The following is a 72,089-nucleotide window of genomic DNA, read 5'->3' as shown; positions in this document are numbered from 1 at the left end:
AACAAATTATGTAGCTTATTACTCCTTCCAGACCATCCTACACAATCTGTAGAAATTTGAAGCAAACCGGTTCAGCCGTTTTGAGTCTATGAAACTAAAATACAAAGATGGGACACGTTTCGTCTTTGGTTAAAAGACTTTTCACCCATATTAGGTGTAATGGCTTCAAGGGCCGTGCGTTAGTAAGTTGTATTTGAATCGTGTTAATAGCGAAAATGCATCTATGATACAATTATCACATAAACCACGCTCGACAACCCTGCCTATTAGCTGTACTTTTTCCCAATGCATGTATTTTTGTGTAATGACAGACATTATTTCTGTGGCAAATTACACTTCTTCCGTACTACACATGATTTCGAACGCTAAACAACGGCAATGGCTCTCGCTGTTGCTCCGTTACCCAGGCTCGAATCCTGGTCGGGCTCTGTCGATTTTTTTTTAATTTTTTTAAGTTTTTTTGCCTGTTAGGGCGAAAATCATTAAATGTTTACGATTTTAGTTTGTTTCTCTTTCGAGATGAGCTCAATGATAGACATTTTTTCTTAAGAGAAAATTTGATCGAAGTCATGGGAATTTTGTCCTTATAGGAACTTACACCGAATTTTGTTGTTAGAAATTATCCTACTGAAGGTTTTCCTTAAGAAAAATTTTGGGGAAAATATCAATAAAATGTTGCCTTTAATGATAATGTCCTTGAAATTTTGTGTTTAGAATTTTTGTTTTTTTAAATTTTGTCTTTAAAAAACATTCTATTGAAAATTTCAAGTTTTTGTACTTTTTGAAAGCCCAGTTCAGGAAAAGTTGTCCCATTATTCACCTTAGAAACGTACGTAGAATAAAACATCTTGCAAGTACAATTATATTTTTATTTTTTTTATAAATTAAAATCTATCTACCCAGTATGGCCAATATTGGACAGCAAACTACCCACAATAAAAAGTATGTATGCAAAATTTCATGGGGATAGCCTCATTCGTTCCGCCGGTATTGCGATTTCTTCTACCTGTTGAACGAACGGACGGATATGGCAATATTGACTTCGAATACTCAGAGATTAAGAGCTTTTATTATAAATATTTCGAGGTGTTACAAACCCAAAGACGAGATATGGGGAAAAATGCACTTTATAGGGCGCACCCCTTAGTCCTGAGACCAGTACCAAATTCGTTTCTGGCACAAATGCCCCTCGATACCCTGACGACCCAAAATGCCCCCTCGGGGGCATGCTCCCTATATTTGTCGTTGTTGCCACCCAGGAATTGCCGCGTGGATGTGGCTACCACATTTTAATGGCCTTAGAAGTAAATTTAATGTGGGCTCCCTTTACACCCACGATGCGATCGATGTCTTCATACTCGTCATCATACTCCTACTCTACTTCATTCTAAATTTTTAAATAATTTATTCAAAATTTCAAAAAATTGTGTTTTAATAATCTGCTCCTTAATACATTTCAATGGGTCCCATATTGACAAGGTTTAAAGAGGGTCCAAAATTCTCAAGATTCGGTAGTGCCTTCCCAGTTAAAATTTTTAGTTATAAAGTTGTTGAGTCTATTAAAGCAAAAACAAACACGTATTCACAGAAGAAAAAAATACAAAGCTTCACCCCTTAAAATAAGCAAAAACACTGAGTGGCTGAGCATGATCGTTCATAACTCAACTTAGTTTCCACTGTACACACACAATAAGCTGCTTTAGTTGTTCTTAGCCGTTGTCAACCTCATAAAATAAAACCCAGCCACTACAGACAAATACATATGTACAAATCACACAATAATATAAAAAAAACATACATAGTCTAAAAAAGAAGCATATTCAACTGGCTGACTCTCCATGTACGTATTACAAACCAAGCACATCAGCCACCACCACAACACCCCCTTCCACCCCTTCTCATACATCACCACCTACATAAATCTTGGATTTTAATTTTAAAGAGTGTTTAAGTTTATCAAGTTCATCTAACTATGCTGCCATTTTTGTAATCATACCTGTATAATGTCAAGTTGTAAATTTGTTGATGGATGATTATGAAAAATAAGGAGTTTTTAAGTTCAGGAAATACAAAATTTAAAGGAATTTCTTGTTTAATTAATAGTATATCGTATTTTTCACTATTTATTCTTTGGTGAAGAAGCTTCATGCATTGTTTTCATCTAGGACAGAACAAAACAAACAAACAACTTACCTGAGCACCCCAACTCTCTTACTCTCTCACTCTCTTTGCACAAAAACACAATAACAATAACAATAACATGACCAATGGATACACACACGAAACGAGAAAACCGCAACCGCAACCCAACATAAAAGCTTTTTTTTCGAGCCTCTTTTTTTAGCAAATTGCATTGCATTTTAAACAAATTTCCAAATTACTCTGTTAATATATTAATTGCACTTCATTTTTCTATTGATTTAACACTCTTTTTGGATAATTTTCACTGGCTTTAATCACTTTTCGGTAAAAACTTTTATGAGAGTTTAACTTTGCGTGCGACCGATTGAAGTGTTTTGTTGAAACTGAGAAGATCGAGTGCGAAATTTATGGTAAATGAAGTGGGAGGGGGAGTGGGAGGGAGAGGAGACCATATATTGTACATTGAAGAGTAAAAGATGTCTATTGGGAGGGGGAATGGGATGGAGAGGAGACCCTGAACGTAAAAGAGGAAAACATGAATGTTGCCACCTTGTTGTCAATGCAATTAACAGATCTATGGCTGCTGATCTGAAATTCGCACATATTGCTATTTTTTTCTTAACGCAGGAGGGATAAAACTGGTCAATATTTGGATACAGCTGCCATATAGACCAATCTGCTGATTTAGGGTCTTAAGCTCATAAAAGACGCATTTATTACTCGATTTTGCTGAAATTTTAAGCAGTGTGTCATTTTTAGTCTCCCGTCATCGGACCCGTGTACGGTCCAGATCGAAATATATTTAAATATACCAGATATATAGTCCAATCTGCCGGTTGAGGGTCTTAAGCCCATCAAAAATTCATTTAATATCCAGTTTAACTGAAATTTAGTGAGTTGGATAAGGCCTCCCATTCAAACCGATTCAAACCGAAAATGCGGAACATCGGACCATCTTTTGATAAAGCTGCCACATAAACTGATTCGCCGACATATGTTCCAGGTCCCGTAAAAGTCGCATTTATTATCCAATTTCGTCATTTGAAAGAGTGAGATATATGAAGACTCCCTATATCCGATCCAAATATGGTTCACATTGGACGTTATTGAGATATAGCTGACATAAAGACCGATATGGCCATTTAGAGACTTTTGCCCGTGAAAGTCGCATTTATTACCCGATCTAGATGAAGTTTTAAATAGTGAGTTGTTTAAAGCCGCCGTACCACATACATAGGATAGACCTATCTGGACCATATTCTGGTTACAAACGTCATTCGTCATTTGTAACACATCGAAATAAATGATCAGAGACCAAACAAAGTATGTATATTAGGGCGGATTGATTTTTTTGTAAATCACGTAACAAAAACGTAAACTAAATAAAATTCTAAAAAAATTTTCCAAAGAAACCAGGTATCTAAAAAAAACTTATTCGCGCTTTTCGACTTGAAAATGTATAGGCCCGGCTTTGCAAAAAAAAGTTCGAGAAATAATAGCTTTTTCCAAGTCGCGAAGCTCGGATTTCAGATCCATAATTTCTTCGGAGAATTTCCTTATAATTTTATTCAGTTTACGTTTCTGTTATATGATTTAAAAAAAAACCAACAAAAGCGTGCTAAGTTCGTCCGGCCGTAATCTTTGGAACCCACCAACATGGATTCTGCTAAACTAATTTTAGTTGAAGGGCATAATTATATTCTACATACCAAACTTCCGTTAAATCAGCAAAAATTAAAGCATCTAGGAACTGAACAAGAATAATCAAGAGACCGGTTTATATAGGAGCTTTATCAGGTTATAGACCGATTTAGACCGCACTTGATACAGTTGTTGGAAGTCATAACAGAACACTATATACAAAATTTTAGCCAAATCGGATAAAAAATGTGGCTTCCAGAAGTCAAATCGGGAGATCGGTTCATATGGTAGCTATACCAGGTTATAGACCGATTTGGACTTTACTGGTTACAGTTGTTGAAAGTCATAGCAGTACACCACATGCAAAATTTTAGTCAAATCGGACAAAAAATGCGCCTTCCCGGGACTCAAGAAGTCAAATTGGGAGATCGGTTTATATGGGAGCTATACCAGGTTATACACCGATTTGGATCGTACTTGGCAAAGTTGTCGGAAGTTATAACAGAACACTATATGCAAAATTTCAGCCAAATCGGACACAAATTGCTGCTTTTAGGGACTCAAGAAGTCAAATCGGGAGATGCGTTTATATGGGAGCTATATCCAAATTTGAGCCGATATGGCCCATTTACAATCCCCAATGATCTATCTCGATATTATGTATCTGTGAAAAGATTCAAGCGAATAGCTTTACGATTTTGACCGCTATCGTGATTTCGCCAGACGGACAGGCATGGTTAGATCGACTCAGAATGTCGAGACGATCAAGAATATATATATAGGGCGATATTTTAAGAGCTATTAGAAAGTTTTTCAAAAAAAAAAAACAAAAAACAAAATTCAAAAAAATTCATATATATTATAAAAATTCATATAAAGGGTGATTTTTTTGAGGTTAGGATTTTCATGCATTAGTATTTGACAGATCACGTGGGATTTCAGCCATGGTGTCAAAGAGAAAGATGCTCAGTATGCTTTGACATTTCATCATGAATAGACTTACTAACGAGCAACGCTTGCAAATCATTGAATTTTATTACCAAAATCAGTGTTCGGTTCGAAATGTGTTCAAATTTTGACAAATTTTGTTCAGCGATGAGGCTCATTTCTGGTTGAATGGCTACGTAAATAAGCAAAATTACCGCATTTGGAGTGAAGAGCAACCAGAAGCCGTTCAAGAACTGCCCATGCATCCCGAAAAATGCACTGTTTGGTGTGGTTTGTACGCTGGTGGAATCATTGGACCGTATTTTTTCAAAGATGCTGTTGGACGCAACGTTACGGTGAATGAACACATTTCGAACCGAACACTGATTTTGGTAATAAAATTCAATGATTTGCAAGCGTTGCTCGTTAGTAAGTCTATTCATGATGAAATGTCAAAGCATACTGAGCATCTTTCTCTTTGACACCATGTCTGAAATCCCACGTGATCTGTCAAATACTAATGCATGAAAATCCTAACCTCAAAAAAATCACCCTTTATAATAATCATCCATCACTTTATGGCGTCTTAGATCAATATTTTAAGGTGAAACAAACGGAATGACTAGATTAGTATACCCCCATCCAATGTTAGTGTGTATAAAATCAGCCCGTCCGTTCGTCTGTCCGTCGAAGACACGTTAACTTTTGAAGGAATAAAACTAGGCACTTGCAATGTTGCACAAATACTTCCTATTGGTAAACAAAATCCAACCTTTTTCAGAAAAGAAGTTTATTTAGCAAAATTTCCTTTTATGTGAAACGAATATTTTTTTTTTTGGTGTACTGACGAGATTGGTGATTCCAAACGAAATCGCGAAATAGAAACAAATAACCCTGCGGTTTGCAGCCGGACAATATCCGATTGAATATTTACCACTCATTTGAGTCCCATATTGTCCCGATCGGTTTCTATGTACGTTTGAGGGTTTTTGAAGTAGTTTTTTGGGGGCGAGACGGCCCCACTGAGACCTGGTCTCGTATTTCGATACAGGTTCAGTATTCTAGCCCACAAAACCTTACATTTGAGTCCAATATTGTTCTCATGGGTCCGCTTTTAATGTCAAGTGGTGCTTTCGAGGTAAGGGAGAGGGTCAACCCACTTCCCATATCAACCAATTATGTAGCTTATTACTTCTTCCAGACCATACTACACAATCTGTGAAAATTTGAAGCAAATCGGTTCAGCCGTTTTGAGTCTATTAAAGTCAAAGACCTTTTACATCAAAAATTATGGCAATTTCCTGTTGAAAAAAGTTTTGGGTGTGGGCGACCATACAGTTGCTTGGTCCCGTATATTAATATCAGTTTCGTAATCTGCTAATAAGGACTTTTTCTTTGATTTCCATACTGTCCTGACAGTCAAACATGTTCTGTTTTGGGGTATTTTTGCCCTACATATGTATACAACATTCGTAGTTAACTCGAAAGTCCATTCAGTTGAGAACCTTTTAATATCGCTCGATATACTCAAACACACATCTGTTTTTGGAGTGGGACGGCCCCCAGACACTTCGGCTCAATTTTTTTATATGATTCCCATATTGTCCCAATCGTCTAGGGTGTTATGTTGGGGCTTATGTGAGGATGGTGTGGCCCAGGCACTTTGGACCAATTTTTAATAAAAGACTCGTACACTACTTTTAAATACCTCTCATTTGGCCATTTGTCCTAATCTTATTACATAATAATTTTTGTGGCTGGAAACCTTTCCCAAAGTTTTTAAACAGTTTAGCATTTTGGGTTATCATAAGGGGGTAAACGAAATAAGGCTTAATTCATGGCAACCGTTTCTGATATAGAAATGTTTAAAATTTGGATAAAATGGACCCGCTTCTTTGGATATCGAGAAATCAAGTACACTTTGGTATTTGGTCTCTACATTCTGTTACAATTTTATGAAAATTGATTCAGTCGTCCTTGAGTTTTTTATGTAATTTACCAACCCACAACCTCGCAAATATAGCAAATCTTTGACATAATGAGATAATGGAGGAAGAAGATATTGGGTTGCCCAAAAATTAATTGCGGATTTTTCATATAGTCGGCGTTGACAAATTTTTTCACAGCTTGTGACTCTGTAATTGCATTCTTTCTTCTGTCAGTTATCAGCTGTTACTTTTAGCTTGCTTTAGAAAAAAAGTGTAAAAAAAGTATATTTGATTAAAGTTCATTCTAAGTTTTATTAAAAATGCATTTACTAAAATCCGCAATTACTTTTTGGGCAACCCAATTTAAAGTTGATGAGTGAGTCTATAAAAGCAAAAACAAACATGTATTCATAGAAGAAAAAAAATGCAAGGCTACACCCTTTAAAATCAACTAAAATACTGCACTGAGTGACTGAACATGATCGTTCATAACTCAACTTAGTTTCCACTTTACACACAATAATAAGCTGCCATAGATGTTCCTAGCCGTTGTAAACCTCATAAAATAAAACCAAACCACTACAGACAAATATACAAATCACTCAATAATTTAAAAATACACAGTCTAAAGCAGAAGCATATGCAACTGGCCGACTCTCCATGTACGTATTACAAACCAAGCACATTAGCCACCACCACAACACCCCCTTCCACCCCTTCTCATACATCTCCACCAACATAAATCTTGGATTTTAATTTTAAAGAGTGTTTAAGTTTATCTAGTTCATCTAATATGCTGCCATTTTTGTAATCTTACCTGTATAATGTCAAGTTGTAAATTTGTTGATGGATGATTATGGGAAATAAGAAGATTTTTAGGTCACGAAATACAAAATTTAAAGGATTTTTTTGTTTAATTAATAGTATGTCGTAATTTCCACTATTTATTCTTTGGTGAATAAGCTTCATGCATTTTTTTCATCTAGGAGAGAACAAAATAAACAAACAAACAACTTACCTGAGCACCCCAACTCTCTTACTCTCTCACTCTCTTTGCACAAAAACACAACAATAACAATAACATGACCAATGGATACACACAAGAAACGAGAAAACCGCAACCGTAACCCAACATAAAAGTTTTTTGTCGAGCCTCTTTTTTTGCAAATTGCATTGCATTTTAATTTAATTTCCAAATTACTCTGTTAATATATTAATTGAACTTCAATTTTCTATTGATTTACCACTCTTTTTGGATAGTTTTCACTGGCTTTAATCACTTTTCGGTAAAAACTTTTATGAGAGTTTAACTTTGCGTGCGACCGATTGAAGTGTTTTGTTGAAACTGAGAAGATCGAGTGCGAAATTTATGGTAAATGAAGTGGGAGGGGTGAGTGGGAGGGAGTGGTGACAATGTACATTGAAGAGTAAAAGATGTATCTTGGTAGGGGGAATGGGATGGAGAGGAGACCATGAACATAAAAGAAGAAAACATGTAAGTTGCCACCTTGTTGTCAATGCAATTAAGAGATCTATGGCTGCTTATCTGAAATTTGGCATCCGTGTTTTTTCTTAACGCAGTTAAAGTTCTTGGAGAGGCAAAATTGACCACATTTGGTTATACGTGGCATATAGACCGAGTTTATAGAAATTTAGCCACATAAACTGATCTGCCGACATAGGGCCTAGGTCGGGTAAAAGGTGCATTTATTATTCGATTTAGATTAGATAGATTTTTGGAAATCGAGAGGCGCGTAATACAGGGTGGCTGATGAATATTGCTACAATGATGAATATTGCTACATTTTTTTTTCGGTGTATGGAATACATTTTTCTTTTATTCATGTTAAATTAAATTATTAAATTAATTATTAAATTATTATTAATTAAATTAATTAATTAATTAATTAAATTAATTATTAAATTATTATTATTAAATAGAAAAAAAGTTATTACATTTTTTTTTGGTAGCGGCTTTCATCAGCCACCCTGTAGGTTTTGATTTTAGATCCATGGTTTCTTAGGAGAAATTTCTTAGAATTTTATTTAGATAACGTTGTTGTTATACGCTTAAAAAAAAACAAGTAAAAGTGTGAGTGCAGCAGGGCCGAAACTTGGAAACCCACCACCATTAATTCTGCTAAAAATTTATGGAAAATAAATTTAGTTGAAGGGCATAATTTTTTCTACAAACCAAACTTCTGTAAAACCAGAAAAATTAATTGGGTACCGAACATGGATAATGAGAGTCCGGTTTATATGGGAGCTATATGAGGTTAAAGACTGATTTGGACAGTTGTCAGAAGTCATAACAGAAGGCTGCATGCTTCCAGGGGCCAAGAAATCAAACCGGCAGATCGGTTTATAAGGGAGCTATATCAGGTTATAGACGGATATGGACCACACTTAGTACAGTTGTTGGATGTCATAACAGAACAATAATTGCAAAATTTTAGCAACGTCGAACAAGAATTGTGGCTTCCAGGGACTCAAGAAGGCAAATCGGGAGATTGATTTATATGGGAACTATATCACGTTCTTGACCAATTTGGACCGTACTAAGCACAATAGTTGGAAGTCATAACAGAACACCGCACCACAAAAATTGTAGCTTCCAGGGGCTCAATGAGTCAAATCTGGAGATCGGTTTATATGAAAGCTATATCAGGTTATAGACGGATATGGACCACACTTGGTGCAGTTGTTGGAAGTCGTAACGGAACATTATGAGCAAAATTTTAGCCAAATCGGACAAAAATTTTTGTTTCAAAAGGCTCCGGAAGCCAAATAGGGAGATCAGTTTAAATGGGAGCTATATCCAAATCTGAACCGATATGGTCCATTTGCAGTCCCCAAACAACTATGTCAATAGTAAGTATTTGACAAGTTTAAATACTTAGGAGTGATCTTGGATAGGAAATAGGGCATAGGTCGCGTAAAAGGGGCATTTATTATTCGATTTAGATTAGATAGATTTTTGGAAATCGGGAGGCGCGTATTAGGTTTTGATTTTAGATCCAAGATTTCTTCGGAGAATTCTCTTAGAATTTTATTTAGTTTACGTTGTTGTCATAGGAAATTTGATTAGAAGTGTCACATTCAGGAGCGTACTGAGAAGGCTCCTGAATGTTAGCCACTATGTAGGGCCTGAATCCAATACTTACTTACGCTTCAGTAGTTTGGTGGACTGCTATGGAGAAAAAGTCCAACATAAGGACCATACAACAGGTTCAGAGAACATGTTGTCTTTACATAGGGGGTAACACTCGCACTAGGACACTGGAGACTATTCTGGGTATCCCACCCATTGACATATAGATTGAGTGTAAGGCAGCCACTGCGGCTATGAGACTTAAGGCGATGGGAGAATGGATAGAGGATGAAAACAACTCATACCATCTAGGCGATTATAGAAAACCTGGAAGGAAGGGAGAGGTTTCCGATCGGATACCTAAGACGACACTTTAGGTCGAGTGCGAGGTACTGTTGCCTGCGACACAGTCTTGGACTGTGGGAACTAGCAATACCGTCTGGAAGACCATCTTACGCGGATGGATCAAAGTTAGAGGACAGAGTGGGCCTGAGGGTCTACATTGAGAACCCAAGGACTTCGAAAAAGAAGTCCTTCCCATCCCTAGATTGAGGATGCGAGCAGCTCATACCATCGCGGTATAATCGAGGCGACAATAGGAAACCTGGCAGGAAGGGAAGATGTTTCCGATCGGATACCTGAGATGAGCCTTGAAGTCGAGTGCGAGGCACTGCTGCCATCGGCACACACGAACAGTCTTGGAGTGTAAGTAGGAGACTAACGCCTTATCTGATGATGGCACTAACGGATAATGGATTTAGGTGGAATGAAAAGGCAGACGATTTGGCGGTGAAGGCCAGAGAACTGCCGTCAATAAACTGGGTTAACCCGAAGTCTTTCTTGTCGATGCAGTCCGAGTTGAGGACGTGTGGTACAGCGAAACAGTCAATAGGACTGCGAAAATCCTATGGGGGGATCCAGATCGTGAAAAGACAAGGCTATTAATGAAATGTAGTAAGAAAGAGGTCAGTATAGCTTTTGGTGTCATAACGGGTCATATAGGGCTACTAGCTACTACTTACTTATCAGTGCGGCAAGTGATGGCATATGTAGGGTATGTGGGGAAGATGATGAGACGTTGGAGTATTTCCTATATCATTAGCCGGCTAATGATTCGTTGCTATCAGCCACCGGTACTTAGGTGGGGACATAATACCAGACCTGAACCAACTTAGGGGAGTACCATGGAAAACAATTAAAGATTTTGAAAATAGCACGGAACTCCTAACTTAGATTTTCTTTTTCGACGTCCTTGGGTTCTCAATGTAGACTCCCAGGCCCACTCTGTCCTCTAACTTTGATCCATCCGCGTAAGATGGTCTTCCAGACGGTATTGCTAGGGTTCCCACAGTCCAAGACTGTGCCGCTGGCAACAGTACCTCGCACTCGACCTAAAGTGTCGTCTCAGGTATCCGATCGGAAACCTCTCCCTTCCTTCCAGGTTTTCTATAATCGCCTAGATGGTATGAGTTGTTTTCATCCTCTATCCATTCTCCCATCGCCTTAAGTCTCATAGCCGCAGTGGCTGCCTTACACTTAATCTGTATGTCAATGGGTGGAATACCCAGAATAGTCTCCAGTGTCCTAGTGCGAGTGTTACTCATCGCTCCCCCTATGTAAAGACAACATGTTCTCTGAACCTGTTGAATGGTCTTTATGTTACACTTTTTCTCCATAGCAGTCCACCAAACTACTGAGGCGTAAGCAAGTATTGGTCTAATCACGCTACTGTAGAGCCGGTGGACTATCCTCGGATTCAGGCCCCATTTCGAGCGTACGTCCCGTCTACATAGTGCCCAACATCTGTGAGCCTTCCCAGCAAGTTTTCTATCCGAGATCACACCTATGTATATGACCTTGTCAAATAACGAAATCGTCTTATTGAGACAATGTGGTACTCTAAATTGGCCCACCTTCGTCTTCCTCGTGAACAGGCATATTTCAGTCTTCTCTGGGTTCACATTGAGACATCTGGGTCCCAGTCTTATGCCATATCCAAGACACTTTCGGCCCTTCTGCATAGCTCCTTCGCATCCTTACCCCTTAGAAGTATCATAACGTCGTCTGCGTAGCAGAGTGGGTTCAAATCCCTCCTCAGTCAGCATCCGTAATAGGTCATTATGGTGGTCACCCATGAACTTGGTAAATTTGTGCAATCACGCTCCTGTAGAGCTAGTGGACGATCCTCGGATTCAGGCCCCATTTCGAGCTTACATACACATAGTGCCTAACACCTGTGAGCCTTCCCAGTAAGTTTCCTATGCAAGATCACACCTAAGTATGTGACCATGTCAGATATCGAAATCGTCTTCTCTGGGTTAACATTGAGACCTCTGGGTCCCAGTCTTATGCCATATCCAAGACACTTTCGGCCCTCCTGCATAGCTCGATCGGATCCTTACCCCTAAGAAGTATTATAACATCGTCTGCGTATCAGACGGGTTCAAATACCTTCTTAGTCAGCATCCGTAATAGGTCATTAAAGGTGTTCACCCATGAACTTGGTAAATTTGTGAAATCATGCTGCTGTAGAACCAGTTGACGATCCTCGGATTCAGGCCCCATTTCGAGCCCGTCTACATAGTGCCCAGTCTTCCTAGTAAGTTTCCTATCTAAGATCACACCTAAGTATTCGACCTTGTCAGATATCGAAATCGTCTTATTAAGGAAACGTGGAGCGTTAAATTGGCCCACCTTCATCTTCCTCGTGAACAGGCATATTTCAGTCTTCTCTGGGTTAACATTGAGACCTCTGGGTCCCAGTCTTATGCTATATCCAAGATACTTTCGGCCCTTCTGCATTGGTCCTACGCTTCCTTACACCTTAGAAGTATTATAACTTCAAATACCTCCTTAGTCAGCATCCGTAATAAGTCATTAAAGGTGTTCACCCATGAACTTGGTAAATTTGTGCAATCATGCTGCTGTAGAACCAGTTGACGATCCTCGAATTCAGGCCCCATTTCGAGCCCGTCTACGTGGTGCCCAGTCTTCCCAGTAAGTTTCCTATGCAAGATCACACCTAAGTATTTGACCATGTCAGATATCGAAATCGTCTTATTGAGGCAACGTGGTGCGTTAAATGGGCCCACCTTCGCCTTCCTCGTGAACAGGCATATTTCAGTCTTCTCTGGGTTCACATTGAGACATCTGGGTCCCAGTCTTATGCCATATGCAAGACCCTTTCATCCCTTCTGCATAGCTGGTTCGGATCCTTACCACTTAGAATTAACATCGTCTACATAAGCGACGGGTTCAAATACCTCCTCATTCAGCATCCGTAATAGGTCATTAATGGTGGTCACCCATGAACTTGGTAAATTTGTGCAATCATGCTGCTGTAGAACCAGTTGACGATCCTCGGATTCAGGCGCCATTTCGAGCCTGTCTACGTGGTGCACACCTAAGTATTTGACCTTGTCAGATATCGAAATCGACTTTTTCGAAATATACTTTTTTTACACTTTTTTTCTAAAGCAAGCTAGAAGTAACAGCTGATAACTGACAGATGAAAGAATGCAATTACAGCGTCACAAGCTGTGAAAAAATTTGTCAACGCCGATTATATGAAAAATCCGCAATTACTTTTTGGGCAACCAATAACATCGTCTGCATCACAGACCGTAATAGGTCATTTATGGTGGTCAGCCATGAATTTGGTAAATTTGTGTAAATATTTGGCACAATCCATGTTGATGGGTTCCTCAGATTCAGCACCTCCGAAATTGCCTTATTTTTTCTTTATATGAAATATTTTTTTTATTTATTTATTTAATATTAAGTAAAATATTTTTTATGTCTTAAGTCTCAACTTGATTCTGTTTCCTACTTTCTCTTGACTAATTTTAAAAAGAATTTTCCTGCTTAGTTTGAAGGCATTTCAAAATCTTCCACAATATTCTCTACCTTTTTCAACATTCCTTTCATATACTTTACGATGGGAAATTTAAGGCCAGTGCAATTGCCGCCATAATCATCAAAGCTTAAATCAATTTCAGCAACACCACCTAGTTTTTCGGCGCTAGCATATAAGGACTTATAATGGGCAATATTTGGCCCATCAAAACCTATCCAAGAGTCTTGCGGATAAATGTCCGAGGAGGGATACACCAAATAATGACCCTGGTCATAGGATCCTTTTGTCTGAATTGAGTAGTTTTTCAACATTCCACATATCTCCAACCAGTTGAGCACACCAGGCGTTTGCGATTCATCACCCACTTCGGATGGCCCATTGACATTTTCGACGAGCGGAGCTCTTCCATGGTTAGGCAGTTTAGTCAGTTTCCAGGTGCGACCGAAACTGGGTATACCTAAGATTAATTTTTCGCTGCTTACATTATGGGCAAGCCAATATCGAACTTGTGAGTCAACATTGCTATGCGGCAGACTATTGCCCTTTGAGGTAGGGGCAAATAAGGGAGCAGGATAATCCGCCCGATGGGGGCTACGCAGGGGTGTGACATAATCAAAGGACCAGAGGTGAACAAAATCCAAATGCTTGTTCAGTGTGGGGATGTCGAAGTACGCTGTAACCACAAGTGTTATTGGAAGAGTTACCATATTTTTGAATAAAACTTACAATCCGGGTTGACATGAGGCAAGACGCTCAAGGTTAACAAGCGCTTTTCTGATTTCAGATGTGAACTGAGTGATTCCACCAACTTGGAAAATTCCGCCTTATATTGTCGCGCCTTTGGTTTCTCCTCGCTTTTTCCACCAAACAGATTTCTTACCCCTCTCCAGAAGCCCACAGCATCATCTTCTGGTGCTTTGGAGGCTACTTCATTGGGAAACTGATAGGCCAAATCTAGGCCATCAAATTTGTAGAAATTCAAAACTTTTAAAACTGATTGAATAAAATTCTGCTGTTCCGTGTCCTTGGCATCAAGCAGCTGCAAATATTTTTGATTATCAATTAAGTCACGATTTCCACCCAAGCTGAGCAGAAATTTAACTTTGGGGAACTGTTCCTTTAATCCTGCAATGTCGGCCAATGCCAAAGTTCTTCCAACCGAACCATCGAAGGACAGCGAAAAGTAGCGGGGGGTAAGGGTGGCGTAGCCATATATGAAATGGGTGCAATCGTGTAAAGCAACTGTCAAAGCTTCAACGGCAATGAGTGAAGGATCTGGAATGTGAGTATATTTTTTGGGTAAAGTCTTAGGAGAAATTCCTGTACTCTGGGCTTTGATACACACTTGAGGAATCCAAAAAGCAAACTATGTTTGAGCCATCTATCCGCAGGCACTTCACCAACAGCACCAATGTCACTATAATGCTCTTGATTATGTTCATATTTTACACCAATGCTGTTTCAAAGATTGTTGACGACTAAGCTTTGCCTAGTTGTTTGTTAAATGGTATATTTTTTTTTTGTCTGCGGTTACATTTATTCAGAGGCTATTTCCAGACGAAGCTATTTCTAAGCTATTTCCAATAAAGTGTTATTCAGACTTGTAAAGATTCATATAAATGACAAAAGAAACTTTCAAAGAATTGTTCACACTTCCTGTACCATCAGGCCTTTACCGATAACCGCAATCGCAAGAATTTTCCAAATTCAACTTTTATTCATGTTCCGGTAATCGAAAATCACCAAAATTTGTAGGTTTCAAAGCATTCAGACTTGCCTCTGCGAATTGAGAATAGATGCACTGAATCTATTACAAAAGGGTGATTTTGTAAGAGCTATAGGAAAGTTTTTTAAAACAAACAAGTAAAAGAGTGCTTAGTTCGGCCAAGCCGAATCTTATCTTAACTGACAGAAGAAAGAATGCAATTACAGAGTCACAAGCTGTGAAAAAATTTATCAACGCCGACTATATGAAAAATCCGCAATTACTTTTTGGGCAACCCAATATATACCATCCACCATAGATCACATTTGTCGTGTTCTTTTCCCGATATCTCTTTTTAGGCAAACAGAGGATAAAAGAATAGTATTGCTATTATATTGGAGCTATCTCAAGTCATTGTCCGATTTGGACCATAATTGATTTGAATGTTGGAGACCATAGTAGAAGTCATTGTGTAAAAGTTCAGCCAATGCGAGTAAGCATTGGGCCCTTAAGGGGCTCAAGAAGTAAAATAGAGAGATCGGTTTATATGGGAGCTGTATCGGGTTAAAAACCGATTCGGACAATATTTAATACGTATGTTAAAGGTCATGGCAGAAGCCGTTGTACAAAATTTCACCCAAATCGGATAATTATTACGCCCTCTCGAGGCTCTGGAAGTCAAGACCCAAGATCGGTTTATATGGCAGCTATTTCTGGTTAGGGATCGATTTGAACCATATTTGGTACAGTTATTAAAAATCATAACAAAACATGTCAAGCGAAATTTCAGTCAAATAGGGTAGGAATTGCGCCCTCTAGAGACTAAAGAAGTCAAGATTCAAGAACGGTTTACAAGGTAGCTATATCAGGTTATATACCGATTTGGATCATACTTTGCACAGTTTTTGAAAGTCATACAAAAACACGTCGTGCAAAATTTCAGTCGAATCGAATAAGAATTGCGCTCTCTAGAGGCTCAAAAAGTCAAGACCCCAGATAGCTTTATATGACAGCTATATCCGGTTATGGACCGATGTCAACCATACTCAGCACAGTTGTTGAAAGTCATAATAAAACACCTCATGCAAAATTTCAACGAAATCGGATATGAATTGCACCCTCTAGAGGCTCAAAAAGTCAAGACCCAAGATCGGTTTATATGGCAGCTATATCAGGTTATAGACCGATTTGAACCATACTCAGCACAGTTGTTGGAAGTCATAGCAAAACACGTCGTGAAAAATTTAAGCCAAATCGGATAGAAATTGCGCCCTCTAGAGGCTTGAGAAGTCAAGAACCCAGATCGGCTTATATGGCAGTTATATCAGGTTATAGATCGATGTCAACCATACTCACCACAGTTATTGGAAGTCATAATAAAACACCTCATGAAAAATTTCAGCCAAATTGGATAGAATTTGCGCCCTCTGTCATCTGGTCATAATAAAACACCTCATGCAAAATTTCAGCGAAATCGGATAAAAATTGCGCCCTCTAGACGCTCAAGAAGTCAAGACCCCAGATCGGTTTATATGGCAGCTATATCAGGTTATATACCGATTTGGATCATACTTTGCACAGTTTTTGAAAGTCATACCAAAACACGTCGTGCAAAACTTCATTCCAATCGGATAAAAATTGCGCTCTCTAGAGGCTCAAGAAATCAAGACCCCATATAAGTTTATATGACAGCTATATCAGGTTATGGACCGATTTGAACCATACTCAGCACAGTTGTTGGAAGTCATAATAAAACACCTCGTGTAAAATTTCAGCGAAAACGGATAAGAATTGCGCCCTCTAGAGGCTCAAGAAGTCAATACCCAAGATCGGTTTATGTGGCAGGTATATCAAAACATGAACCGATATGGTCCATTTACAATCCAAGCCGATCTACACTAATAAGAAGTATTTGTGCTAAATTTCAAGCGGTTAGCTGTACTCCATCGAAAGTTAGCGTGCTTTCAACAGGCAGACAGACGGACGGACAGACGGACATGGCTAGGTAGACATAAAATGTCAAGACGATCATGAATATATATATACTTTATGGGGTCTCTGACGAATATTTCGAGAAGTGACAAACAAAAATATAAAATTCAGAAAAATGCATGAAATCTTTATTTGAGTCGATAGTACGGTCCATAAAATTTAATGTTTGAAGATTATTTCATGCAAATGTTTACCATGACTGCGCCTCAAATGGTCCATTCACTTAGTCCAATTTTGGTGTACCCTTTGCAACATTTCGGCAGGTATATCACGAACAAACGCCAATTGAAGCGGGCTTGTCTGTAAGACATGAGCTTGAACAAAGCTCCACAAAAAATAGTCCAAAGACGTTAAATCACTCAATCTAGGCGGCCAATTGACCGGTCCCGGATGTGAAATTAAATGTTAACCCAACTCGCCTCTCAATAAGTCCATTGTTACACGTGCTGTGAGACATGTGGCACCGTCTATTTGAAACCATATGTCATGCAAGTGAAGCCCTTGCATTTTGGGCAAAAAAAGTTGGATATTATCTCACGATAGCGCTCACCACTCACAGTACCGTTACGATTCGCATCTTTGAAGAAGTACGGTCCAATGATGCCACCAGCCCTTAAACCGCAACAAAATGTGGCTTTTTGTGAATGTATTGGTAGCTCTGGCAATGCTTCTGGCTGATCTTCACTAGAAAATCGACAATTCTGCTTATTTACGTACCCATTGAGCCAAAAACGAACTTTGTCACTGAAGAAGCGCGCGATAAACCTTCTTAACAGAGCACGTATTTTGATAATAAAATTCAATAATTTGCAAGCCTTGTTCGTTTGTAAGACGATTCATGGTTAATGTATAGACTTAACTGAAGATGTTTGACAGTGAAACAAAACAGGAAACATGCGTGCGTGAGCTGTTTAACTGCCCACCCCGACCCACTCGTCTCAGACCCAGATTTATCTCGACGAATCCCATCTTAGTCGCAGAGTTTCTGGTTCTGGACACTCAACGAAATCAAGCAGTCGAAAGAGAGAACACAACACACCGCTACAACAAACTAGTGTTGCCAACAGCTAAAAAAATCGCCTTTTATAAAAATGAAATTGTTACGCTTTGTTTGTTAGTTTGTTTGCCTGATCCGTATAGACTCAAAAACGGCTGAACCGATTTTCATAAAATTTTGACAGAGGTAAAGTTTGAGCCCTCGGTGAAAATGGGGTACTACATTTTTTATAATTCGAAGGAGAGGTGTGGGTGGGGGTGTGGTGGCTTGCGAACCTGCCTCTCACCGCAATTATCAAAACGCCAGATGTCAGAGATGGGAGCATGGATGTATGGAAATTTTGCATGCCACCTTATGATACCCCAAAAACGCGAAATTAGAATACAATTTTTGAGTCAATTAACTTGGGGGGACGCCCCATCCCAAAACCCACCTGGACGGACAGGCTTTCCGATTGGGACAATTTGGGTATCAAATGAAAGGTATTTAAGAGTAAAGTACGAACTTGGTATACAAAAATCGCCCGTAGTGTTTGGAGGGGGGGGGGGGGTCTCCCACCCCCAAAAAACCCACCAACAGGACTTTTTTTATCGCTTTGGGTAATATGGGTATCAAATGAAAGGTATTAAAATTTAGAGCACAAAATCCACCGCACGGACATGATTACTAATTGCGACAATATGGGTATCAAACAAAAGGTATTTAAGAGTAGAGTATGAAATTGGTATATAAATATCGCCCGAAGGGTTCGGGGGGTCCCCCAACCAAAAAAAATGCCCAACAGGACTCCTTTACCGCTTTGGGTAATATGGGTATCATATAAAATGTATTTAAGAGTGTAGTACGAACTTGGTATACAAATATCGCCCAAAGTGTTCGGGGGGTCCCCCACCCCCAAAAAACCGCCAACAGGACTATTTCACCGCTTTGGGCAGTATGGGTATCAAATAAAAGGTAGAAAACGAACTTGGTATACAAATATCGACCGAAGTGTTCGGGGGGTCCCCCACCCCCAAAAAACCCCACAACAGGACTCTTTTACAGCTTTGGGTAATATGGGTATCAAATGAAAGGTATTTAAGAGTAGAATAACCAAAGTGTTTGGGGGGTCCAACACCCCCCAAAAAAACCCCCCAAAAGGACTCTTTCACCGCTTTACGCAATATGGGTATCAAATGAAAGGTATTTTAGAGTAGAGTGCGAACTAGGTATACAAATATCGCCCAAAGTGTTCGGGGGTCCCCCACCCCCAAAAAAACCCCCAACAGGACTCTTTTACCGCTTTGGGCAACATGGGTATCAAAAAAAAGGTATTTAAAAGTAGAGCACATATCTTACATAAAAATTTATTTCTTGGTGGCTGAGGGGTCTCTCCACCCCCCAAAAACCCACCGCAGGGCATATTTACCAATTGGGACATTGCAAACTTCTCACATATCAATGAGTGCTGGCCGATTCAAGTTTTAAGCTCAATGATAAGGGACCTCCATTTTATAGCCGAGTCCGAACGGCGTGCCGCAGTGCGACACCTCTTTGTGGAGAAGTTTTTACATGGCTTTAAAGTAGTAGGTGGACTCGCTGATGCAGGGTATTATATAGACAGCTCCGCCCTCTCCGCCTCTCTCCTTACTTGCCTTAAAGAAACAATGATTTTTGTCATATTGCTTTTCAGTTAAGTTATGGCTTTTATTTTCGTTAATAATTTAAGAAGGATAAATCTATCTACAAAATTTCGTCTTCTTTTTTGCAGACTTCTAAGTATTCTTTGCGACTTCTAAGTACAGCTACATTGAAACTAAGTTCTTCAATCTAAATACATCTTTCACAAAATTTGTATTTAATAGCTTTCAGTAAAGGAAACTTTTCATTAGCACAATTGCCACGAAAATCATCCATGCTCAAGTCAAACAAAGCCACACCGCCCAAGCCACGATTCCTGACGTAGGTTGCTTTGGTAGCAACTGTGTCGGTATCCTCAAAGCTAACCCACATGCCATTCTCGCCTTTGCTGTCGGCCGAGCGATAGGCGTACACGCCATATTTGTGTGTTCGATCCACAATACGCTTTATAGGGGACTCGTCGCCTTTGCGGTCCACTTTCCAAGGGCTAGTCAATTGGCATATTTCAGAATATTTTAACAAGCCTTCGGTCTTAGTTTCCTCTCCCGCTGGAGCGGGGCCATCGGTGTGCTGCACAATGGGCAGACCATCAGCTTTAGACTCTGTTGTCATTTTCCAAGCTCTGCCATAGGTGGTTATACCCACATTGATTTTACTGTGGGGTACTCGTTGGGAGATCCAATGATCGACTTGATAGTCCACACTATAATGAGTCATACGATTGCCTTCCTGGGGTAAATGAAATAGGGGAGCTGTATAATCCGCTTCATGGGGATTACGCTCAGGCGTGGTGAAGTCAAAAGCAGCCAAATTAACATAGTCCAAATTATTAATAATGGCAGGAGCATTGAAGTACCCTTTAAAGAAAATTTTATGATTTAAGCTATGTATCTTTAGATGGTGTAGTTTTTAATACTTACACGATGAGTTAACATTTGGCAGCACCGTCAGTGTCAACATTAAATCATAGGTCCTGAAAGCCATTCTTATATCCTTAACCAATTCGGTGAATTGCTCCTTGTGCTCATCGGACTTCTCATCGACAATTTGATCACCACTGAAGAATTTCTTAAAAGACTTCCACACCTGTCCAATTTCAGAGTGCACCTTCAATGGCTTATTGCGTGGCAATTGAAAGGCCAAATCTAAGCCATCAAAATTGTACGCCCTTAAGACATCTCGAGCAGATTCAATGAATTTCGTTTGATTTGCCTTTCCCGACTCCAGTAGGTTTATATATTTCTCAGGTTTATTCAAATCTTTGTCTCCACCTACACTCAAGAGGAACTTTGTACTAGGATAACGGTCCTTTAACTCGGTTACAGCGGCAAAGTGCCGTTTTTTAACATCCCTCTGTACATTGAGACTTATTATTTCGAATGTTTCGGGGTCAATGCCAACATAGCCGTAAACCAAATGAGTACAAAACTGTATGACAGATTCTATGTCCTGAATCGTGAATTTAGCTTGTCCTGTAAAGAGAAACGGTTAGGCGGATAAGAGTTTGAAAGAAGCGAAATCAAATACATTTGTCAAGTACTATTGATCCTGCACAGAATATACATTACTGACCGGGGTTTACTTTGTTTCGCAAATGGAGTTGGTAATACAATTTCTCATGCACATTATTAGAAGAGTTCTAATATATTTTTTATATATATTTTAAGCTGATATTAAGGGTGTTTAAATAACCAATTAGCGGATTTTCTCGCTAATTTTAAACGGGCACTCACCGACCTCTTCTTAGGCACCCTGATGATGTGGTATTCTAAAACTCCCGTCTCTGGCCACACGGAAGAAATTACCACCAAAGCTGCTGCTGTTGCTGTTAGAGTCAAAGGCACACCAATACATACAAAGTACATGCAGAGATGCTTGTTGTTGTTGTTGTCTAATGAGCCACAGCCACCTACATCTAAACGACAGACAAATTGTTGTTGCTGCGAGCCAATCGATCACTCCCGTAGAGGCAAAGGAATGGGGATGATTTAAAATCACAACTAAAACAAAGCAAAATCACAAAAGCTTCTCCACAACGAACACTTTGCCACTGGCTATTTCCCACAGATAAATAATAATAACACAAGCACTGATTTCAACTTAGAATGGAGACTACTTTATTTCGGCTCTCTAATGTGCGTGCGCACTCGTTGACAAACAAGAACTTCTAACATTACTTTTCTCTGCCACTGAGCCACTAGATTACAAGAAATGTAACGAGTGGAGAGACAATAACAAAAGAAACGTTCAAGCAGGCACCCTGATGATGTGGTATTCTAAAACTCCCGTCTCTGGCCACACGGAAGAAATTACCACCAAAGCTGCTGCTGTTGCTGTTCGACTCAAAGGCACACCAATACATACAAAGTACATGCAGAGATGCTTGTTGTTGTTGTTGTCTAATGAGCCACAGCCACCTACATCTAAACGACAGACAAATTGTTGTTGCAGCGAGCCAATCGATCACTCCCCTAGAGGCAAAGGAATGGGGATGATTTCAGATCACAACTAAAACAAAGCAAAATCACAAAAGCTTCTCTACAACGAAATCGTTGCCACCGGCTCTTTCCCACAGATAAATAATAATAACACATGCACTGATTTCAACTTAGAATGAAGATTACTTTATTTCGGCTCTTCAATGTGCGTGCACACTTGTTGACAAACAAGAACTTCTAACATTACTTGTCTCTGCCACTGAGCCACTAGATTACAAGAAATGTAACGAGTGGAGAGACAATAACAAAAGAAATGTTCAAGCAGGACAGGGATGAGTTGATTGACCTTTAGTACTATTTATGTGTCAATAGTGATGAGCATATATGCAAATTAGTAGTAGCTCGATTCCTGCTTGAACACCGAATATGTACTGTACCCCCGCGCGGGATAACAATCTCAAGGGCTGAGTCTAGGGTCTGTGCATTCACCTGGGAAATCATAATGTCTTAGGGCGCCTTGGTTTCCTAGGTGTTAGCAGTGACTTTGGTTTCAACCTGAACTAAAAGTTTCTAAAAAATGCAAACACGGGGTCCAAAATTACGAAGAGTAACTCTGCAGGTGGTCAGCGGTCCAGTACTGTGAATCCACCCGAACCAACAGGTTCGGCAGGGACGCAATATCTGCAGGTACCAACCTCATGTTACACACAACAGACACCATATCTAAACTCTACATCCAGTATACTAACCCGACAAGACAACATTGACTTGCCTCCATGCGAGGATTCCTGCGATGGACTGTCGGGGGTTGAAGCGATCCAGCTTTATGAAACAAATTAAGAGGATGTCCAGATGGTCTCCTTCTCAGACAGCAGCCGGAACCACAACTCCTGGTGGAGTGGCAGGTATCTCGCAGGGGGGCAGGCGGAAAGTACAGAAGACGGACGAGCAGAAACGGGAAGAAGGCTACAAACGCTCGTTGCGGTATGTGAGGAAGATGAAGGGTCTGGAGCTATCTACTCTGACGATCCGAGACAAGCGTTTGATGCGCAAGCATAGGTTCCACATCAGGAAGTACGAGTCTATGATGAATACTACTATCGGGGAACGTATGCTGCCCTCTGCTACATCGAACGATACCGGAACTGACACTGACGCAAACGCTACAACTGGAAATGTCACATACGTTACAGACAAGATCGAGACCGCCAGTGGAAGCACTGCGTTCATAATACCAAGCCCTGAAAAGGGCAAAACTATAAAGCCAGGGCCTTTTGTTGATTCTGCCGCTAGAGCCAGGAAGGGTGGTCAGGAGAGTGTCGTCCCTGTAAGGGTTCGTCACTCAAATGACATGCCCAATGCAGGGAAAAACGGCCGCGATCTGGCAATATACAGGCGCCTGATGGCAAAGAGGCCAAGAAATTGATCAACTTGTCATCAGCAGAAGATTGAACTACAAGTGGCTATTTTGGACCGGAGCAATCCTGAAGGTCGGCTACCCACTGAGAGATGGCTATTAGTCAAAGAGAAGATTCTCCGAAATCTATCGGAAGCCATTGGAAAAGGCGAGGATGACTCCTTCGCGGCTTTTGATGGCGCCAAGTGGCAGAGGGGCGACAAGGTCATCGGTTGCGGCAATAAGAAAGCTCTAGATTTGAGCTTCGACCTTCGGTGGTCTTGACCCTCTTTGGCCTGGCATGAAGATAGAACTGGGCCCGATTGATCAGATCCCCCACTGGACGACGCTGCGAGGGTGGAGACCACCTCCAGTATTGGAGGACAAAGCTATACTCAGGCTGCTTAAAGGGCAGAATAAGCATCTGCTAGCGGAGAGCTGGACAATTGTAAGGGGAAGAGCGAGGCAAGGACCTTTAGATCAGGGTTGGTTCAGAATCCTTGTCACTCCTGAAGTCCTCGCTGGGAGAGGTCAAGTTTGGCTTAAACCATATGGGAATGGTCCTGCCCGCCGATAAAGACGACTCCACCCGAGGTACTAGGGGGAAGGGCTGCCTGCCTGAGACAAGGACCTCTGGATCAGAGTTGTTTCAGAATCCTTGTCACTCCTGAAGTCCTCGCTGGGAGAGGCCAAGTTCGGCTTAAACCATATGGAAATGGTCCTGCCTGAGCGAGGCAAGGACCTCTGGATCAGGGTTGGTTCAGAATCCTTGTCACTCCTGAAGTCCTCGCTTGGAGAGGCCAAGTTCGGCTTAAACCATATGAGAATGGTCGTGCCCGGCGATGAAAACGACGCCACTCAGGGTACTAGGGGGAATAACCTGCACAACTCGAAGGCAGCAACGGATGAGCTGCTGAGAGCTGTGGGGAGAGATGGCACTGATGTGGCCCTCGTTCAATTAGCGTAGTTACGAGGTAACAAGGCTCACGAGACTCAGACAACGAAATCTGAATCTCATCTCCCTGCACCCAAAGAAGGTTAGATTAGAAGATGTATCGTAGCCAGTAGGAATTTGAACCCTACTCTGATTTCTCGTTTCAGCGATGAAGACCTAATGGTAGTGGACTTCAAGAGACCCCGCAAACCATTACCGGTTCTGGTCTCCATGTACCTACCTTACAATGTTGACCACCCCCTACAGACACAGTCCGGGCCCGGTCGACGATCAGCGAGATCATAGAAGGGTCAATGAGGAGGTTGTTGGAGGTGGGCTACCTGAAACAGATTGAGGACCAACCCAGGGAAGACGGAGCTGGTGCTCTTTACGCGTAGATATAAGATACCGGAGTTCAGACTCCCGTCCGGGGTCATCCTGCGGCTGTCGAAGGAAGCAAAGTACCTAGGCATAGTCCTCGTTTCGAAACTGTCCTGAAAGAGGAACACCGAGGAAAGAAGCCGTAAGGCACTGTGCGCTTTTTACTCCAGCAGGAGGATGTTCGGTAGCAAGTGGGGGGTGACTCCCAGGATGATTTATTGGATGTAAACGGCCATTGTGGGACCAGTACTGGCAAATGTAGAACTGGTATGATGGAATGCCGTAGGGAAAAGGGCGCGAGCGAGGGACTTCGAAAAGGTCCAGAAACTGGCCTGCGTCGGTATCACAGGGACACTGAGATCCTTACTGCAGGCAGGCCTCAAAGCGATACTGCATATGCAGCCCATTGGGGCCTATACTTCGAAGTGCGCCGCCAGGGTCGCGCTTAGGTTGAAAGAACTCGGCATACTGAAGGAAGATGGTTGCGGCTACAGTTCGATTCTGGGTGTTATGAATACGAAGGGTGAACTGAGGAGGATCTCCGACAACATGGCACCAGTGCCGACCCGAGTGAGGCCATTTGCGATTCGATTTTCTGAGAGGGAAGATTGGAGGGCGAATGATGTACTTGAGAAGGATGAGACCTCAATCTACACAGATGGCTCCAAGATGGAGTCAGGTACTGGGTTGGGGGTCTGCTCTGATGCTCTCAATATCAGTATGTCATTGAGACTGCCAGATGAGTGCAAGGTCTTTCAGGCAGAGGTCTGTGCCATTGCAGTGGCCGCAAAAGAAATTCTGGTAAGGGGCTTACCGCCCTCGAAACTCAGAATTTATGAGCACGGTGTGGCGGCGCTCAAGGCATTGGGGTCGAGATGCGTGGCGGATTGTTTGGAATCTCTGAATAGGTTCCGGGCCCACGATGTGACGCTGACATGGGTTCCTGGGCATGAGAGGACTACAGGAAATGAGAGGGCGGACGAGTCCGCCAGGAGGGGTTCCTATGCTCTGAGCGGACCAGTCATCGGTCTTGCCTACGTGCCATTTGTCGAGCTACTGAACACATTAGATGGGATGACCAGGACGGCATCTATGGCGACTCGTTAGATGGTAGCCGGAATGCAAAGGCGCTATGTCAAGTCATCGACCAGAGGAAGACGAGGGAGTTGCTGGCGTTCGATAGGTGGTAGATGAGTACTTTGACAGGGGTCATAACCGGACACTGCGCCATAGGCCGCATGGAGATACCGCACAATGACTTATGTAGGAGTTACTTCGATGAGGATCGGAAGGAGACTATTGAGCACTTGGTGTTACTCCTGTCAGGGTCTGCAGAGACATAGGCTTTTATTTCTGGGGAGCAGTTTCTTCTGTGATCTGGGTGAACTTGCAAACGTACCTCTGATATTTTTTTTGAGGTTTGTTGAGGGAACATAATTGTTCCGACGGGGGTTGCCACTAGCTCCGGCGAGATGGGACTCGTTGGATGGTTTCCGGAATGCAAAAGAGCTATGGCCAGTTTTCGCCCAGAGGAAGACGAAGGAGTTGCTGGCTTTCGATAAGAGGTCGATGAGTACTTTGATAGGGGCCATAACCGGACACTGTGCCATAGGCCGCATGGCGGCTCGCTTGGGGATACCGCACAATGACTTATGTAGGAGTTGCCTCGATGAGGATCAGAAGGAGACTATTGAACACTTGCTGTACTCCTTTCCGGGTCTGCAGAGACATAGGCTCTTCTTTCTGGGGAGCCGTTTCTTCTGTGATCTGGGTGAACTTGCGAACGTACCTCTGATATATTTTTCGAGGTTTGTTGAGAAAACAGAATGGTTTCGACGGGGTTTGCCACTAGCTCCGGTATAGGGAGATCCGTGCTTGCGTAGATGAAGATGTTTGACAGTGAAACGAAACACGTAACGTATGTGAGCTGTTTAAAGCAGTATTACCAAAATGTTAATATTGGGTTGTCCAAAAAGTAATTGCGGATTTTTCATAAAGTCGGCGTTGACAAATTTTTTCACAGCTTGTGACTCTGTAATTGCATTCTTTCTTCTCTCAGTTATCAGCTGTTACTTTTAGCTTGCTTTAGAAAAAAAGTGTAAAAAAAGTATATTTGATTAAAGTTCATTCGAAGTTTTATTAAAAATGCATTTACTTTCTTTTAAAAAGTCCGCAATTACTTTTTGGGCAACCAATAGTATTTGCTATAATTTTGAAAAACAATTTATTTATTAATGACATATTTTGATATCTTTGTTATTTACATAATCTCACATCGAAGGCTGTTTACTTAAAGAAGTTTATATTTAATAGCTCTTAACATAGGGAACTTGTCACCGGTGCAAGTACCACGGAAATCATCCATGGTCAAATCGAACAGAGCTACACCTCCCAATCCACGATTTCTAACAAAGCTGGCCTTATTCGATGCAACATCGGGATCATCATAGCTAACCCAAATGCCATGCTCGCCATCGGCATTGGCAGGACGGAAAGCGTAGACACCAACTTTCTTATTGGGATCGTTAACGCGACGTATGGGTGCCTCCGCGCCAGTTTTAGCCACATTTGTGGGATTCGGTAATTTGTGGCAAACTTCGGGCCATGTCAACAATCCTGGAGTCTTAGATTCATAACCGGCCGGTGCTGGACCATCGGTATTTGAAACGATGGGAAATCCATCGGTCTTCGAATCCGAGGTCATTTTCCACGCCCGGCCATAGGAGGCTACACCAATATTGATTTTATTATGTGGAACTCCTTGACTAATCCAGTGATCGACCTGAAAATCAACATTGTAGTGAGGCAAGCGATTGCCCTCCAAGATGGGCGGATAAAGAGGAGCTGTATAATCAGCCTCTTCGGGATTGCGATCGGGTGTGGTAAAATCAAAAGTGGCCAAGGTAACATGGTCCAAGTGATTGCTGATAGCGGGGACATTGAAGTACCCTTGGGAAATAATGCAGATATTAAGATTACAAGTCTTACTGTTCAAAAAAAGTCTTTTAGCTTACATGACGAGTTTACATTGGGCAATACCGTCAGGGATAACATCATGTTGTAGGGCACGAAAGCAGCCTTCAAGTCCTTTACCAATTCGGAGAACTGCTCCCTGTGCTCGCCTGCCTTCTCATCGACCACATAGTCACCGGTAAATAGCTTTTTAAAGCTTTTCCAGGCACTGCCAACGTCCGAATGTACCTTGCGTGGCTTGTTGCGTGGGAATTGGAAAGCCAAATCCAAGCCATCGAAATTATACAAACGCAAAAACTCCCGAGCCGAGTTGACAAATTTGCTCTGCTTTTCACGCCCCGCCTCCAAGAGATTAATGTATTTTTCCGGATTCTGCAAATCCTTGTCACCACCAAGGCCCAAAAGAAATTTGGTGTTGGGAAAACGATCCCTCAAAGCAGTCACCGTAGCCAGGTGGCGTCTTTGCAGATCACGCTGAGCATTGAGACTAATGAGCTCAAATGTTTCGGCATTAATTCCAGCATAGCCATAGACTAAATGAGTGCAAAATTGGACGGCGGTTTCTAGGTCAGGTATGGAAAACTTCGAAACACCTTTACGGAAAAGAAAAAAAAAAAAAACAAAGAAAAAATGAGATTGAAGTTGTCACAAGTCAGTTAGAAGAAAAGGGAGGAAGGTGGGTATACAAAAGTTTTCATGCAGTTTGCAAATCCCAAAGAAGTACGATTTTACGAGCTATTCCAAGTTCCTCCCATAAATATTTACGCCTAAGGCCGATTTTCATCCGAATTAGCCACACCAAAGATGGGCATAGGCTCTCTCCTTTACGATTAAGTTGTCATTTGTTAGATCAATGTCGTATAATGCCTTAAACTGACTTCCGATTTAACAGCCATGCCCATTTATCTTTTTAAACCTCTGCTCTTAGGAGGGCTGCTGTATAAGTTTCTGGCCTGGGCTTCCAAACGGAGCGGAATAAGTGCTTTGAGCGCATTGCAAAAACAATACCAACCAATTTTGATGATAAAAATTTGCATTTTCATTAATAGGTCAGAAACTTAAATAGCAGCCCTCGTAAAGCTTAAATTGAAATTTCCATCGTTCAAAGATGAACTAGCATTGGGGAAAATGTAACGGGCTGGCTCTATTTGGTAGCCCAACTAAGCACAAGTGTTCAGACATGTAAACTGAGAGAGCTCGACATGCTCAAGAAGACGAGGTACGGCTACAGTTCCACGCTGGATACTATAGAGGGTGGACTGGGTTAGACTGCCTGGCATCGAGACCGATGCGATATAGAATCAAAGATATCCTCTTTTCCAGAAGTAAGGATTGGGAAAAGGATGCTGTATTTAAGGAAGAGAATGGATCAAAGCTAGGGGACAGAGTGGGCCTGGGGGATATACATTGAGAAGCCAGGGACTGAGATCTGGTTTAGATTGCAAATGCAAATTTTTGCCTATGAACTAAGAAACAGGGGCAAACTTTTCACATATCGATAAGTGCAGTCCGATTCAAGTTTATACTCAAAGATAAGGGACCTCCGAACGGCATGCCGCAGTGCAACACCTCTTTGGAGAGAAGTTTTAAAGGGTGATTTTTTTGAGGTTAGGATTTTCATGCATTAGTATTTGACAGATCACGTGGGATTTCAGACATGGTGTCAAAGAGAAAGATGCTCAGTATGCTTTGACATTTCATCATGAATGGACTTACTAACGAGCAACGCTTGCAAATCATTGAATTTTATTACCAAAATCAGTGTTCGGTTCGAAATGTGTTCATTCACCGTAACGTTGCGTCCATCAGCATCTTTGAAAAAATACGGTCCAATGATTCCACCAGCGTACAAACCACACCAAACACATGGCATACAAATATTGCCAAGATTAGGAGGGGAAAGCCACCGCTGAAAATTTTTTCTGATGGTCTCGCCAGGATTCGAACCCAGGCGTTATAGGCAGACATGCTAACCTCTGCGCTACGGTGGCCTCCAGTGGTGGTTTAGCCTGCCTGACCACAATACGGTCCTGCAGGCGGAGATCTGGGCGATCACAGAGTGCGAGAGTTGGTGTGGTGTTTACCCGAGGACGTCGAGTATGAACACATTTACGGACAGTAAACAGGCCATAAGGGCGGTCTTGAAATGTGAGTAGGAAAATAACGCCTTCTCTATGGATGGCACGATACGCATCGTTTGGGTTCCGGGCCATAGCGGAGTAACTGGGAATGAAAGGGCTGACGATATGGCAGTGAATGCCATAGAACTGCCGTCAATAAACTTGGTTGACCCGAAGCCTTTCAGGTCGACGTAGTACAAGTTAAGGGTGTGACGAATGCTCATGCAACCCTCTGGAACAGCGAAACGGTCGGTAGGACGAAGAAAATCCTGTGGTGAGGTCCAGATCGTGAGAAGGCTATTGCTGAAAAGAAGAACGAGTTCACTTATGTGAAAATGGGGAAGATGATGAGACGTGGGAGCATTTCCCATGTCATTGCCCGATTTTCGCGGCTAAAAGACACCGGTACTTAGCGGCATGGATCGGATTAATATTCCCACCCTCTTTTCAACCTTACCTAACCTAACCTAAGGAAGAGAAGATCTCGTTCTTCATGAATGGCTGCTTCATGGATTCCTTTTCCTTTTTTCCGATTTGGCTGTAATTTTGCATATAGTGTTCTGTTATGACTTTCAACAAATGTACCAAATATGGTCCAAATCGGTTCATAATCTGATATAGCTCCCATATAAACCGATCTCCCGATTTGACTTCTTAAGCCCCTAGAAAACACAATTCTTGTGCGATTTGGCATGCGGTGTTCTATTACAACTTTCAACAACTGTGCCAAATACGGTTCAAATCAGTCTATAACCTGATATAGTTGTCATATAAACCGATCTGGGGTTTTGACTTCTTGAGCCTCTAGAGGGCGCACTTCTCATCCGATTTGCATGAAGTATTTTATAATGACTTCCAACAACTGTACTAAGTATGGTTCAAATCGGCCCATAACCTGATATAGTCGCCATATAAACCGATCTTAAATATTGACTTCTTGAGCCACTAGAGGGCGCACTTCTCATCCGATATGCATCAAGTGTTTGGTAATGACTTCCAACAACTGTACTTAGTATGGTTCAAACCGATGCATAACCTGATATAGCTGTCATATAAACCAATTTTGGATCTTGACTTCTTGAGCCACTAGAGGGCGCATTTCTTATCCGATATTTTCGAAAATTTGCATGATGTGTTTTGTCAATACTTCCATCCACTGTGCCAAGTATGGTTTAAATTGGTTCATGACCTGATATAGCTGCCATATAAACCGATCTTGGATCTTGATTTCTTGAGCCACTAGAGGGCGCAATTCTTGTCCGATTTGGATGAAATTTTGCGTGAGGTGTCTGATATCCAACAAACTCTTCTAAGTATGGTTTAAATCGGTCTATAACCTGATACAGCTGTCATATAAACCGATCTGGATTATTTTTCCTTTGTTTGTCAAAAAAGGGATGCCGGGAAAAGAACTCGACAAACGCGATCCATGGTGGAGGGAATATAAGATTGGGCCCGGCCGAATTTAGCACGCTTTTACTTGTTGTTTAAATGGGTTTGCCATTTGTGACCCCTTTGGCCCCTGATATACACCACTTTAAATATGTCTACCGAAACAGGGCGGCTTATTAATTAACTTTCGACTGAATTTGTGTTTGATTGTTCCGTATAGACTCCAAACGGCGGAAGAGATTACCTTAAAATTTTCACAGATTATGTACGTTGGTCTGGAAGGATACATAAGCTATATAAGTTTTGATATCGGGAGGGGGGCGGACGTACCCCCTTAGCCTAAAAGCACTACCCAAAAATAAAAGTGCTCCGATCGGGATAATATGAGATTCAAATAAAAGGTATTCAAGAGTAGAGTACGAATTTCATTGGGTCCAAGTACATGGGGGCCGCCCCAGCCCCAGATCCCCTTAAAATAGGCTTATTTAACGATCATGACTATATGGGACTCAAATGAAAGGTATTCGGGAGTAGATTACGAATATGGTTAGATAGTAGGAATAGGCTTTATAATTTATTGATAACGGAAGGGGGTGGACCCTCCACATACAAATTCATGTCGCAGTATAGGGGGTCACCCCATCCCCACAAAAACGCCCATAATGGGCACATTAGCCAATCAGGGATATATGGGACTCGGTTTTTTTTGTTCCGTATAGGCTGAAAAATGGCAGAACAGATTTTCTCGAAATTTTCGCATATTTTGTAGATTGGTCTGGAAGAAACATTGGCTATATAATTTTTCAGTATCGGAAAGGGGACGGACGCTCCCCCTTATGCCAAAAACCCAACCCAAAATCAAAAGTTAACCGATCGGGACAATAAAGGTATCAAATGAAAGGTATTGGAGAGTAGAATACGAATATGGTATTAAAATTTGAGTCTAAGTATCCATCGGGCCGCCCCAACCCCAAAACTTCCCCAAACAGACATATGGGATGTTCATTTCAATATGGGGCTCAAATGAAAGGTATTCGGGAGTAGATTTTGAATCTGGCACACAAAATCAGATCGAAGTATAGGGGGTCACGACACACCTCAAAAACGCCATTAGACCCATTATGACTATATGATACTTGGCTGCACCGATTCTTTTTAAAATTTTCATAGATTGCGTACGTTTGTCTGGAAGGAAACATAGGCTATATAATTTTTAGATATCGGGTGGAAGCGGACCCTCCCCCTTACCCCAAAAACGCCGTCCATATCTGAAAATGGTCCGATGGGCACAGTAAGGATATCAAATAAAAGGTATTGGAGACCAGAAAACGAATATGGTATTACAATTTGGGTCCAAGTACCCAGCCGGCCGCTCCAACGCAAAAACTTCACTAAACAGATATATTCGACGTTCATTTAAAAATGGACCCAAATGTTAAGTATTCGGCAGTAGATTACAAATATGTCATAAAAAATTAGGTCTAAGTAATGGGAGGTCTCCCACCCCCAAATACCCCCAAATGGGCATATTAGCCAACCATGGCTATATGTGACTCAAATGAAAGGTATTCGGGTGTAGATTATGAATATGACATTAAAATTTGCGATCAAGTCTAGGTGGCGCTTTTCCTCCTAAAGATACATCAAATGGGTTATTTGACCCATTATGACAATATGGGACTCAAATGAAAGGTATTTGAGAGTACCAAAACGAATCTGATATCCAATTTTGGAGCCAAGTGTTTTGGCGAACGCCCTAAAGCACCCCCTAAACTGAAATCCAATTCCGTTGGGAGTAAAGAATGAATTTGACATCTATTGGGTTGCCCAAAAAGTAATTGCGGATTTTTTAAAAGAAAGTAAATGCATTTTTAATAAAGCTTAGAATGAACTTTAATCAAATATACTTTTTTTACAATTTTTTTCTAAAGCAAGCTAAAAGTAACAGCTGATAACTGACGGAATAAAGAATGCAATTACGGAGTAATGCAATTACAAGCTGTGAAAAAATTTGTCAACGCCGACTATATGAAAAATCCGCAATTACATATTGGGCAACCCAATATTTTTAGTGTAAAGTGCCGGTGGCCGCCCCAGTCCCAAAACACCCTCCAAACGGTTCATATTTACCGGCCATGACAATATGGGGCTCAAATTAAAAGGATTTGAAACTCCGGCACGAATTTTATATCTATATTTAAGTCGAAATGTCTGAGGTGTCATCCCTCCCCTAATGAGGACGTTACCTTAAAGAAGAATATTTCCACCAGGAGCCGAGAAGGGGCAAATTCTCACACATCATTGAGCGTTTTTCGATTCAAGTTTAAACTCAATGATAAGGTACCTCTTTTTTCATAGCCGAGTCCGATCGGCGTCCCGCAGTGCGACACCTCTTTGGGGAAAATTTTTTAACTGACCATGCATGGCATTGTACTTCGAAAATGTCGCCAACATTAAGAGGGGATAAACACCGCTTTGTTCGATGTTCTCGCCAGGATTCGAACGCGTTCAGCGTCATAGGCTACAATGGCGCGAATTCGTTATCCGCATTCAGGGCGAAGTGTCCCCATCCTAACAAGATATTAGAGAGTTAAGGAAGGCGTAGCGGAGCGGAGATATTAGAGAGTTAAAGAAGGCGTCGCTCAAACTGCACTTTCAGTTTGGGTCTATGGTATTATAAAGCCGGCACAGAACGACTTTAACCGTCCCTTACTTTTTTTGGAGACAAGTAAAAGCGTCTTAAGTTCAGGCCTGACCGAATCTTATACGTATACCCATATCATGGGTATCATATGACGTATTACGTTTTACTTACGTATACGTCATATGATACGTATACGTATTACTTGTAAGCTCTTAGACCAATATTTCGAGGTGTTACAAACGTGATGACAACTTAGTATAGTCACCAACCTAAGGAGGGGGTATAAGAAAGACTCATTCAACTGTTCTCAATTTAAGTGGGAGATGACCCCTGTCCCTTCAGTATCACTGCAGAAATACGTAGTAGCGAAAAATGTTGACGTCATAGACGCTATTAACTGCAAACATTAGCTTGCAGAGTCACTTAGTGTATGTATCGGCATACAAGTGTAAAGAGTAGGCTTCCAATTATTTGTGTTTTTTTTACGAAAATTTATAGTGCTCAGCCAAAGTTCTTAGATTAGCAATTTTGGGCATATAAAAAATTTTGCATGTTAACAACGAAAGGGGGATTTTTTTTTTTTTTTTGGATTTTAAATAGCCATTTGTTTTCTTAGAAATTCATCATCATTCTCGATGTTGTCTTATCACCTGCTTTTCTCGCTGTTATTGGTATTTTTGAATATCAAAAATGTTCACACACTTTATATACGTTTTTTCACTCACCAACTCTATCCTCACTGGAGGCATCGTAGTAACAAATCATGTTGGGACCCAAAGCCAGGGTCAAGTGACCCACAGCCGCAAAGGCAAATAAATTTAGCCAGAATTTCATTGCCTTCTGATTTTCCCTTTACGCAACTTGGAAATTTTGTCGTCTTATCTGTTTCACTCGTTTGTGCGAACTGATTTTGATTCGAAATGTTAACGCTTTGTCAAAGCTAAACCGAAAAAAAGTCGCAGCCAGAGAGCAGACTTTATCAGTTTCGTTTTTAACTATGAGGTCAAAAGATCTGCTGACGCTGTCTATTTGGGGAGGAGGGATGTTGGGACGTTGAATGGTCCGTCAAAAACAAACAATGAATTTCGAAGAATTGTGCGAGTGTAGCATTTGTAACTGAAAGCTTTTTTGTGTCACTGAGAGCAACATGGACGTTTGAGCTGAGCTTTATAGAACTCGGTGGGATGGGGGGAGGGTAGGTGTTTGTATACATGGTAGGTGATTGCGAGAGATCACTGGATTAATTGCCTCTTTATTGATATGTAAATGCAATAACTTCAATGCTTGTTTTCGATTGAAATGATAGGGAGAGTGTTTTGCATTGGAGACTTCATTTCCAGTTTCATTTGCTGGGTTGGGTTCAGTTTATGGTGTTGTTGTGGCTAGCGCTTTATTAATTGGTTTTGTGCTTGACTTCCTTATGATATATGTAACATTGCCTTCAAAAATAGTAAAACACACACACACACACACACCGCTTACATAATAATTGATATTTGTTTTGCCATTAATATCTTTATATTGGGTTGCCCAAAAAGTAATTGCGGATTTTTCATATAGTCGGCGTTGACCAATTTTTTCACACCTTGTGACTCTGTTATTGCATTCTTTCTTCTGTCAGTTATCAGCTGTTACTTTTAGCTTGCTTTAGAAAAAAAGTGTAAAAAAAGTATATTTGATTAAAGTTCATTCTAAGTTTTATTAAAAATGCATTTACTTTCTTTTAAAAAATCCGCAATTACTTTTTGGGCAACCCAAAACAATGGGCAATACAGTAAGGGAAGTAAACAACGAATTGTAGTTGTATTTTTAGCAATGATAGTTGCCCCACGACGTTATACAATTCACTGGTTTAAACTACCATGCACATATTTCAAATGTGACATGGGGCAATTGTGATATGTAAGATTTACATCAAACTAGGGGACTTTGAAAGCACCAGCTATTGACAAATCTTCTTATATATTGGATTGCCCAAAAAGTAATTGCGGATTTTTCATATAGTCGGCGTTGACAAATTTTTTCACAGCTTGTGACTCTGTAATTGCATTCTTTCTTCCGTCGGTTATCAGCTGTTACTTTTAGCAACAGCTTTTGATTAAAGTTCATTCTAAGTTTTATTAAAAATGCATTTACTTTCTTTTAAAAAATCCGCAATTACTTTTTGGGCAACCCAATATAACAAGTAAAAAGGTGTTAAGTTCGGCCGGGCCGAACTTTGGATACCCAACACCTCGGGTATAAATGTAAACCACTCTTCATCAAAATCCGGTGAAAAATTCATACCTTATGCCCATAGCAAATGCAAATTGCAAATTTTGCCCATGAACATTCCACTAAGGAACAGGGGTCAACTTCTCACATATCAATGAGTGTAGTCCGATTCAAGTTTAAGCTCAATGATAAGGGGCCTCCCTTTAATAGAGGAGTCCGAACGGCGTGCCGCAGTGCGACACCTCTTTGGAGAGAAGTTTTACATGGCATAGTACCTCACAAATGTTGCCAGCATTTGGAGGGGGAAAACCACCGCTGAAAATTTGCAGAAGCATATCGGAGAGCATAACACAACTCACTGTCCCAAATTTTGGGGACAAAATTTTTTCGGACAAAAAATGCGCCTTTTATGGGCAAAAAAAAAACCTTTAATTGAGAGATCGGTCTATATGGCAGCTATATCCAACTCTGTACCAATCTATGCCATATTGCAGAAGTATATCGAAGGGCCTAACATAACTCACTGTCGCAAATTTTGGCAAAATCGGATAATAAATGCGTCTTTTATGGTCCTAAGACCTTAAATCGAGAGATCGGTCTATATGGCAACTATATCCAAATCTGGAACAATCTATGCCATATTGCAGAAGTATATCCAAGGGCCTAACATAACTGACTGTCTCAAATTTTAGCAAAATCGGATAATAAATGCGTCTTTTATGGGCCTAAGACCCTAAATCGGTGGATCAGTCTATATGACAGCTTTTTCCAAATCTGAACCGATCTGGGCCAAAATGAAGAAAGATTTCGAGTGGCCTAACATAATTCACTGTTTCAAATTTCAGCAAAATCGGATGATAAATGTGGCTTTTATGAGCCGAAGACCCTAAATTGGCGGATCAGTCTATATGGCCGCTATATCCAAATCTGGACCAATCTGAGCCATATTGCAGAAGTATATCGAAGGACCTAACACAACTCACTGTCCCAAATTTTGGCAAAATCGGATAATAAATGCGTCTTTTATGGACCTAAGACCTTAAATCGGCGGATCAGTCTATATGACAGCTATATTCAAATGTGGACCTATCTGTGCCATATTGCAGAAGTATATAGAAGGGCCTAACAAAACTCAGTGTCCCAAATTTTGGCAAAATTGGATAATAAATGCGCCTTTTAAGGGCCTAAGACCTTAAATCGAGAGATCGGTCTATATGGCAGCTATATCCAATTCTGGTCCGATCTGGGCCAAAATGAAGAAAGACTTCGAGTGGCCTAACATAACTCACAGTCCAAAATTTCAGCAAAATCGGGTGATAAATGTGGCTTTTATGTGTCTAAGACCTTAAATCGGCGGATCAGTCTATATGACAGCTATATCCAAATCTGGACTAATCTATGCCATATTGCAGAAGTATATCGAAGGGCCTAACACAACTCAGTGTCCCAAATTATGGCAAAATCGGATAATAAATGCGTCCTTTATTGCGCAAGACCTTAAATCGAGAGATCGGTCTATATGGCAGCTATATCCAATTCTGGACCGATCTGGGCCAAATTGAAGAACGACTTCGAGTGGCCTAACATAATTCACTGTTTCAAATTTCAGCAAAATCGGAATAAAAATGTGGCTTTTATGAGCCTAAGACCCTAAATTGGCGGATCAGTCTATATGACAGCTATATCTAAATCTGGACCGATCTGGGCCAAATTGAAAAAGGAAGGGCCTAGCACAACTTACTGCCCTAAATTTTAGCAAAATCGGATGTTGAGTGTGGCTTAATGGGCCCAAGGCCCCAAATCGGCGGATAGGGTCTATATCAAGATATAGTCCGATATAGTCCATCTTCGAACTTAATCTGCTTATGAACAAAAAAAAAAAAAAAAAGAATCTGTGCAAAGTTTCAGCTCAATATTTTTAAAGACTGTAGCGTGATTTCAACAGACACACGGAGGGACATGGCTAAATCGACTTAGATTTTTACGATGATCAATTCGAATAAAAATTGCGACCTCTAGAGGCTCAAGAAATAAAACAGCGAGATCGGTTTATATGGGAGCTATATAAGGCTATAGACCGAGACAGACCATAAGTGACAGGTATATCGAAAGTCATGAGAGAAGTCGTTGTACAAAATTTCAGTCAACTCGGATAATAATTGCGATCCCTAGAGACTCAAGAAGTCAAGACTCCAGATCGGTTTATATGGCAGCTATATAAGGTTATGTACTGATTTGAACCATACTAAGCATAGTTGTTGGAAGTTATAACAAAACACCTAATGCAAAATTTCTGCCAAATCGGATGGGAAATGCGACCTCTAGAGGCTGAAGAAGTCAAGACCCCAAATCGGTTTATGTGGCAGCTATATCAGGTTATGGACCGATTTGAACTATACTTAGCATAAATGTTGGAAGTCATAACAAAACACCTCATGCAAAATTTCTGCCAAATCGGATGGGAAATGCGACCTCTAGAGGCTGAAGAAGTCAAGACCCCAAATCGGTTTATATGACAGCTAAATCAGGTTATGAACCGATTTGAACTATACTTAGCATAAATGTTGGAAGTCATAACATAACATCTCATGCAAAATTTCTGCCAAATCGGATGGGAATTGCGCCCTCTAGAGGCTGAAGAAGTCAAGACCCCAAATCGGTTTATATGGAAGCTATATCAGGTTATCCGCCGATTTGATCCATACTTAGCATAAATATTGGAAGTCACAACAAAACACCTCATCCAAAATTTCTGCCAAATCGGATAGGAATTGCGCCCTCTAGAGGCTGAAGAAGTCAAGACCCCAGATCGGTTTATGTGGCAGCTATATCTGGTTATGTACCAGTTAAAACCATATTTTACACAATCATAACAAAATACTTCTTGCAAAATTTCAGCTAAATCGGATAAGAATTGGCTCAAGAAGTCAATATTCTAGATCGGTTTATAGGACAGCTATATCAGGTTATGGACCGATTTAAACCACACTTAAAACAGTTGTTGGAAATCAACCAAAACGGATAAGAATTGCGCCCTCTAGTGACTCAAGAAGTCAAGATCCAAGATCGGTTTATATGGCAGCCATATCAAACAGTAAATAAGAAGTATTCGTGCAAAAATTTCAAGCGGCCAGCTTTACTCATTCAAAAAAAAAATCTCATTTTCTTTTGATCAGATTTTTATTAAAAATTATTTTATTTTATTTAAAGTACAAAAATATAAAATTCGTTTCAAAAAAGCTGGTGTAATATTCTAAATCATAGACGATATTTGGCAGCTCTCAATATGGGATATTTGTCACCATTGCAAAGGCCACGGAAGTCATCATAACTCAAATCGAATAGCGATAGGCCACCTAAACCTTTGGAGTGCACATAACTGGCCTTGTTGGCAGCCGCCTCTGGATCATCATAGCTAATCCAAATACCATGTTCACCATTGCTATCGGCCAGGCGATAGGCATAGGCACCATAACGTTTAGTGGGATCTCCCACACGATTGAGCGGAGCATCGGCACCCTTCAGATAGGCATTCTTGGCATTGGGTAATTTGCCACAAATTTCAGGCCAACTCAAAAGTCCAGGAGTTTGACTCTGCATACCGGAATCAGCGGCGCCATCTGTGGCAGGAACAACGGGAACACCACCAGAAGCATTGGAGTCAGAAGTCAATTTCCAAGTGCGACCATAGGTGGCCATGCCCAAGACAAGTTTGTTAGCGGGGCAAGTTTGTTGCAGCCAGTATGCGATTTGGAAGTCAGCATTGTAGTGAGGCAAACGATTCTGTTCGTACAACTCGTATAAGGGGGCGGTGAAATCCGCCTCCTCGGGATTGCGTTCAGGGGTTAGGAAATCAAAGGCGGCAATGTTGATGTAATCGACAAAACTAGACACGGCGGGGACATCAAAGTACCCTAAACAGAAAAGTTATTCAATCATTTCCAAGAAAAATTTAATTTTTCAAACCCATCAGCACTACTTACAGGACGAATTTACATTGGGCAACACAGTCAATGTCAACATATAGCCATCCGGTCTTAGGGAATTTTTCAAGTCCCTCAACAACGAGGTAAATTGTTCCTTATGCTCACCAGCCTTGGGATCCACAATGAAATCTCCGGTGAATATTTTCTTAAATTTCTTCCAGGCCATACCAATATCCGAATGCACCTTGCGTGGCTTATTTTTGGGGAATTGGAAAGCCAAATCAATGCCATCGAAGCCATAGGAGCGCACCATCGAATAGGCTGTGTTAATAAAGGCGGTTTGGCGAACACGTTCTCCTTCCAGCAACTCGATGTATTTATTGGGATGATCAGGATCTACATCCTTGTCGCCACCAATGCTCAATAATACCTTAATATGTGGATATTTCCGTTTCAGAGATAAAACCTCTGAGAATTGGTGTCGATTGATGTCCAAGTCTTCGTTCAAACTAAAGACCTGAAAGGTGTCGTGTTTAATGCCGCAATAGCCATAGACCAAGTGAGTACAGAATTGCAAAGCTAGTTCCAGATCGGGGTTTAATAACTTTCCCAAGCCTGTGGAAGGAGAAGAAAAGAAAAAAAAATTTTTAAATTAATGTTAAAACAAGTAGGGAAAAGTAAAAGTCGGGCAATACCGACTACAAAATACCCCACACCTACCCTAAAAGTTTGCTCAATAAGACGATTTCGATATCTGAAAAGGTCAAATACTTAGGTGTGATCTTGGACAGGAAACTGAATTAAAGGTGTCACAATCAGGAGCTCACTGAGAAGGCTCACAGATGTTGGGCACTATGTAAATGGGGCCTGAATCCGAGGACAGTCCACTGGCTCTACAGGAGCGTGATTTGACCAATACTTACTTACGCCTCAGTAGTTTGGTGGACGGCTATGGAGAAAAAGTGCAACATAAGGACCATACAACAGGTTCACAGAACATGTTGTCTTGGCATAGGCGGAGCGATGAGGACCACGCCCACTAGGGCACTCGAGACTATACTAGATATCCGACCCATTGACCTACTCATTAAATGTGAGACGGACACTGCGGCTATGAGATTTTAGGGGATGGGAGCAGCTCAAACCATTTCATACCGTATAATCGAGGCGACGATAGGAAACATGGAAAGAAGGGGAGAGGTTTCCGATCGGATACCTGAGATGAACCTTGTCCCCGAGTTTTGTTATGATATCCAACAACTGTGCCATGTATTGCTCAAATCGGTCCATAACCTGATATAGCTGTCATAGAAACCGATTTGGGATCTTGACTTCTTGAGCCTCTAGAGGGCGCAATTCTCATCAACATTGGCTGAAATTTTGCATGACGTGCTTCGTTATGACTTCCAACTACTGTGTCAAGTATGGTTCAAATCGGTCCATAACCTGATATAGCTGATATAGATATAGCTCATAGAAACCGATCTTGGGTCTTGACTTCTTGGGCCTCTTGAGGGCGCAATTCTTATCAGTGTTGGGTGAAATTTTGTATGACGTGTTTTGTTGTGACTTCTAACAACTGTGCCAAATATGGTTCTAATCTGTCTTTAACCTGATATAGCTGTCATAGAAACAGATCTTGGGTCTTGACTTCTTGGGCCTCTAGAGGGCGCAATTCTTATCAGTGTTGGGTGAAATTTTGTATGACGTGTTTTGTTGTGACTTCTAACAACTGTGTCAAATATGGTTTTAATCGGTTTATAACCTGATATAGCTGCCATATACACCGATTTGGGATCTTGACTTCTTGAGCCTCTAGAGGGCGCAATTCCTATCGGATTTGGCTGAAATCTTGCATGGCGTGTTTCGTTATGACTTCCAATTACTGTGCTAAGTATGGCTCAAATCGGTCCATAACCTGATATAGCTGTCATAGAAACCGATCTTGGGTCTTGACTTCTTGGGCCTCTTGAGGGCGCAATTCTTATCAGTGTTGGGTGAAATTTTGTATGACGTGTTTTGTTGTGACTTCTAACAACTGTGTCAAATATGGTTTTAATCGGTTTATAACCTGATATAGCTGCCATATACACCGATTTGGGATCTTGACTTCTTGAGCCTGTAGAGGGCGCAATTCCTATCGGATTTGGCTGAAATCTTGCATGGCGTGTTTCGTTATGACTTCCAATTACTGTGCTAAGTATGGCTCAAATCGGTCCATAACCTGATATAGCTGCCATATAAACCGATTTGGGATCTTGACTTTTTGAGCCTCTAGAGGGCGCAATTCATATCCGCGTAGGCTGAAATTTAGCATGACGTGGTTTATTATGACTTCCAACAATTCTGCCAAATATGGTTCTAATCGGTCTATAACCTGATATAGCTGCCATATACACCGATTTGGGATCTTGACTTCTTGAGCCTCTAGAGGGCGCAATTCCTATCGGATTTGGCTGAAATCTTGCATGACGTGTTTCGTTATGACTTTCAACTACTGTGCTAAGTATGGTTCAAATGAGTTAATAACCTGATATAGCTGTCATAGAAACCGATCTTGGGTCTTGAATTCTTAGGCCTCTAGAGGGCCCAATTTTTATCCGTGTTGGCTGGAATTTGGCATGACGTGTTTTGTTGTGACTTCCAACAACTGTGCCCAGTTTGGTTCTAATCGGTCTACAACCTGATATAGCTGCCATAGAAACCGATTTGGGATCCTGACTTTTTGAGCCTCCAGAGGGCGCAATTATTAAGCGATTTGGCTGAAATGATGTACAACGGCTTCTGCTATAACCTTCAGCATTCGTGTCAAATATGATCTGAATCGGTCTATAGCCTAATACAGCTCCCATATAAACCGATCTCCCTTACTCCTTGAGCCCCTAAAGGACTTAATTCTTATTCGAATTGGCTGAAATTTTACACAATGACTTCTTCTATGGTCTCCAACATTCAGTTCGATTATGGTCCGAATCGGACCATATCTTTATATAGCTCCAATAGCATAGCAATTATTTTCTTTAATCCTTTGCTGGCCTAAAAAGTGATACCGGGAAAAGAACTCGACAAAGGCGATCCATGGTGGAGGGTACATAAGATTCGGCCTGGCCGAACTTGGCACGCTTGTACTCTTTTTTTTAAATTTTAACCCCCTTTGCCCTAATATGGCTAATCTTTTAATACTATGTGGTCAATCTTGTTATACTTGTGAATCATGTCCCCCAATTTCCTTCATTCTAATTCTAATTCTCATTCTCAGTTTTAATTTGAAAATTTAAAATGTTAGGCTTTAATTGTTGTTTAATGAATCAAAACCACAGAGAGAATCATTGTCATAAATATAAACCACGACCATGAATTATTTTATATTAGAATACTAGACTTTATAACTATGAGCTGGTATATACGTACATATATATCCATTTGCAGTCGTACTTTTAATATAATAGTGGCTGTTATTAATTCATTCCCACGTCACGTACCACTGTAAAAACAATGTGTGACTCATTAGCTGTGGTTTTGAACTCAAATGCGATTCTAGTCATGTGCAGTTAGTAGCTCAATTGATTTGTTTTGGTTATACCATACCAAATACTGAATACTATTTGTGGCGGATGGCAGATGGCGCTTTTGTGCGTTTTGAATATTAGGATGGAACGTTGGCAGAATATTAATCTACTTTTATTCTGGAGGCAATGCATTTCAGTGCAATATTTCATATTAGAAGAAAAACAAGTAAAAGAGCGCTAAGTTTGGCTGGGCCGCATCTTATATACCCTACACATGGATCGCTTTTGGTAAGTATTTTGCACGATATCTCTTTTTATGCATACAAAGGATAATGGATGAGAACTGTTATGCCTTTGGAGCTATATCAGGTAATGGAACAAATCGGGACATACTTGCTTTGGATGTTGGAGACCATAGTAGAAGTCGTTGTACAAAATTTCAGCCAAATCGGGTACGAATTGCTCCCCCTAGGGTCTCAAGAAATATAAAAGCGAGATCGGTTAATATGGGAGCTATATAAGGTTATGGTCATACCATATTTGGCTCTTATGTTGAAACGCATAGAAGTAGTCGATGTGCCAAATTTCAACCAGCTCATACAAAAATTACGCTTTCTAGGAGCTTAAAAGGTGCATTCGGTAGATCGGTATATTCGGGAGCTAAATCTGGTTTTAGACCGATGCAAGTCATATTTGGCATGTATATTGAAGGACATGGAAGAATTCACAGTGCTTGAGAAGTATACTCGGAATATCGTCTTATATGGGAGCTACATCAGGTTTTAGACCGATTCAGGTCTTATTATCCATGTTTGTTGGTGGTCATAGGAGAAGTCACTATTCAAAATTGAAGCCAAATCAGATAAGTAATACGCCCTCTAGAGGCTCGAGAAGTATAATCGGGCGAATGGTTTACATGGGAGCTATATCTAAATATGGACCGATTTGGGCCATTTACTATTTCAACCGACATACATCAATTAGTAGAATTTATGCAAAATTGCATATACTCCTTATACTCCTTACTCCTTATATACTCCTTCGAAAGTTATTGTGCTTTTGACTGAGGGGCGGACGAGCATGGCTAGATCGTCTTTAAACGTTATGACGATCAAGAAAATATGTACTTAATGGGGAATTAGATGAATATTTCGATGTCTTACAATCGAAATGACGAAATTGGTATACGCCCATCCTATGGTGGAGGGTATAATAAAGTTAATTGAATGATGTTACTGGTAGCTATTAGCAAACTATGTATGAACGAGCAAGCGCAGACTCTTAATGAAGACATGCAATAGCATCCTCCTCTATGGGAGTGAAATATGGGACAAACACTGTAGACAGCATGCCGAGCGAAATCCCTGCTCTCGGTGCAAAGAACGGCGGCTCTTAAAGTCATATACATGTAATAGACGGAATGGTTGCGATGGACCTACAGCCGATGGAACGAGCCAGTCTCTACACCACGAAGTGTAACACCCAGAGAAGACAGTATAAGATTCAAACGCATCATATATGGGTCATATCGAGAGATGACAACAAAGGTGGACGAATGAGAATCGGGCTAGGTGGGCGCGATGACTAATACCCGATGTACGATGGATGTGGAGAGATAGGAAGCACGGCGACGTGCATACCTGTATAGAATAGCCAAATGCTCCTCAAGCAGGCGCATTTATGAGGAGATAGAAGTTGCAGACGATGTGGAACAAACATTCTTCCACTGCGAGCGCTGGCTTGAAGGAAGCAGGGAATTGGAAACAACTCTTGGCAACATTTCGCCTAGGACAATAGTTCAGAGACGAGAGGAGAGGAAGTGAGAGGCGGTGATGAGATATGCCGAACAAGAACTGCGCAGGAAGAAGGCAGACAGACCTAGGTGCAGTGGCGTAAAGTATGAATGTGGAGGTCTGGGCGTAGACATAAGCGGTTTCGATGTGGAATTAATCCCCAGGGGTGACACAGAGTGGGTTTTTAGCCGTTATCGTTTATAACGGAGTCCGGCAGAAGGCAAGAGACGTACTCGTCACATGCGCATTGCATACGGTTTACGTACTTCGTTTTTATTAACAATTAAGTGAAGGTATCTTATTTTGATTTGCAACTAATCTTTTTTAGCGAACCTAGAAGATATTAAGTCGAAATTAAACCACTCACTTAACCATTCTAGAGTTTTTAATGGGTTTGAATACGGTGATATGAGTGGATCAGACCAATATGTCTGTGTTTTTATTAGAAAAAAAACAGGGTTTAACGTCCCAGGAGGCATATTTTGGAGCATTATCGTCCGAAATAACGAATAAAGTTGGCATGATGTGAACCACAAATGCTTTCATTGCATTTTCTCTAACATCTCTATGGAAATGGTGATCCATACTTTGAAATTCCTTACGTTTAGGAACCACAAAATACCATGGGAAAACATCCCAAATCGATTATTTTGTAAATTCCTTACGTTTAGGAACCACAAAATACCATGGGAAAACATCCCAAATCGATTATTTTGTCTACATCAGGAGTTATAGCCTTCAAAGTATACTTAGGGTCGCGTTTTATGTTTGGAGGCCGTCATACAAAAAGTTTGGCCCAGCTTTGCGTTGACTGCATTGAAATACCAACCCCATGTCAGTCAAGAGGTTATACAAAACAAAGCTATTCGGGTGAATGATTATTTGGTAAGCACGGAGAAGTGGAGCATGCACATTGAAATTCCGTGAAAACAAATTCGACGACTGACTGAACCCAACTAGATTTCAACGTAGGTTCTATGTATTCAAAGTAGTGCGTAGATTCGGTGGTGTAGGGTAATACATAGTCGGCTTGGCCCGACTTTTGCCTATCCTAACTGGTTTTTGCAGGAATTGATGAGCAATTATGATGAATTGAAATGATGACTTCAAAAATGGTAATATTCAGATTAAGGAAACATGCGGCCAGAGAGACGACATGAAGTTTCTCTTCCACCTCACTCTTAACTTCCGTTACTTCACTGAGGGGGTGAATTCCCTTTTGTAAAGTTTAATCAGATCCCAAATATCTGTAGTGCACGCTGAAACACTCGTGTCAATCTAGCTCTTCTTGCATTTATTCTGATGCCTGAAACTTAAAACAGGTTGCGTAAAATCTGTTCATGCATTTCTTACTCATGGGCTGATCATAGGTTCAGTAGTCGATTGTTTCGCGCTGAAGATTTTGAAGAACAATCTGTAGCTCTGAATGCTTGAAGATACACCGGAAAAAAATGTACATCCAATTAACATTGACCGGAGCAACCAATGCCGTGGGCGTGCGATCAAAGTTATGCAAGACTTGTGTAACTCCTGCCGCAACAAGGACAACCCACTAAGATTCATCCTTCTCTAAGATTCATCCTATCACTAAGATTCATCCTCCCCAATGTCAACGTGGGTATTTAACTTCCTCGAGTGTACGATGATTTTACATATGTATGTATATGTGGCTCTAAAGCTTGTGCTCAGTTATACAACCGCTTACAGTGACTTCAAAAAAATAACCAAAATGCAGAAGTTAAAATTTTGAAATCACTTTGTGCATGAGGCTTTTTTTACCGAGTCACTCATCAAAATATGATACAAGGATATGAGGTAGTAAATAAAGCACGTCAGCCAGTTGACCATTAATTTGGATTTAAAAATTGTGCTCTACTTTTTAATACCTTTCATTTGACACCCATATTAACCTGATAGATGCTCAAGCCCCTTTTGGTTCGGAGGCCCCACCAGACAAAGTGTCTGGACCTTCATATTATTATTATATTCAAAATCTACACCCCAAGACCATTTATTTTAGTCTCATACGAACGATCTGTTGTATGATCGTTTTGGAGCTTTTTTGGTGGAGGGCTTCGGACACTTTATTCGATTCGTCTACAACTCTGAAATAGCTTTTACGGCACAGGATATCTATGAGTACCACACAGGCTGGAACATTGACGTCCAATCTGTGTGGTGTTCATTGCTGCAACGAGAAGCTTAGCTGCGAGCTACCGGACGCGACCACAGATTGCGGATAATGAAATGTTTCAAACGGAGCAACTGCAACGTAACGGCAGTCGCGGCCACTCAGCGGTATCTAGCGGAGAGTCTCAGTGAGAGGCCGGGCAGCACCAGCTCTTGCACAAATACTGAGTGCCTATGATGCTCGATATGGCAAGACGAGTTATTGGCGACTTTAAATAATCAATGACAACCTGGTCCCGCGGCGATCGGTCATTCGGACTGGGACGGGCTTCCTCACCTACAGGAGCTTGACGAAGATCGCCATCTGTAAAGGATAATTAGAGTCAACCTTCCATCTGACTCTAATAATGTCATGGGCGAGTCTAATGTTAGTTTTTGTTTAGTAAACTAAAACAAGTAAAAGGGGGTAAAGTTCGGCTGGGCTTAATCTTATATACCCTCGCATTTTTCAAGTTCTTTACACGATCTCTCTTTATAGGCAGAAACTAAAAACGGATAATAGGAGGTCAAAGCAAGAAATTCTCATGGATTTTTTATATGCTTGAGTAAGAATTGCTTTCTGTAGGTGCTTAAGTTGTCAAATCAAGAGTGCGTTTCCTATTTGGGTCATACTTGGTATAGTGCTTAGAATATGAAAAGAAAATTTTTCCAAACTGCTAGTATCCGATAGTGGCGACGTCGGGACTATCCCTGTACTTATCGCTGATGATGGCATAGAATGTATACCGCCTAGTCAGAATGAGATCCGAGTAGCAGTAAATCTGCCGAAAAACTTTAAATCAGCAGGGCCCGATGGGTTGCCAGCTGAACTAAGATGTATGCATCAACTAATCTGCCTGGCTATAAAGAGAAGGTGCCTTGTTATAAAGGGTGATTTTTTTGAGGTTAGGATTTTCATGCATTAGTATTTGACAGATCACGTGGGATTTCAGACATGGTGTCAAAGAGAAAGATGCTCAGTATGCTTTGACATTTCATCATGAATAGACTTACTAACGAGCAACGCTTGCAAATCATTGAATTTTATTACCAAAATCAGTGTTCGGTTCGAAATGTGTTCATTCACCGTAACGTTGCGTCCAACAGCATCTTTGAAAAAATACGGTCCAATGATTCCACCAGCGTACAAACCACACCAAACAGTGCATTTTTCGGGATGCATGGGCAGTTCTTGAACGGCTTCTGGTTGCTCTTCACTCCAAATGCGGCAATTTTGCTTATTTACGTAGCCATTCAACCAGAAATGAGCCTCATCGCTGAACAAAATTTGTCAAAATTTGAACACATTTCGAACCGAACACTGATTTTGGTAATAAAATTCAATGATTTGCAAGCGTTGCTCGTTAGTAAGTCTATTCATGATGAAATGTCAAAGCATACTGAGCATCTTTCTCTTTGACACCATGTCTGAAATCCCACGTGATCTGTCAAATACTAATGCATGAAAATCCTAACCTCAAAAAAATCACCCTTTAGAGCTTAAATTTGAATCGGACAGCAGTCATTGGTATGTGAGAAGTTTAGCCCTGTTCTGTAATGGAATGTTGATAGGATAATTTGAATTTGAAATAAAGACGGAACAAGTAAAGGCGTGTTAAGTACCCTCCACCATGGATAGCATTTGTCAAGTTCTTTTGCCGATATCTATTTAAAGGCAAACAATGGATAATGGATAAAAAATGCTACGCTATTTGAGCTATACCAAGCTATGAACTGATTGGGGCCATACTTTGTTTTGCTGTTGGAGACCAAAGTGGAATTCATTGTGCAAAATTTTTGCTTACAGAATTCGAATTTCGATTGGTGTATAAGAGTGTGTTATCCACAATGCACGCATCTTTGCATATGTCTGCCCGGCAACAGCATTTATATGACTTGACCAAGTTAGGAACTATTAAAAATCACCCCTAAATTCTTAGCTCAAGACATAATATTCATTTTCTGTAGATTTAAAGTAATATCCGCGTCTCGCAAATTAAATCTTTTATTTTTGTGAACAACAATCACTTTCGATTTCTGGGAGTTCAGAAATAAACCATTTGCTTTAGCCCACTTATAGATACAGGACAGGTCCTCGTTGAGTTTTGCAGCGCATTCACTAATATTATTAACAGAGCCGCTAAGGAATAACTGAACGTCATCAGCATACATAAGGATTTGGCTATGGACCAGCAGGGTAGGATGGGTTCCCCTCCTAATGCTGGCAACATATGTGAAGTACTATGCCATGAAAAACTTCTCTCCAAAGAGGTGTCGCATTGCGGCACGCCGTTCGGACTCGGCTTTAAAAAGGAGGTCCCTTATCATTGAGCTTAAACGAAGTGCACTCCTTGATATGTGAGAAATTTACCCCTGTTCCTTAGTGAAATGTTCATGGGCAAATATTGAGCCTTGTGGAACTCCCTAAGGCACTAGAATTGGCTCTTATATTGAATCCCCTACGTAAACTAACTGTTGCGGATTACTGAGATATGATTGAACCAATTTGTTAGAAGTATCGCTGAAATTGAAAAATCTTCTGAGCTTCAGATATAAGTTATGATGTTCCACCGAGTTGAAAGCCTTTGGTTGATCGAGTAGGACGAGCAAACTAGCATTGCCATCATCAATGTCACTTCTAATTGATTCCGAAACTTCAACTATGATGGGCATGGAACTCGGATTGTCTATCAGACAACAGAGATTCATGATGGAGATATTCGGACATTTGCTTATGCAAGATCTTCTCGAAAACTTTCGAGAGGTATCATAATATAGAAATTGGACGGAAATCACTATTCGTTTTAGGGATTGGTATTGTCTTTGATCTTTTCCAAATTGTCGGATTTGCAATGGATATTAGAATTGAATTAAAGAGATGAGTAAAATAAGGTAGACGGTAAGAAAATAATATTCTAATGAATCTTGGGTCAATGGTATCAAGACCAATAGCATTTGGCTTGACCAATCTAAGGCTATGTAAAATTTCATCGTGCGATACACATGGAAACTCAAAACTGTTATCAACATTTGTGCTTTTCGGAGTTTGATTGTAAGCACTAAGTGTTTATGCAGTAACCATACTTGTGTTCGATCCACATATCAGGGATTTCTTTTATAATTACAAAATTTAAGTATTTAGCACTTTCACTACTGTATAAATCACAGCAAGGACAAATAATTTTCCAACAACATAGACTTTGAAATGTTCCATCATTGTTGAATTGAAATACCTCGAAATTGTCATCTCCTATCTTTTAAAGTTATAATTTTACAGCCTTATTCACAAACATTTAAAAGAGCTCTATAAACCGAAAATAGGATAAAATGTTGTTTTTTGTATTCACAAACACATAATAGCCTATTTTACCCTTAATAAACCAATTTTAAATTTGAAAAAGTTATTATTGGTTTTATCCTTGTTTAACACCATTTTAAAATAACATTTCTCAATTGCACGAGCATAAACTACTTTAAATAAATGTGAAACGTTTGATTAAATTTGTGAATAGCGAAAAAGTATAGAACAAATTAAAGCGCGTTAAGTTCGGCCGGGCCGAATCTTATAGACCTTCCACCATGGATTGCAATTGACAAGTTTTGTCAATGACACCTCAAATGCTGAGACCGATTTGTATATACGCTATGTAACGTTATTGACCATGTTACATGTTATCAAAAGATCATCTCTAGAGGCTCAAATAATCTAACCGGGAAAACGGTTTATGGAAGCTTTTTCGGAGGATGTACCGTACTTCCCATAGTAGTTAAAAGTCATAACAAAACACTATGGGAAAAATTTCAGCCAAATCGGATAATAAATGCGCCTTCTAAGGTCCAAAAAGGCAAACTAGGAGATTGTTTTATATGGCAGCTTACTTAAACTTATAAGAATATTTAGCAAAATTTTGAGCGGCTAGCGAAAGGAATGAAAATCCGTGTACTTTTATACCCACCACCATAGGATTCATTCATTTAGTCATTCCGTTTGCAACACATCGAAATATCCATTTCCGACCTTACAAAGTATATATATTCTTGATCGTCATAAAAATCTAAGACGATCTAGCCATGTCCGTCCGTCTGTCTGTTGAGAACACGATACAGTCTTTAAAAATTGAGATATTGAGCTGAAATTTTGCACAGACTCGTATTTCTTCTATACGCAGGTTAAGTTCTTGAATGGGCAAAATCTGACGATATTTGGATATAGCTGCCATATAGACCGATTTAGGGTCTTCAGGCCATAAAGACCGCAGTTTTTGTACGATGTCGATGAAATTTGAAGCAATGAGTTGTACTTAGAGCCACGACATCCAAAGTTCGGCACGGCCGAACTTAATGCGTTTTTACTTGTTTCTCATTCTTTTGAAATTTATAGGGAGATTGGAGCAGAGTTTTAAAAGGAGACGTCCACGAGTTTACAAAGAAAGAGTTGATCCATTTTCTATTCCGGACCATCACTTTAAAGCCAAATATCGGTTTAAGAAATCAACGGCAAAAAAAATTATTGGTCTAATAAAAAATGATATTGAATTAAGCAAAAGAGGGCACGGGACTCCGGCGGAACTACAAGTTATGATTGCTTTGCGTTGTTGGGGTCGCAGAGAGGTTTGTTTACTTGTTGTTAAATGATTAAATTTAATCCTTTTATTGGCAAAATCCTGTTTCTAGGTTCAAGATGATGCGGGAGATTTGCACGGATTAGCCCAACCAACGGTTTCAAAAATATGCAATAGAGTTGCTCGCGCTTTGGCTCGTCATGGTATGGAATACATAAACATGCCGACATCTCTCGAAGAGCAAGCCGTAATAATGAGAGATTTTAAGGCCATTAGAAACTTTCCGGGCGTTATTGGAGCAATTGATGGAACTCATGTTAAAATAAAAAAAACTGGTGGAGATCTTGCCCAATATTATATAAACCGGAAAGGATTCTATTCACTGAATGTACAGGTGTGAGGTGATTTACTAATCGAAGGAGCATAATAAAAAATTAGAATTTCATTTTTAGATTGTGTGTGATGCCCAATTGAAAATTCGCGACATAGTTGCTAGGTGAAGAGGAAGTACTCATGATTGTCGGATATTTAATGAATCTTCTATTAAGGAACGATTTGAAAAAAAAGAATTCAGGGGTCGTTTACTTGGAGATTCAGGATATCAGTTGACGCATTATCTATTTACTCCTCTCCTCCGCACTAACAACGAAAAGGAAGAACGCTACAATGTTGCTCATATTGCAACAAGGAATACAGTAGAGAGGTGTTTTGGGGTGTGGAATCAGCGATTTCGTTGTTTGTTAGATGGAATGACGGTTAGTCTATCAAACGCGAAGACTGTTATCGTTGCACTTGCTGTGCTTCACAACATTGTATATTTTTATTAATAATTTGACATTGTCAAATAGCCGGAATTGCCAGATAAAACTTCAAAAAATTCTAAAAATGTTTCATAGTTATTTGACTGTTATTATGTGTTTGTGAATACACAATTTTAAAATCAGTTTATTAAGCAAAAAGTGTATAATAGTTAAAATAGATTTTAAGCCCATAATAAGAACTGTTTGTGAATAAGGCTGTTAGAATAAAATATTTTATTTTGGTAAAGTTTATTAACAGTCAGATATACCATATACCAATATACCTCAATTGCTTGTCTTCAAGTACATTAAAGATTTGTATACTACATGGAACTTTACCTTCTCGAATATAACTGCCCGAATCATAGTAGCACACCATACGCGCTGTACTATTACCCAGGCCATGTATGCCAGCCGCAAGTGATAACAAAACGATCAATACTTTCATGGTGATCTACGATTAGTCTGCCAGACTCACGCACAAATTTTTATTCACAGATTAGTGAGATATTTTTTTTTTTCTTTCTTTTTCAAAATTAATCCCCAACACACGACCGTAATTCCCAAGCGACGGATTGACACTAGCAAATCGGTGAAATGCCGCTAGCTGGTTGGTGAGGAATAAAAAATGAACACCACTAAAAGCTTAAAAATGGAGCATTTAATCACTACACATTGTTGATTTTGTTTTCATTTCGGAAACAAACAAATCTTAGAAAGAAAAAAATCAACAAAAACAAAAAAAATTCACACATTTTTGAATGTTGTGATTCAGTTGGAGCTTTTGTGCTGTTGTTGTTTGCCTAGCTACGAAATGCCTAAAGTCAGCACATTTAGAGCAACAATGAAGCAAGCGGTGGTCGAAAGATAACGACAATTTGATCTGAGATGTTATTACGTCGCAATGTAGTGCTGCTCAGCTCAGCAGTCAAAACTCAGAAACATCGAGATGATCACGTCATTATTTTGAGTGGCACTTTGGCGAATATCAATTCAACTCATATGAGCAAATGAATAGAAAGGAGAGACTTGACAAATTTAACAGGAGAATGATAATTACACTAAGTAACAAAGAAGATGAAGATTTGACGTAAAATTTAGAGAAAATGAAATTTAGGAAGAGTCCACTGACAACTCAAGCACGTTTACGATAGAGGGGCTAAGAAATGCAGCCCGCTGCCTTCAGAGCAGAAAAGCCCCCGCTCCCGACGGATTACCGATCGAGGTCATCAGATAGATGGCTGAAAACAGTCTGGAATTTCTTCTATGAAAGTTTAAATGTTGCCTATTTGAAGGCGTTTTTCCGTAGGTATGGAAGAGACAAAAGCTGGTGTTCATAAGCAAGGGCAAAAATGATTCCAAATCCCCATCCTCATACAAGCCGATAGTCCGATTTGAACCATTTTTGAGTCCTATGTTTGGAGGCGTAAAACTACCCACTGCTTCAAATTTCAACGAAATCGGTTAAAAAATAAAGCTTTTATGGGCTTCAGATCCTTTATCGGGAGAACGGTCTGTATGGCAGCTATATCTAAATATAGTCCGAAGTGAACCACATTTGGGTCGGATGTTTAGACGCTTAAAATTGCTCACTATTCCTAATTTCAGCGAAATCGGATAAAAAATAAAGCTTTTATGGCCTTCAGAGCCTTTATCGGGAGATCGGTCTATATGGTAGCTATATCTAAATATAGACCGATGTGAACCATATTTGGTTGAGATGTCAGGAGGCTTGAAATAACCCACCATTTTAAATTTCAGCCAAATCGGTTAATAAGTAAAGCTTTTATGGCCTTCAGACCCTTAATCGAGAGATCGGTTTACATGGTAGCTATATCTTAATATAGTCCGATCTGAACCATATTTGGTTGAGATGTCAGGAGGCTTGAAATAACCCACCGTTTTAAATTTCAGCCAATTCCGGTAATAAGTAAAGCTTTTATGGCCTTCAGACCCTTTATCGGGAGATCGGTTTATATGGTAGCTATATCTAAAAATAGTCCGATCTGAACCATATTTGGGTTAGTTGTCTGGAAGCCGTAAACTACTCACTGTGTCAAATTTCTCCGAAATTGGGTAATAAATAAATCTTTTATGGTCTTCAGATCCTTTATCGGGAGATCGGTCTATATGGTAGCTATATCTGGATATAGTCCGATCTGAACCATACTTAGGTCAGATATCGGGAGGTTAAAAATAACCCACTGTTGCAAATTTCAGCAAAATCGGGTAATAAATAGAGCTTTTTTGGGCTTCAGACCCTTTATCGGCAGATCGGTCAATATGGCAGCTATATCTAAATATGGACCGATCTAATCCATATAGGTCAGATGTTGGGAAGCCTTAAACTACTCACTGTTTAAAATTTCAGCTAAATCGGATGAAAAATAAAGTTTTTATGGGCATTAGTCCCTTTATCGGAAAATCGGTCTATATCCAAATATTGTCCGATTGGTCGGAATATGGGCCGAAATATGGTCCGAAATATATATACCTTGTAGGGTCGGAAATTGATATTTCGATGTGTTGCAAACGGAATGACTAAATGAATATACCCCCTATCCTACGGTGGTGGGTATAAAAAGGCGGCTTGTATTGTTTTCAATGAGTTTTATTTGGAAGGTAATACTTAATCTAGGCGTTATCGGTTTAGACTTGGGTTCTAGAAGAAGATCTGCGGCCTGGCGATGTCAATCCTGGAGACGTGATTCGCTCACGGCGTGGATATGCCTCTAAGTCACGGTGAGGCGGTCGCAGGTCGATGGCACTAGTGTGCGTTCACAGGCTCAGCGGCTCTTACGTAGGAGGGACGAAGGCGATGTGCTGGCTAAGTGTCTCTCGAAGACGTGATTCACTCACGGCGGTGTACAACACGAATTTACAGGGTAGTAGTTGTAGACTCTAGGAACGAATGGGTGTTCGGGGGCTCATCCGCTCTTGTGTTGGAAAAATAAAGGCGAGGTTCTGGCTGTGGTTGTCTCTAGTGTGCGTTCACAGGCTCAGCGGCTCTTATGTTGGAGGGACGAAGGTGGGGTGTTGGATAAGTGTCTCTCGAAGACGTGATTCAGTCACGGCTGGGTACAACACGAATTTACAGGGTAGTGGTTGTAGACTCTTGGCACGAACAGCGGGCTCAGCGGTTCTTGTGTCGGAAGGACAAAGGCGAGGTGCTGGCTGTGGTTGTCTCTGGGACGTGGCCCACTCACGGCGTGGATACGGCCCTAACTCACGGGTGATGGCCGTGGACAGACGACACGTGGGTGCATTCGCGGGCTCAGCGGCTCTTATGTTTGAAGGACAAAGGCGACGTGCTGGCTATATTGGTTTTGGAGACGTCATTCACTTACGGCACAGACACCGCACGAATTCACGGGGTGATGATCTTAGACAGACGGCACGTGGATGTATTCGCGTGCTCAGCGGCGCTTATTTATGAAGTACAAAAATGAGGTGGTGGCTATATGGGTGTCAGAGACGTGGTTCACTCACGGCACTAAGGGGTGATGGTCGTAGGCAAACGGCACGTGGGTGTATTCTCAGGCCAGCGGCTCTCATGTCTGAAGGACAAAGGTAAGGTGCTGGCTATGTTGTTTTCAGAGACGTGATTTACTCATAGCGCTAAGTCACGAGTGCTGGTCGTAGGCAGACGGCACGTGGGTGTAATTGCCAGCTCAGCGGCTTTTATGTCTGAAGGACAAAGGCGATATGCTGACTATGCTGCTTTCGGAGACGTGATTCACTCACGGCACTAAGTGACGGGGTGATGGTCGTGGAAAGACAGCACTTGGGAGTATTTGCGGGCTCAGCGGCTCTTATTTATGAAGGAAAAAACGAGGTGCTGGCTATGTTGGTTTGAGAGACGTGATTCACTCACGGCACGGATATGGCACTAAGTCACGGGGTGATGATCGTAGGCAGACTGCACGTCGGCGTATTTGCGGGCTCAGCGGCTCTTATTTATGAAGGACAAAAATGAGGTGCTGGCTATGTTGGTTTCGGAGACGTGATTCACTCACGACACGGATATGGCACTAAGTCACGGGGTGATGATCGTAGGCAGACTGCACGTGGATGTATTCGTGGGCTCATATGTCTGAAGTACAAGGGCGAGATGCTGCCTATGTTAGTTTCGAAGACGTGATTTTCTCACGGCACGCATACGGCACTAAGTCACGAGGTCACACCATGAGTGTTGCATTGACAAAAAGTAAGTGGAAAGGAAAACGAGCAAGCAGCGACTTTTCTCTTCACAATCAGGAGCGGCGCAAGTCTCTATAAATGGGTAGGATATTCGGAATGGCAGCTATGATGAAATACAGCGTACAGAAATGGCAGACGGAATCTTTCTAGTAGGATTTGTTGATTATATCCCTGCAGTCATCATGGCAAGAGGCACGGAAGATGCAGAGCACAAACTACGACAGGTGATGATAAGGGCAAAGGACTGATTGGACTTCCACGCCTTACAACTTGCGATGCAGAAGGAGTTGCTACTCCTAACAAGAACAAAAAAAAAACAAGTAAAAGCGAGCTAAGTTCAGCTGGGCTGAATCCTGATATGGACCGTACTTTCCATGGCTATTAGGAGTCAAAGAAAAGCACCATCTCCATAAGTTCAAACAAATCGAATAAGAATTGCGCCCTCCAGAGGCTCAAAAAGTCAAATTGGGAGATCGGTTTTCATGGCAGCTATATCGGATTATATACTCATTTAAACCATACTTGACACAATTTTTGGAAGGCAAATCGGATAAGAATTGCACCCTCTAAAAGCTCTAGAAGTCAAAAGCCAAAGTCGATTTATATGGTAGCTATATCAGGTTATAACCGATTTAGACCATACTTGAAACAGTTGTTTGAAGTCATACCAAAACGACATATGCGAAATTTCAAACATATTGAATAAGAATTGCGCCCTCTAGAAGCTCAAGAAGTTAAGATCCCAGATCGGTTTATATGGCAGCTATCTCAATTTATCAACCGATTTAGACCATACTTAAAACAGTTATTGGGAGCCACATCAAAACACTTCATGCACAATTTCAGCCAAATCAGATAAGAATTGCGGCCCCTAGTAGCTCTAAAAGTCAAGAGCCAAAGTCGGTTTATATGACAGCTATTGCAGGTTATCCCCGATTTAGGCAATATTTAACACAGTTGTTGAAAGTGATACCTAATCACCACGTGCAAAATTGCAGCCAAACCGGATAAGAATTGCGCTCTCCAGATCTCTTGGTCCGATATGGCCCATTTAATACAATCCCAACCGACCTAAGAAGTAATTGTGCAAAATTTCAAGCTCCTAGCTTTACTCCCTCGAAAGGTAGCGTGCCTTTGACATACGGACGGACGGACATGGCTAGATCTTAAAATGTCTTGAAATGTCATGACGATCAAGAGTTTAATACCTAATGAGGTCAAAGACGCTTATATCGGGGTGTAACAAACGGAATGACGGAACTCCGCATCCTATGGAGGAGGATATAAAAATATCTCAGTGGAAGTGGTTATGTGCATAGACGACATACTGATGAAGACCAAGAGATCGGTGAAATATTTAGGCATCCGACTGGATTCAAAGCTGCGCATAGTATGCCGACCAAAATCTTTATTCTCGATACAGAGGGCGGCGGCTCTTAGGATCATATTATTTTACAGGATTGCCGGAATTGTTCCGATAGACCTTTAGGCCATGGAGCGCGCCAGACTCTATACTGCGAGGTGCCACACCCAGAGAGGGCAAGGTGAGATTCAGAGAAGGTAGGTTAAGATTTAAGGGCCATACAAGAGGAGACTACCGAGAGGTGGATGAATGAGAATCGCGCCTGGTGTACGCGACGACTTATACCCGAGGTATGGATGGGGATTCAAGGGCCATACAAGAGGAGACTACCGAGAGGTGTATGAATGATAATCGCGCCTGGCGTACGCGACGACTTATACCCGAGGTATGGATGGGGAGATATAGGAAGCACGGCGACGTCAACTATTATGTTTCGCAGATGTTGACAGGCCATGCTCACTTTCGGAAATACATGCATCTCCAGTAAATGGTGATAAGACGACATTTGAGAAAGTGGGGAACCACAACTTTGAGATAGTCAGTAACTTTATCTACCTCAGAACCATCGGAACCGAAACGAATAACACCAGTTTTGAAATAAAGCGAAGAATAATACTGGCAAACAGATGTTACTTTGGATTAAGTAAGCAGTTTAAAAGATTACACTATACAAGACACTGATACTAACCGTTTTGTTATAGGTTTTGAGTCATGGGTACTTGTGAAAGCAGACGAGGCAGTACTTGGAAAGCAGACGAGGCAGTACTTGGAGTGTTTGAGGGAAAAATTATTCGTAAAATATATGAACCACGAGCTGTATTACCACGAAAGCATAGTTACACTATCAAAATGCAACGATTGCGTTGGATAGGTCATGTTATCAGAATAGATGAAGAATCTCCAGCAAAGAAGTCCTTTGAAGGCAAACACAGAGGGAAAGATCGAGTGGTGGGAGACACCTCGAAACTTGGTGCCAAAAATAATAAAATAATGAAATAGAAAAACGAGGAGCTCGTTACGCTATTCTACGTTCGGCTAGAGGAACCAATGTTCCGCCAAAGAAAGAATAACATGGAATTGTTTATGAAAACAACAGATTATAATACTCACCGATATTAATCATCAACCATTAGCCCATCCTCCCTATTAATGAAACATATTTTTCACATTGACTAATTGTATAATTTTAATGCGTCTTATGAGCTACAACTTAATTAAATCGAATGACATAACTTGAATGTGATTTAAAAGTGACAAGGCAAGAATGTAATAACGACTAAGGTCATAAGGTCACACTAGCACACATTTCAATGGTTGATAATTCCATTTTATTCGATTTCCTAGAAATTTATTTTCTATTCTAGATTAAAAAAAAAAAATATTAAAAATTACAAACAACGAACACTTATCGCTTAACTTAATCCAATATAGTCTGTATTGATCTGAGAATGGGAAACTTGAATCCCGTACACAAGCCACGAAAATCATCATAGCTCAGATCATACACCGCAATTCCTCCTAAGCCTTTTTGTCGGGCATAATTCGCCTTAAGACTAGCAAACTCTGGATCATCAAAACTCATCCAAATGCCATGTTCATTGTTTTGATCGGCAGGACGGAATGCATAATTGCCATATTTCTTATCAATATCGAATACTTTGATGACAGGTGCTGTGGAACCGCGATATGTACCCGACGTTGCTGGTTTATTGACCAAAGCACATATCTCTGGCCAACTTAGAAGACCAGCTACCTTTGATATGGCCCCAGCAGCAGCTGGGCCTTCTGTGGCGGGCACCACAGGCATTCCCGACAATTGTGAATCTGAAGTCATTATCCATGTGCGCCCAAAGGTGGCAACGCCCAAATTAAGTTTGTTAGATGGACAACCGTTTTGCAACCAATGGGTGACTTGGAAATCAACATTGTAGTGAGGTAAACGTTCTTGTTCATCTTTCAGGAAGAGCGGCGCTGTGTAGTCAGCCTCCTCGGGATTGCGTTCTGGTGTTAGGAAATCAAAGGCAAAGAGGTTGATGAAATCGAAGTTATCCTTGATCTTGGGAATGTCGAAATACCCTGTGGAAGGAAAGCAAACAAGGAGTTAGTAAAAAAGGCAATGACATGGTAGCAAACTAAAGCAAGCAGCAGGTATAAATTTCTGTTATTTAAAACGTTATGTGAGAATATTTCTGCTCCTTTGTCTGCAGAGGCTTATGAGAAAAACACCTGGCCTGAGTCTTGAGGATATGCCTTTAGTTTCCATAGGCCATCTTATATCCTTCAAGCCATATCTATTGAGTTGCCCAAAAAGTAATTGCGGATTTTTCATATAGTCGGCGTTGACAAATTTTTTCACAGCTTGTGACTCTGTAATTGCATTCTTTCTTCTGTCAGTTATCAGCTGTTACTTTTAGCTTGCTTTAGAAAAAAAGTGTAAAAAAAGTATATTTGATTAAAGTTCATTCTAAGATTTATTAAAAATGCATTTACGTTCTTTTGAAAAATCCGCAATTACTTTTTGGGCAACCCATAGCAATCGAATACGCCCTTTGTACGCATCGTTCTCAGGTTTGTGGGCTTGGTGCGACTAATCCTAAGACTCTCACCGATAAGTAGAAGGTCTCCCTTAATAGGGCTTCGGGATTTGGTGCACAGGCCAACCCAAAATGCCCTACACCAGGAAACGCTACAGCAGTCATGCAAAAGACTGCCATCACCTAGAAGGCCCCATCCCATCCCCAAACGAACTAAGGCGAACAATAGTAGTATGAGTCCAAGAGTATTATATGAGTCCATTATAGCAATATTGGTCCGATTCAGACGAAATTTTATATCTGGACTAAATCCTGATTTCTATGAAATTCACCGGTAAAGTTGGGAATCATAAGTCGACTCGAAATGGGTCCTGATTCCGAGTATAGTCCACTAGTGCTACAGGAGCGTGATTAGACCAATATTTACTTAGGCCTGGAGGCCGCCGTAGCGCAGTGATTAGCATGTCCGCCTATGACGCTGAACGCCTGGGTTCGAATCTTAGCGACACCACCAGAAAAAATTGTCTTAGTCTCGCAAGCTCGCCTGCTCTACAATTCCCTGGGATATCTCTATGTAGAGGCCACCGTAGCGCAGTGATTAGCATGTCCGCCTGTGACGCTGAACGCCTGGGTTCGTATCCTGGCGAAACCATCAGAAAAAATTTTCACCGGTGGCTTTCCCCTCCTAATGCTGGCCACATTTGTGAGATAGTATGCCATGTAAAACTTCTCCTCAAAGAGGTGTCGCACTGCGGCATGCCCTTCGGACTATAAAAAGGAGGCCCCTTCTCATTGAGCTTCAACTTGAATCGGACTGCACTCATTGATAGGTGAGAAGTTTGCCACTGTTCCCTAGTGAAAGGTTCATGGGCCACTGTTCCCTAGTGGAATGTTCATTATTTATGCCTCAGTAGTTTGGTGGACTGCGATGGATAAAAAGTCCCACGTAATGATAGTACAACAGGTTCAGAGAATACTTTGTCTCGTGGCGTAGGCAGAGCAATGAGGTCCACTATCACTAGGGCGCTAGAGACTCTATTCTAGATAGACGAACCATAGACATTCAGATTAAGTGGGAGGCAGCCACTGTAGGCAGTTATGCGACTTAAGGCGATAAAGGAATGAATAGAGGATAGGAGCAGTTCATCCCATAGCGGGAAAAAATCGATGAGACTATAGGAAACCTGGCTGGAATGGTAAAGGCTTCCGATCGGATATTTGAGACGACAGTTGAGGTTGAGTGCGAGGCACTGCTGCCAGCGGCACGGACTTGGATTGACTTCCGTTTGGTATTGCCATCTGGAAGATCATGTTACACAGATGGATCAAAACTAGGAGACGGGGTGGGCCTGGGGGTCTACATTGAGAACCCAGTGATTAAGAACTGTTTCGACTGCCTGACCATGATAGGGTCCTGCAGGTGGAGATCCGGGCGATCACAGAATGTAAGGTAGTGTAAGGTAAGGTAGGTAGGGAAAGTAAGTAAGGTAGGTAGTGAAAGTAAGTAAGTAAGGTAGGTAGTGAAAGGTAGTGTACTGTTAACTCGAGGTCCTAGAGTGTGAATGTCTTTACGGACAGTAAACTAGCAATCAGGGAAATAACAATAACAACGGTATGGTCACGAACAGTCTTGGAGTGTAAGCAGGAGCTAAAGCCCTTTTCTGAGGATGACAAAATCCCTCATACACTATCGTGGGTTTTTGCCACAACACAGCATAGGTCACTTTGACGAATATCAGCGAAATCGGCTAATAAAAGCTGCTTCTATGGGTCCAAGCACTAAAATCGGGAGATCGGTATATACGGCAGCAATATCGAACTATGGACTAAGCTGAACCATATAGGAAACGGATGCCAGGAAGTCTAACATAAGTCCTAGTGCCAAATTTTAGCGGAGGCCACCGTAGCGCAGAGGTTAGCATGTCCGCCTTTGACGCTGAAAGCCTGGTTATCCCCTCCCAATGTTGCCGAAATTTGTGAGGTACTATGCCATGTAAAAACTTCTCCTCAAAAGTTAAATAAAACTTGAATCTGACTCATTGATATGTGAGAAGTTTGCCCCTGTTCCTTAGTGGAATGTTCATGCGCAAAATTTGCTTGATCGGCAGATCTGTCTATAAGGCTATGTCGATATAAAGGCCGATGAGGGTCATATTGAACAAAGCCTCCTGTGGAAATTTTTAGGGAAATCGGGAAATAAATGCCCCTTTTATGACACAATAACTTGAAACGGGAGATCGGTTTATATGGCAGCTATATGCAAATAAAGACCGATTTTGACCATATTTGGTACGTATGTCGAGGAGCCAAATTTCAGCGAAATTGGACAATAAATATGGCTTTAGTGGGCTTTAAACCTTAAATCGGAAGATCGGTCTATATGCAAGCTATATCAAGATAAAATCCGATATAACCCATCTTCGAACTTTACCTGCCTATGGAAAAAAAAAATCTAAGCAAACTTTCAGCTGAATTTCTTCATTTGTAAAATCTGTAGCATGATTTCGACAGATAGGCAGAGACCGACAGACGGACGGACAGATGGTCTAAGAATATTATGACGATCAACAACATATATAAAGGTGATTTTTTAGATATTATCTCTTTGGCAACACTGATTTAAACAGCTCACGCACGTCTTCAGTTTGGTCTATAGTATAACCATTCATCTTTTTGCAAACGAACAACGCTTACAAATTATTGAATTTTATTATCAAAATGCGTGCTCTGTCAAGAAAGTTCATCGCGCACTTCATCTATTTTACGATGAAGCTAATTTTTGGCTCATTGGCTAAGCAGAATTGTCAGTTTTGTAGTAAAGATCAGCCTGAAGCAATGCAAGAGCTACCAATGCATCTAGAAATAGTCACCATTTGGTGCGGTTTATGGGCTGGTGACATCATTGGACCGTACTTCTTCAGGGATGATGGCAATCATAAGGTAACTGTGAAAGGTGAGAGCTATTGTGAGATGATATCAAACTCTTTTTTTGCCCAAAATGAAGAGTTGACTTGCATGACATGTGTTTTCAACAAGACGTTGCCACATGACACACATAACGCGTAACAATGACCTTATTGAGAGTTGAGTTCGGTGAACATTTTAGTTCTCGTGCGGTCAATTGGCTGCGTAGGTCGTGCGATGGCATCAATGGACCGTACTTCTTCAGGGATGATGCCAATCGTAAGGTAACTGTGAATGGTGAGCGCTATTGTGAGATGATATCAAACTTTTTTTTTGCCCAAAATGTAGAGTTGACTTGCATACCGACCGAAGTGTTTGAAAGAGTATGCCAAAATTTGACTAAGCGGGTGGACCATTTGCCTGAGGTAATCTTCAATCATGAACATTATATGGACCGTACTATCGATTCACACAAAGATTTCATGCATTTTGCTGAGTTTTATGTGTTTGTTATTTGGAAAACTTTCCTATAGCTCTTAAAAAAGCACCCTTTATTTATGTATATGACTGATCGTCATGACATTTTAAGTCGATCTAGCCATGTCCCTCCGTCTAGCTGTGAGTCGAAAGCCAGGCATCCTGTCAGAAAGTGATTCGGGGTTGATATGTATGCTGGTCAATGGGTTATAATACCCTGAACCATAGCAGTGGTGAAAGATTCAACAGCCATAAAGAAGAAGAAGAAGCGGTTCATGTCTATCATTTAGCCCTAACTAAAGTCGATCATCCAATGTGACTTTTTGAGGCGGCTCTAGAGGTTCGTACCAATGGAACGCTTTTATGTTTTTATAAGATATTCGCCTTAATCATCAATAGGAGATTTGTTCCTCACAAGTGCTCAAACTGAATAATTCACTTTATAAAGCTATTGGGTTGCCCAAAAAGTAATTGCGGATTTTTTAAAAGAAAGTAAATGCATTTTTAATAAAATATACTTTTCTAAAGCAAGCTAAAAGTAACAGCTGATAACTGACAGAAGAATGAATGCAATTACAGAGTCACAAGCTGTGAAAAAATTTGTCAACGCCGACTATTTGAAAAATCCGCAATTACTTTTTGGGCAACCCATATTTTAACTCTAAATCCCATTCATAATTTGTTTATATAAATAAACTACAACCAACCTTATCACTCATATTATATATAGGCTACTGGCCTTGTAAAGTTTGAAATTATGAGCCATAGGCCGATAACGATTCGTTGTAATAAATTGATGGCAATATTCCCCTCTACTTACATGTGGAATTTACATTGGGCATCACTGTCAGGGTCAAAGACAAATTCGATCTGTCGTAGGCTGTTCTCAAATCTTTAGCAAATTCGGTAAATTGTTGCTTATGCGTCTCAGCATCAACATCAACAATGAAATTTCCCGTGAAGAGTTTCTTGAATTTTTTCCACACTGTGCCAATGGTGCCATGAACTTTTCGAGGTTTATTACGGGGAAATTGAAAGGCCAAGTCCAAACCATCAAATCCATTATTTTTCAGCATAGCCAAGGAGCTATAAATGAAATTGTCATACATGGGTTTGCCTCCTTCAAGGAGGTGAATGTATTTCATGGGATCCACTTCATCGTTGTCCTTGTCGCCACCCAAACTGAGGTAGATTTTCAATCCAGGATGCGCCTTTTTCAGATCGGTTATCTGACGAAAGTGAAACATATCCAAGTCAACATTCAGACTGGACATTTCAAAGGTCTCGCGGGTAAGACCCACATAGCCATAGAACAAATGAGTACAGAATTGCAAGCCATATTCCAGGTTTTCTTGGGGAAATTTGGCAAAACCTGTGGAAGAAAGGCATTTCAATATAAATTCCATTATAAGCAGTCTTTGAGGCATGTATTTATTTACCAGAACGCAATGAACTCTGTGCATCATAGTAGCATACAACTCTCTTCTCGGTTTTTTGTCCAAAAGTCCAATGACTAGTGGCGAGCACAGCCAGCAAAACCAACAGCAATCTCATTTCAATTGCAGCCTTAAAAATAAATCTATTTCGAAAATAAGTAGCACGTTGTGGTCTTTGCGAGCAGCTTTTGTTAACTGAAACCCTTTTTTCTAAATAAGTGTGATATGAAAGCTTAATATAAGTGAAACGCTGCCGAGTGTCTGACTCGTATTTCTTATCATCAGTCGTTGCTCGAAAGACAAATGAAATAAGTAAACAAACAGTCAACAATGATGTCTGGTTTTTTTGTTTTTTTGAGTTGAAATCCTCTAGACAAAAAATTTGCTAATTATTATTTGTTAAGACGTAATGCCAGAGGGGTTTTTGATTGTGTGGCTATGACATCACAAATCTTAAAAATGCAAAGTAGAATGCATTTCAAAATTCGCTAGAAATTTTGTAGTTTTGTCAGAGAAATAACGAAAACAAGTAAAAGCGTGATAAGTTCGGCCGGACCAAATCTTTTATACCCTCCACCATGGATCGTATTTGTCGAGATCTTGCCACAGTATCTCTTTTTTAGGCAAACATAGGAACAATATCAAGTTGTGGTTCATAATTGAACTGAATATTGGAGACCATGATAGAAGTCATTGTGTAAAATTTCAACCAAATCGAATAATAAATGCGCCCTCTAGTGGCTCAAGAAGTCAAGACCCCAGATCGGTGCATATGGCAGCTATATCAGGTAATGGACCGATTTGAACCAAACTTAGCACAGTTGTTGAAAGGCATAACAAAATTCCTCATGCAAAATTTCAGCCATATCGGACAATAATTTCGCCCTCTAGTGGCTCAAGAAGTCAAGACGCCAGATTCGTTTATATGGCAGCTATACCAGGATATGGACCGATTTAAACCATACTTAGCCCATCAGTTGAAAGTTATAACAAAACACATCATGCAAAATTTCAGCCAAATCCGATAATAATTGCGCCCTCTAGTGGCTCAAGAAGTCAAGACCCCAGATCGGTGTATATGGCAGCTATATCAGGTAATGGACCGATTTGAACCATACTTAGCCCATCAGTTGAAAGTCATAACAAAAAACGTCATGCAAAATTTCAGCCAAATCGGACAATAATTGCGCCCTCTGGTGACTCAAGAAGTCAAGACCCCAGATAGGTTTATATGGCAGCTATATCAGGTAATGGATCGATTTGAACCATACTTAGCCCATCAGTTAAAAGACATAACAAAACACCTCATGTAAAATTTCAGCTAAATTCGATAACAATTGCGCCCTCTAGAGGGTGAAGAAGTCAAGACCCCAGATCGGTGTATATGGCAGCTATATCAGGTAATGGACCGATTTGAACCATACTTAGTTGAAAGTCATAACAAAACACCTCATGCTAAATTTCAGCTAAATTGGATAATAAATGCGCCCTCTAGTGGCTCAAGAAGTCAAGACCCCAGATCGGTGTATATGGCAGCTATATCAGGTTATGAACCGATTTGAACCATTCTTAGCACAGTTGTTGAAAGTCATAACAAAGCACCTCATGCAAAATTTCAGCCAAATCGGACAATAATTGCGCCCTCTGGTGCCTCAAGAAGTCAAGACCCCAGATAGGTTTATATGGCAGCTATATCAGGTTATGGACCGATTTGAACCATACTTTACACAGTTATTGGAAGTCATAGCGTAACTCGTCGTGCAAAATTTCATCCAAATCGGATAAGAATTGTGCCCTCTAAAGGCTCAAGAAGTCAAGATCCCAGATCGGTGTATATGGCAGCTATATCAGGTTACGAAACAATTTGAACAATACTTGGCACAGTAGTTGAAAGTCATAACGAAACACCTCATGCAAAATTTCAGCCGAATTCGATAAGAATTGCGCCCTCTAGAGGCTCAAGAAGTCAAGATCTCAAATCGGTTTATATGGCAGCTATATCAAAACATGGACTGATATGGCCCATTTACAATACCAAACGACCTACACTAATAAGAAGTATTTGTGCAAAATTTCAAGCGGCTAGCTTTACTCCTTCGGAAGTTAGCGTGCTTTCGACAGACAGACCTACGGACGGACGGACGGAAAGACGGACGGACATGTCAAGATCGACTTAAAATGTCATGATGATCAAAAATATATATACTTTATGGGGTCTCAGTCGAATATTTCGAGGAGTTACAACCAGAATGACGAATTTAATATACCCCCATCCTATGGTGGAGGGTATAAAAAAACTCACAATTGGTCAGCTTTAGTATTTTAAAGCGAAAGTGGTTGAGATATTGGTAGGTATTCATGCCGAATCTTAGAGCCAACTGCTTAAGTGGGGAATTTTTATACCCACCACCAAAGGATGGGGGATATTCATTTTGTCATTCCGTTTGCAACACATCGAAATATCCATTTACGACCCTATAAAGTATATATATTCTTGATTAGCGTAAAAATCTATGACAATTTAGCGATGTCCGTCCGTCTGTCCATCCATCTGTCCATCCGTCTATCCGTCCGTTCGTCCGTCTGTTGAAATCACGTTATAGTCTTTAAAACTAGAGATATTGAGCTGAAACTTTACACAGATTCTCTTTTTGCCCATAAGCAGGTTGATATCGGAGATGGGCTATATCGGACTATATCTGGATATAGCCCCCATATAGATCGATCCGCCGTTTTAGGGTCTTAGGCCCATAAAAGCCATATTTATTATCCGATTTTGCTGAAACTTGGGACAGCGAGTTGTGTTAGGCCCTTCGACATCTTTCTTCAATTTGGCCCAGATCAGTCTAGATTTGGATAAAACTGCAATATATATATATATAAAATGCGCATTTATTGTCCGATTTTGAAAAAAATTGTAAACAGTGAGTTGTTTTAAGCCCCTGGACATTATTTTTCAATCTGTCCCAGATCGGTTCAGATTTGAATATAGCTGCCATATAGACCGATATCTCGATTTAAGGTTTTGGGCCCATAAAAAGCGCATTTATTAACCGATTCTGCTGAAATTTGGGACGGGGAGTTGTGTTAGGCCCCTTCGATATACTTCTGCAATATGGCACAGATCGGTCCAGATTTGGTTATATCTGCCATATATACCGATCCTCCGACTTAGGGTCTTAGGACCATAAAAGCCACATTTATAATCCGATTTTGCTGAAACTTGGAACAGTGAATTATGTCAAGCCACTCGACATCCTTCTGCAATATGGCACAGATCGGTCCAGATTTGGGTATAGCTGCCATATAGACCAGTCTCTCGATTTAAGGTTTTGGGCCCATAAAAGGTGCATTTATTGTCCGATGTCGCCGAAATTTGGGACAGTGAGTTAAGCTAAGCCCCTCCACATACAACTGCAATATGGCACAGATCGGTTCAGATTTGGATATAGCTGCCATATAGACCGATCTCTAGATTTAAGGTTTTGGGCCAATAAAATGCCCGGCGGAACTTAACGCCTTTTTATACCCACCACCGTAGGATAGGGGGTATATTCATTTAGTCATTCCGTTTGCAACACATCGAAATGTCAATTTCCAACTCTTCAAAGTATACATATTATTAACGATGTTCGTGTGTCTGTCCATCTGTCCGTCCGTCTGTTGTAATTACTCTAGAGCCTTCAAAAATTGAGATGCAAATTTGCCCATGAACATTCCACTAAGGAAGAGGGGCAAACTTCTCACATATCAATGAGTGCAGTCCGATTCAAGTTTTAAGCTCAATGATAAGGGGCCTCCTTTTTATAGCCGAGTCCGAACGGCGTGCCGCAGTGCGACACCTCTTTCGAGAGAAGTTTTACATGGCATAGTACCGCACATATGTTGCCAGCATTAGGAGGGGGAAAACCACAGTAGAACATTTTTTCCAATGGTCTCGCCAGGATTCGAACCTAGGCGTTCAGCGTCATAGGCGGACATGCTAGTCTCTGCTCTACGATGGCCTCCTCAATGATGCTGGTTTAGAATCTTTACCTCCTAGTCAGAATGAGGTCCAGGTAGCAGTGACCCGACTAAAGAACAACAAGGCAGCAGGAGCCAACGGGTTACCCGCTGAACTATTTAAGACCGGAGGCGACACGCTGATAAGGCGTATGCATCACCTTATCTGAGCAATGTGGCTAGAGGAACGCATACCCGATGATTGGAACCTCAGCATACTATGTACTCTGCGCTACGGTGGCCTCAAAAATTGAGATATTGAGCTTAAATTGGGCACAGATATGTCTTTTTGATGCACGCTGGTTAAGTTCTTGAACGGGCCAAATCGGACCATATTTGGATATAGCTGCTATATAGACCGATTTTTCGATAACGGACCGATTTTTCGATAACCGATTTTGCTGTAAATTGAAACAGTGAATAGTTTTAGGCTTCCCAACATCTAACCCGAATATGGTTCAGATCGGGCTATATTTAGATATAGCTGCCATATAGACCGATCTGCCGATAATGGGTCTGAAACCCGTAAAAGCTTTATTTTTCATCCGATTTTGCTGAAATTTGAAACAGTGGGTTATTTTAAGCCTCCCGACATCTGACTTTTGTATGGTTGAGATCGGACTTTATTTAGATATAGCTGCCATATAGACCGATCTGCCGATAAAGGGTCTGAAGCCCATAAAAGCTGTATTTTTGAACCGATTTCGCTGAAATTTAAAATGAAGTGTAGCTTTAGGCCGCCCAACATAGGACCCAAATATGGTTCAGATCGGACTATATTTAGATATAGCTACCATATAGACTGATCTGCCGATAAAGGGTCTGAAGCCCATAAAAGCTTTATCTATTACCCGATTTCGCTGAAATTTAAATTAATGGATTATTTTAAGCCTCCCGACATCTGACCCTAATATGGATTAGATCGGACTATATTTAGATATAGCTGCCAAACAGACCGATCTGCCGATAAAGGGTCTGAAGCCCATAAAATCTTTCTTTATTACCAGATTTCGCTGAAATTTGACACAGTGAGTTATTCTAAGCCTCCCGACATCTGACCTAAATATGGATTAGATCGGTCCATATTTAGATATAGCTGCCATATAGACTGATCTGCCGATAAAGGGTCTGAAGCCCATAAAAGCTTTATATTTCATCCGATTTTGCTGAAATTTTAAACAGTGGGTTATTTTAAGCCTCTCGACATCTGACCCAAATATGGTGCAGATCGGATTTTATTTAGATATAGCTGCCATATAGACCGATCTGCCGATAATGGGTCTGAAGAGCATAAAAGCTGTATTTTTGAACCGATTTCGCTGAAATTTAAAATAAAGTGTAGCTTTAGGCCGCCCAATATAGGACCCAAATATGGTTCAGATCGGACTATATTTAGATATAGCTGCCATATAGACCGATCTGCCGATAAAGGGTCTGAAGCCCATAAAAGCTGTATTTTTGAACCGATTTCGCTGAAATTTAAAATAAAGTGTAGCTTTAGGCCGCCCAATATAGGACCCAAATATGGTTCAGATAGGACTATATTTGGATATAGCTACCATATAGACCGATCTGCCGATAAAGGGTCTGAAGCCCTTAAAAGCTTTATTTTTTAACCGATTTCGCTGAAATTTGAAACAGTGTACTATTCTAAGCCTCCCGACATCTGACCTAAATATGGATTAGATCGGTCCATATTAAGATATAGCTGTCGTATAGACCGATCTGCCGATAAAGGGTCTGAAGCCCATAAAAGCTTTATTTATTATCCGATTTTGTTGAAATTTGAAATACAAAATTCAACAGTGACTTATATTTATTAGACCACTCAATGTCCGTACCGAATTTGGGTGCATAATTTATCCAATTGTCACCAGATTGTGGCGAAAGGGGGTTTACATATGCACCCGAGGTGGTGGGTATCCAAAGTTCGGCCTGGCCGAACTTAACGCCTTTTTACTTGTTAAGTCATATTGGATATATGGATATATTGACTATCCCATTCAATTATAAACTATTGGGT

At 40.7% G+C, this 72,089-nt stretch overlaps 4 protein-coding genes across 7 annotated transcripts; 1 reads left to right on the top strand and 3 right to left on the bottom strand.

Annotated features, from left to right (window-relative positions):
* Positions 1 to 13,509: 13,509 nt before the first annotated feature.
* On the bottom strand, positions 13,510 to 15,073 carry LOC106081660 (chitinase-like protein Idgf1). Its single transcript, XM_013243788.2, has 3 exons — positions 14,931 to 15,073; positions 14,312 to 14,860; positions 13,510 to 14,258 (listed from the first exon to the last, which is right to left on the bottom strand). The coding sequence occupies exons 1-3, from the start codon at positions 15,025 to 15,027 to the stop codon at positions 13,594 to 13,596; spliced, it is 1,311 nt and encodes a 436-aa protein (XP_013099242.2). The 5' UTR covers positions 15,028 to 15,073; the 3' UTR covers positions 13,510 to 13,593.
* Positions 15,074 to 20,016: 4,943 nt separating this feature from the next.
* On the bottom strand, positions 20,017 to 35,187 carry LOC106081669 (chitinase-like protein Idgf3). Of its 2 annotated transcripts, none has more exons than XM_013243813.2 (3): positions 34,903 to 35,187; positions 20,820 to 21,371; positions 20,017 to 20,756 (listed from the first exon to the last, which is right to left on the bottom strand). In XM_013243813.2, exons 1-3 carry the CDS (start codon positions 35,009 to 35,011, stop codon positions 20,089 to 20,091), a joined length of 1,329 nt encoding a protein of 442 aa, XP_013099267.2. In that variant the 5' UTR covers positions 35,012 to 35,187; the 3' UTR covers positions 20,017 to 20,088. The 2 variants fall into 2 exon arrangements, with proteins under 2 accessions (XP_013099267.2, XP_013099268.1); XM_013243814.2 differs by lacking the exons at positions 20,017 to 20,756; positions 20,820 to 21,371 and adding exons at positions 27,249 to 27,997; positions 28,063 to 28,614 and having other exon boundaries at positions 34,903 to 35,096.
* A 4,365-nt stretch (positions 35,188 to 39,552) lies between these two features.
* LOC106081666 (chitinase-like protein Idgf2) lies at positions 39,553 to 66,284 on the bottom strand. 3 transcript variants are annotated; one of them, XM_013243805.2, is made up of 4 exons: positions 66,068 to 66,284; positions 65,449 to 66,000; positions 40,375 to 40,932; positions 39,553 to 40,305 (listed from the first exon to the last, which is right to left on the bottom strand). In XM_013243805.2, the coding sequence occupies exons 1-4, from the start codon at positions 66,180 to 66,182 to the stop codon at positions 39,650 to 39,652; spliced, it is 1,881 nt and encodes a 626-aa protein (XP_013099259.1). In that variant the 5' UTR covers positions 66,183 to 66,284; the 3' UTR covers positions 39,553 to 39,649. The 3 variants fall into 3 exon arrangements, with proteins under 3 accessions (XP_013099259.1, XP_013099261.1, XP_013099260.2); XM_013243807.2 differs by lacking the exons at positions 65,449 to 66,000; positions 66,068 to 66,284 and adding an exon at positions 53,490 to 53,766; XM_013243806.2 differs by lacking the exons at positions 39,553 to 40,305; positions 40,375 to 40,932 and adding an exon at positions 59,873 to 60,789.
* LOC131995671 (putative nuclease HARBI1) lies at positions 51,739 to 52,795 on the top strand. Its single transcript, XM_059364519.1, has 2 exons — positions 51,739 to 52,399; positions 52,463 to 52,795. Exons 1-2 carry the CDS (start codon positions 52,130 to 52,132, stop codon positions 52,748 to 52,750), a joined length of 558 nt encoding a protein of 185 aa, XP_059220502.1. The 5' UTR covers positions 51,739 to 52,129; the 3' UTR covers positions 52,751 to 52,795.
* Positions 66,285 to 72,089: the final 5,805 nt, after the last annotated feature.

The sequence above is a fragment of the Stomoxys calcitrans genome, chromosome 3 (assembly GCF_963082655.1).
Source record: "Stomoxys calcitrans chromosome 3, idStoCalc2.1, whole genome shotgun sequence".
NCBI lineage: Eukaryota > Metazoa > Arthropoda > Insecta > Diptera > Muscidae > Stomoxys > Stomoxys calcitrans.
The sequence above is the reverse complement of the archived record's forward strand: the minus strand, read 5'-3'. Positions and strand labels throughout refer to the sequence as shown.

Coding starts and splice junctions, on each gene's coding strand:
- LOC106081660 (XM_013243788.2), bottom strand. CDS start 15,027: ATGAACATAATCAAGAGCATTATAGTGACATTGGTGCTGTTGGTGAAG. Junction 14,861..14,930: donor TTGCTTTTTGGATTCCTCAA/GTGTGTATCAAA, acceptor CTCACATTCCAG/ATCCTTCACTCATTGCCGTT. Junction 14,259..14,311: donor GCCTCATGTCAACCCGGATT/GTAAGTTTTATT, acceptor TTGTGGTTACAG/CGTACTTCGACATCCCCACA.
- LOC106081669 (XM_013243813.2), bottom strand. CDS start 35,011: ATGAAATTCTGGCTAAATTTATTTGCCTTTGCGGCTGTGGGTCACTTG. Junction 21,372..34,902: donor CTCCAGTGAGGATAGAGTTG/GTGAGTGAAAAA, acceptor TTCTCTTTACAG/GACAAGCTAAATTCACGATT. Junction 20,757..20,819: donor GCCAAATGTTAACTCATCGT/GTAAGTATTAAA, acceptor TTTTCTTTAAAG/GGTACTTCAATGCTCCTGCC.
- LOC131995671 (XM_059364519.1), top strand. CDS start 52,130: ATGCGTTTTTACTTGTTTCTCATTCTTTTGAAATTTATAGGGAGATTG. Junction 52,400..52,462: donor GTTGTTGGGGTCGCAGAGAG/GTTTGTTTACTT, acceptor TCCTGTTTCTAG/GTTCAAGATGATGCGGGAGA.
- LOC106081666 (XM_013243805.2), bottom strand. CDS start 66,182: ATGAGATTGCTGTTGGTTTTGCTGGCTGTGCTCGCCACTAGTCATTGG. Junction 40,933..65,448: donor GCCCAATGTAAATTCCACAT/GTAAGTAGAGGG, acceptor CTCCTTCCACAG/GCTTGGGAAAGTTATTAAAC. Junction 40,306..40,374: donor GCCCAATGTAAATTCGTCCT/GTAAGTAGTGCT, acceptor TTTTCTGTTTAG/GGTACTTTGATGTCCCCGCC.